Consider the following 72,089-nt stretch of genomic DNA (forward strand, 5'->3'; position numbering starts at 1 on the left):
GCCTAACCCTTTTGAGGAATATCTGTAACATAAAGAAGGCAATCAGCTTCTTTCACTGGAATGAACAAGGATACTAGACAATGGTTTGGGTTTGGTTTGGGATTTTTTGCACCTATTAAGCCAGCTACAAAACTGTCTGAACTCCTCAAGACGGTATGAATAGCTGTACCACTGATTTACACTTAGGATCTCATTGAGAGCGTTCTAGAGGCCACTGCAGGTCTTTCTCAGGTCTACAGCTAACAGACAGATGAAAGGAATGTTATTAGCCCCCCATTTCACAGATGGAAGGTGAGAAAGAAGCAGTAGCAGCTTCTTCACAGTTGTGGATTCATACACTTGTGTAACCAAATGGCAGACAAATGCCTGTGCACACCTTTCACTCCTCCATGAATAGGAGTGAGAATTTGCACATGTGCCATTTGCATGTGGTCAGCTGTTTGAAGTGTAAATGGTGTTAAACCATACAGATTTGGTTTTCAAACTCATTCAATTAAAACACTTTGCCAAGACTTGCAGGTTATAAGTGTTAGAGCCAGGAACAGCTGCAAGGAGAGTACTTTTCCCCTTGCATTGTGAGAACAGCTGTTGAAAGAGGTGTTCTCCTGACTGAATAATGTAAACAGAAACTAGAACAATCTAAAATGTTTCACATTACAACTTTTCCAAAATCCAGTCATCTAGATGATTCGTCTGCTAGTAGCCCATATGAAAATTAAGAACTTCAGAAAGCCATTACTTTAGCTTAAATAACTTTTTCCTTTAGCTGATCGGACCTGAGGACATCAGTTTCTTCACAGGTTGATTTGGCTTAGCACTTCAGCTTGAGCCATTAGAGAAAAGGAATAAAAATGTCACAAAAAAAGTTTCCCACGTAACTCACCATCTTCCCAGCCAACTCGTGTATGTTATTTCTATGTCAAAGTAAAGGAGGCATAAGAGCACAGTTTTTACCCAAACACTTTTCCTATTCTGTCTTCTGGACAGAAAAATAAAACAAAACCAAAGAAAACTCCCAACACAACAAAGCAATATAAAACCTTCCATTAAAACACTCATTCTTTATTATCAGCCTGTATAAATGATGTAGGGTGAATCCCTATGTAAGGACTGGGTCTAGGTTCTGAATTTTCAAAAGTTGTCTTAAAAGACCACAAAGCCAGCCATAATCAACATGACCAGACCTCCTTATATTTAAACCTGAAGTTAAGAGTTGCTCTTAAGCCAAAAATCCATGTGTATATTGTAACTTCCAGGTAAATTTGAGACCTGGAATAGTAATACTTGTTTGGATCCTAGATTTCAGTGTTAGAGCTATTCCTGTGTTACTGAGGTACATGCCAGGGAGTGCATGAGACTGTATTAGGAGATGTGTTGAACAGGCTTCATGCTGATTTTCAGCTCTTCTGCATCTTTCTGGGATATCTTGACTTACTGACTGGCTTTGTGATTGCATATCACTCTGAAAAGGACAAGAAGTCTAAAGGATGAAAGACCTCAATCAGATTTCAAAGATGTGTATTCATACCACAGGGGAAAGAGAGAGAGTATTAAAATTTTGGAATCTGAATGCTTGTGCCCTCAGGCCAATGCTGTACATTCAGCAGCAGGCTGTCATACCCTAATTGCTAGTACCCCTTTGTGAATCAACATCTCTGAGAAGCCAATTCTACACGAGGCTTCTTTAATATACATCTTCTCATTTGCCCCACGTATATTTCAGTTTGCCATCTGATAATTGGAATTGTGTGGGTAGCAGCCGGTACCATCTGGCTTGTTAATAAGTAGAGGATAAAAATGTCTAATGCCTTGCTCTACATAAATACAAGAATTACCCTACAAATAAACAGCTCCCTAAAACCTCAAATGATGAGAACAAAAGAAAATAGTGTGGTCCTAGCTCATTAAAAAAACACTGAGGAGAGAATGAGGGAACAGTGGGAAAGCCTCATCACTTCCCATCTGAAGTTTTAGTGTAACTAAAACATATGGGGAAAATAATGCAAAATTAAAAGTGATAATGCACTTTTCACACCAAAACATATTGGACCACTATACAAATGATGCAATTAAAACTGCTGCCTTCAGGAGCCAAAACCTAAGCTGAATAAGTACGGTACAATTAAAGTTTTTGATTTAAAACCAGTGAAAGATTTATCATAATGAAGCTCAGAATACAGATAATATGACTTGGGGGCATCAAAGCTGAGCTATAGAAAGCCACATGTCCTACAACATGGAGTTAGAATTGGAAGACTGACATCAGCAGATTTTAGGGCACAGAAAGGCTTACAAGTTCATTTGCACGTGAATGGCCAAGACCATGCAAAATCTTGCATGTAAACAGTGCAGTATTGTAATCACTACTTTAATTAACAGGAAGGCAGTGCAAAGCTGTCTGCATTGGGGAAATAAACTCTGATCCTGTGGGCTGGATGCAAAAGCCACGCTGTTGTATTTGGAACCTGCTGGAACTTGTACAGCGCCTTATCTGGAGGGCTTCACGCGCATCACGACAATGTCCTCTAATCTGGCAATAAAAAGGGCATCATGAGTGGTGGCAGCCGGGCCAGCCAGCCAGGACTACAGTCACGCTATGCTCCCAAGATGGTGAAAGGAGATTTAAGCCTCTTGCAGAAAAAAAACCAGCAAGGATTGCCTCCAGCTTGGCTTGGGTATGGAGGGGGGAAAAGGGAGGAAACACAGCTGAACAGTGGCTACTTGGTTGGGGCTGGCAGTATGTGGGAAAGTGCCAGCAGGCAGAGGGGAAAAGGCACACAGCCAGCACCTTGGTTCCTCCTAACCACCAGCCACCTGCACCAAACCCCAGCCTGCAAAAGCAGATGTGCTGGCCATTGGAGTTTTACTCCTCTGGGGTTTTCCCCAGCAAGGCTTAGCCTGCCCTGCTGATGTTGGGTAATACCTTCATTCTTCCAGATATAATCTCATCCTAGGGTGAACCAGAGCCCAGAGGTTGCATGTGCTTACCCAGGAAGGAGGTTTAGTAACACTACTGATGATCCCATAGAAAGCTGGAGAGGGTATTTAGTGTGACAAAAGAGGTAGAGACCCACATTTGGAAAACAGGCCTGTTCTGCACTGGGTGGAGCTGATGTAGTGTGGCTCCCACAGGACTCCCGTGGTTTTCTACCCTGTGCCCCAACTCTGTAGCTGCCACTATAAACACAGGCCTATAGTCACCGCTTTTCTACCTTCATTCTTGCTGTAATATTTACACTCACACATGAGACTTGTTCTGTTTACATCCTTTGGTGCTGCACCAAGCACACAAGCACAGTTCTCTGGCCAGCTTTGCACTGACTCTTGCTGCTACTCTGAGTTGTACGTCATGCTGATCTGGAGCTGGCCCTTGCCAAACAGAAGCTCTAACAGCTGAACCTCCCTCCTCTTCCCTCTTCCCATGAATCATAATTTTGCTCTCATAGCAATCAGCTGATTTTTCACAAAATCTGTAGGAGCTCCATTATCCCAATAAAAATACTTCTGCTTTTATAGCCTTTGCTTCTGTTGTTTTGAAATTTAGCTTCTGCATTTTGAAAATTCAGTTTGAGACTGGCCAGCAGCACTAACTGGATATCTTCCAGTTATCTTTCCTCCAAGGGAAACCATGTAAGGAGCAGGACAATAAAATGAAGACTGTAATGTCTTATAAAGAAAAAAAAAAAAAAAAAGGCATGGGGGGGGGGGTGTTATGTGCCCTTACACATCTGCTCTGGCTCTTTCTTCCTCACTGTACACATATCTGTATCTCATGCCCCTGTGTAAGACTGGCATTGCTCATTCCCAATGCACTTTGGAGTGATTTTCATTTCCCAGATGTGGAAACAGAGCTAGAATCAAGTACCTTGCTCAGGGTTACCTAGAAACATGAGAAGGGCCTCAGTCTGGGGTTTCTGAGGTGCCATTTTGTCTCCTGACAGCTGGAAAACGCAAGGATGTCCCCTCACAGTCCTCAGCACTGGTGTTTCATATGTGGTACCTCTTCCACACGTCTGTGCAGAGCTCAGCTCAGCAGTCTGTGGAGATGGCACTGCACTTCCACTGAAGGAATTCAATTTACACCCATTCTCCTGGTAAGTTTTTATGAGCTTTTTAAAACCTTCATTCCTTCCCTAAAATCTTTTTGAGCATACATCAGAATTAAGGACACCAACTCCCAATTCTAGGCACTTCCCTTCCAAAGGAACTAAGCTCATCCTGCATCTAAAAGATCAGATCAGTTTCATCCCAATAATTATGAAATCAGTATAGAACCTGAATCCTAATTCAGATTTTTTAAATTGTTTTCAAAGTAAGCAGAGGGTGCACGTAAGATGCTACATGTTACTGTAATCAGGGAATATTGCTAGCCAGATAGCTTCAACCCTAGCCCCAGCTTCAGGGAAATGTTTGGACAGACAATATCATCAGTTAAAGAAAGAATGAGATTAATTCCTGTGTTTTTTTGTTTTTTTCTTTTCTGCCAAAAGAAAAGAAAAAGTTAAAAAAATAAAAAAGGTCCTCAAAAACAGTAAACGAGGAGTTTGCTAGGGTTTAGAACCAAGCTTGGGGAAACAAAAGTGATGTTTTCTTCAATACTTGGGATGGGTACAAGTACCCACCTGGAAGTTTATAATGTATTGTTTGTGCAAACAAATGTTAACGATATAGATATAGATATAGATATAGATATAGATGATATAGATATAGATATAGATATAGATATAGATATAGATATACATATACATATACATATACATATACATATACATATACATATATATATATGTATATAAAATGCTATGAAATAATATGAAAAATTAGTAGCTAGTAATTTGGATTGGCCAGAGAAAATAATTTGGAAAACAACCCTGCTTGGCAAAATCATCTGTGCATTTAGCTTCTAAAAATTAGGTTACTCCAAGGGATGTGAAGCAGGGCACCAAAAGCTGGAGCTGGGCACCAAAAGCTGGTTGGAAAAAATCTTGTGCAGTAACAGTTTCAGGAGCAGACAGCAGCAACCTAAATAGTAATTGCTATCACATAACTGAAAAGTCCTGAGATTTACTTAGACAATGTCCCTGGGAACATTTGTTAAGAATGAAATGCAGTTGAAGCAATTTGTACCATGAAGTCAGACAGGAAATCAGACTAATCCCCGATGCAATTATGTGTAAGCTTGGCTGTCTAAGACTTACTAGAGCAAAAGAGACAGAAGAAAACCAAGCCAGAATGAGATATTGAAAGGTACTGAAAGTAGGTCGCTGTCCTACATTACACAAAAGCTAAATGGAGCTCTATCATCCCACAGTATCCTGAGCAAGTTGAACAAAGGACTTTGTCTGGTATAGATCTCCTGGCAGCATCCAAGTTACACGGCTGCATAAATCATAAAAAAAGTTTAGGCGTAGCAGAATTTCCAAGACAGGTAGAATGTATTGCACTGAATGAACACAGGAGGAATCCAAACGCCCAAAGGGGCATTGAGTAGAAAAGCCATGACACAGTTAGATATATACACTAAGTCAGGAAGATAGAAGAGATACTTAATTAGTAAATAGAGATAAAATTGCAGTAGAAAACAAAATCTGTTTTCTACAGAATCTATTTTCTACATCATAGATGCAAAATTCTTCATCATGGTTAGTTAAGAGAGAAAATAGGCATTCTGAGCTGTCAGGACAGCAGATGTTGACTGTTCTTGCTCCCCTTCATTCTCTTTAATATTTAAAGCTTCAATTCAAGTTAATTCAAAAATTGGAATTTATGCATTTTTACTGAATTAAGTACTTTTCCCTGTTATATAGGCACAGTTATAGAACAGTTGTTAAAAATTGAAACTTAAAAGATGAAAATGGTTTGAAAGGTTGTTCAAGCACAATGGGTTTTGTTGTTTTGGGATATCTCCAACTCCTCAGCTTATTTTAGTTTAATAATGAATATAGGTTAAATGGTTTGTTGTTTTTTTTTTTTTTTTAATGGAAAAAGGCCGTAATTTCAGCACCAAAACATTATCAGAGCAAGTTGTTTAAAGATGAATGTAGATTGTCTCTTGATAATAATAATTTAATCACTTAACTGTGGATATCATATTCCTATCCAAAACCACTAGGAAAAGTGTTTTTCTGCTCACAATCCTTGTCTTAGATTGCTGGAAATATTTGAGATTAGAGCATAGTTTTCTTAGGTGTATGCAGAGCCCAACATACACATATCACTGCCTTTCCCAAATCTTATAAACAGCAGATAATCATATTTATTATGGAACTTTGAAAATGACAGAAGAGTTGTCTGTCTGACAATAAGGCTCTCTAAATTTGTGATTTGAATTTAAGCAGCCAGACAAAATGAAAATGTTGGCCTCAGTCTTTGTCTGTTTAGCATTAAGGCACATTGCTAAGACAGACCTGTTTCTGCTTCATCTGTGATGTGTGAGAAGAGATTGTCCCAGTAGTGTCTCATGATATGAAGATCCACAGCACAAGTTTAATAGTAAATTTTAAGAACCCTTAAAAATACTATTTTATATTAATCGTCGTATTACATAGATAACTAATAACTGGCTTAATAAAAAGCTCCAGTTCATGGTGCCCTTGTATAAATGTCCTAGAAGAAAGCAAACTCCAAACTCCACTGGAGCAGAGCTTCCTAGGACAGATCTGTCTTCATTCCAGCCCTTTGTGACTCTACAGCTTCAAACCTGGCAAGATTTGTGAGCATCCCAGATTCATGTGATACAAATTTTTAAATTCCCTTCTAGCTAAATGCAGGACATGTAATTTTTTTATGTGTCAGTCCATTTTGGTTTATCTAAATATGTCAATTCAAGCAAATAATTATCAGCTGCTTTATGGCATTTAAATTTGACTTACTTTCCAAATGAACATTATTCTCTATCTGTGGAAAGTTGGAATCTGCAACAAGAAATGCTCCTGAAGCCATTAGCACACATTCTACATAAAACTGTTTCCTGTTTTCGCTACAACGAGCACTGAAAAAAGAAAGTCCATTAGATGGAAATATTGTCTTTCTAAAACCAGCAGATTTTTATTTCTGCAATGTCTAAGCACTGTAATTCTCAGCAGAAAATTACGTTGGAACAGTGGGCGGTTCTGAATTGCTGGAAAGTTTACAATGGCTTTTATGCTTAAACATCATTTAGCAGCTGTTAAAGGTCAGCACAAATCCTGTACTTTATCAGTATAAATGAAGTCTACAACTGCCAAGAAAAGAATGCATTAAATAATGCAGTGAGTATCATTTTGAATTTCTTTTCCCTTCAGAAGTGAAAAGGACCTCTTAAGCGGTTCTATTTTTCTCTTCCTTATTTCAAATTGACAAAAGTAAAACACTAATTAAATTATTTATATCAGAAATGTACTTAAGAGGATGACACATTTTGTACACAAAGCCAGTGAAACATCTGACACATTGTATAGTGCCAGGTGCAGTTAAGAAAGTGTAATATAAGTTGGCATCCAGAGGTTAAAAAACCCAACAAACTTGCTGCAATATTTCATTATCAATTTTATTTCCTACCATACACCAAATGTACAGCACAGAACACAATTTTGTTGTTTTGATGTAAGAAATATTAATTGTATGAAGAAACAGTATACAAACTACTCCAAATTAAAAAATGCATACATCATTGCTCTTTACAAAAGGTCTAATTTACAGTATAGCTCATCAATGCATTTAAACACAAAAAAAAAAAAAGAAAAACAGAAAGAAAAAAAACAGTGCACATTACAAAACACATCAAGTACAAGGGAGGCAAATAAATACAAACATACTTCACAGAACATTCTGAGCAAACAACCAAACACAGATAAATTAACCTGAAGCCATAGTAAATCATAATAATAAATACATAGGTCAGTAAGAGATTTTTTTTACTTAAATAAAATATATAACAAATTTCTTAAAATATTTAGTAAATTAAACTTTAGTCTTTGTAATGAGTGAACTCATTTTGTATGCATTTAACAAGTATAACAAATGTTTGCTTTTTGAGTTTTTAGCAAGAACAATAATAGCAAATTTTTGTTTGGTGTTCTCCTATTTATATTAGACAGCACATATGGTAGCTTTTGAAAAATCAATTTAAAAATAAACACAGCTCCTAAGAACACACATTTTCCCCTGTCTAAACTAAGATCGGAGAGTTGAATCAACCCCCCAACAAAAAGCAAGCCCCACCTAATGCAGAACAGTGACCACAGTGCATGAGAGTTGAATCACTTCTGAATAGTACTTTTGTGCAGGAACAGTAATAATATAATTGTATATGTCAAGCCTGTGAATGCCATCATATTCAATCTAAATATAAATGCGGCTAATAAAAATAAACACTTTCATTATAGCACGGAAAAATTAAACACACGCTAGATCCATGTATACATTTACACTGAGGCACATATGCACATGAGGTGTGTGTGCATACAAAAAAGGCAGTTTAGCTGGTTGTTTATACCTTTTTCTTAAAAAAAATAAATATAAAAAAAACTTCTGAAACAATGCTTAATTACTTACAATCCCTGAAATAGACATTGCCTCTGTTATAGCAACCGCTAGTTTCTGACGGATTCAGAAGTTCCACACCCAGGCTAACCAGATACCGAGGCGCACGCCCGCACCTCTGCGCAAGTGCTCGTCTGTCCACACCTCCACCCGTCTGTCTGCTCTGTAGCACTTGGGACCCTACCAGAAGACTGGTGACAAATTCAGTATCAGCCTAGTCTTAGTGAAGAAGGATGGGAGAAACCAGTCACGGTGTTGCTACCGGTCATTCAAAGGGACAAGCGACCACCGTGGTGCCAGAGGGGTGTTGTTGCCCTCCAGACCGCTGCCTTCTCAGCTGCCATTACCTTCAAACCAGTATTAAATGCCATTTCAGGGGAGATGTGTTCAACTCATTATGTACAAAGCCTTTAGCTTGGGATGTGTTTGCGATTTTTAAATCCAAATCCATTGCAATACTGGTCACTTGCTTAAAATCTCAACATCTCATACTAAAAAAGTACCAGTACCTACCTAATTACCCTTCTTGTTTAGAAATAATTGTCATTTCCCTCCATGAGCTAACTCTGAACAAAAGCTGCAGTGGTAAAATAAATCTGAAGTTCTCTTGAAACATTTTAAATAATCATTCTCATAGGCTAAATCACACAGCCAAGTCAAGTGCTTTGCTGATTGCTATATTTCATTATTGCTAACATATTCTTTAACACACTGTTTTCCAGCATACTGTGCTTTTACGAGCCCAAGTTCCCCACTAGTGGGCACCATTTATCTTCTCATTTCATGCATCTTCACATCTCATGTTACTGCAAACCCATTTCTGATACAAAGCCATTATAAAAAAGCAGGATGTGAGGAAAATAAAACTAGAACCACGGTTCAGTCATTTGTTACTTTCATAGGTTTTTTTTTTTTCTTCCTGTACAAACCCAGCAAGTTATTTAATTTACAGTATAGCTTTCAGTCTATTTAAAATCCCATTGGAAAATAAATTAATAAACACATTTGTAAAAATATGGCAGGCCGCAAAAATGCTGTTAAAAGATAAAAAAACCAACTCTTTGATTAGAAATAAATAAAAAATATAAAAAATAGTCGCACACACTTTTTACATTCACTTTACAAAAACTGAGTGCAAAAGAAGAAAAAAAAAGAAATTGTACTGAAATAAATACAATATACTAACAGAGTGCATTGCTGTTAATACAAATAGTCTGTTGTGGTTTTATTCTTTTTTTTTATGTCAGCTGGGAAAAAATTAGTGCAATGTTGCAATTGTAAATGCAGCATGGCAACCTACACCCCTTAGCAGTACATGAACTCCTAACAGATCCATCTGGAGTTTACTGCTGTTAAGTAATTTCTGTTGCCCAGCAGCTTTCACATCCTACACATGGATGCCCTTCACTGCCTGTTTGATACTTTCCAGCAGAGCTTTGCATTCGGGGGAATAGTCCCGTTCCAGATTGCTGTACATGTCTGTGAGTGTATTTACATATGCTTCGAAATTCTGCTCACTGATTGGCCCCTAAATGGAGACAAAACAGATTATAATTGTAGGAGGTAAAATTAAGGCTGAAAAAACCCAAACACCCAACCCCAAAGCATGTCAAAGGAGTGATATGGCAAATGGGGAGAAGTCATAAGCAGGGCAGCCATCCAAATTAATGGAAGGGTTGTGGAAATTAAAGGAGTTGCATGTCCTGGGGAATCCACACTCTCTCCAAGCAAGAAAAAGAGCTGGAGATATTATGGTTAGTGTAACCTTTTTTTTTTTTTTTTTTTTTTTTTTTTTGTGGCCAATTTGTCTCTGGGATTATGACTGACATTCTCCCTAACTGTCCTTTCTTAATCTTCCAGTGGCATTCTTGACATTTGGAAAGGGGACTGGAAACAGGAGTACCTCTGTGGATTTGGCCTTTCTTTGAAAGTAAGAAGTGAAATTCTTGAGAAGATGGAGCTTGGTTGTCTCCAGAAAAATCATCTGTATGAAACAGGTTATAGTTTTGATCTGGGAGCTGAGTAAATAAGGATTCTCATCGGAGTGAAGTTTTCACTCTTTGTGCAGGGTGGGTGTTCAGACAGGGAGGTCTGAGGGAAAAGCCTGCCTTGCACGGTGTGGTCCAGGGCAGAGATACCAGGGCTGGTATTCCTGAAAGTAACTGCACCTACTACCATGCAGACGTCATGATCCTGCATCTCTGCAAAGCAAATCAGCCTAAAAATGCTCTCTGCTAATGCAGCTCCAGTGCTCCTGCTAGTCCCTGAGCTTGCTCATCTGCTTCGAGTGCTGGCAAGACTGTCTCAAAAGAAGGTGTTAACTTGCTGGCTGTGGGCTTACCATCTGTGGCAGCTGAATGTCAGCGAGACTGGAGATAAGGGCTTGGCTTAAGCCAGCTAACTCCTTCAACAGGCTCTCGTTGTTCTGCTCTATGAGTTTGTTCTCCTCTTCTATTGTTTTCAAATTGCTCTCCATAGATGTGATCTAAAAGAGACAGGCAGGCACAAACACAGACAGACAAACCCTTGGCAGCATTGTTACTGAAGTTTGAACCCAAAATATCAGGTGGGTGATTGCAAGAGAGGCCATGATGAATCTGAAACTCAGCTATGCTTTTGTAGGAGAGACATAACTTCTCCACAGGTCATTCAGAGCAAAGAACAGGTTGTATTTGCTCTGAAATGACGGACTTTGCTGCTGGTTCATGGAGAAACCTTGTGGCAGCAAGGCACTAGAGAATGCCTCAGAGTGGGAGGAGGGAATTGAGATTGGAGAGGAGGGTCAGTGTGGAGCTGGGATGGAGTGTGGCCTCAGGGCTGGCAGAGGGAAGGAGAAAGGAGGTTGATGTTTACATTGCTATCCTGCTCTTACAGCATCCCTGCTGCTCAGCCACAATAGCAAGGGCACGGGTATAAGCTGTTGTGCTACTTTCCTGCCCTGCTCCTGGGTGAGCTCTGGGCTGGCTGGGATTAGAAACAGGCCTGGTGCTGGGAACAATGAGAAAAAAATAGAGTGGAAAGGAAACTGAGAGGCTGAGCACGTATCACAAAGATGATCTCTGACCAACAGAATGGAAAGGAGAGTATTGGAAAGAGCAGGAAAAAGCAGCCAAGACAGAAAAAAGTGGTATCTTTTTAAAGTGAGAGCTTTGGGATATACTCAGATCTGAAAGCTTAGATGTCAAAAGCAGTGCTGAAAAAACAAAACCAGCAATGGCAGGGTCTGGTTCCCTCCTGCCCTGCTCCTTGTCTCGGGAGCAGACAGCTCAGCAGGTCAGAACCAAGGGCTACCATCTCTGTGCCCTGCCACAGCTCCACAAGGCACTGACCAGTGCAGTCCTATCCACAGTTGTCATACCCTCCCTTCCATATTAGTATGCACCTCTTTGCACTACTCAATTGCCTCCTGCTTGTGGCCACTTTACTTCCTTTGCTCACACACAGTAGCACTGCAAAACTCCCCAGTCTGAGAAACCTCTTTTTGTGTGCCTGTCATCCACTACAACCCCTCCTCTGGAGGGTGTTTGTAGCAGTCTGGCACCTGGCTGGGATAGAGTAAAAGGAGGTAGGAGATTTATGGTTTCTCCTGTAGTTCAGTTCAGGCTTTGCTGGTCAAGGTGCTTTCACCAGGGAGAAAGTCCAGGGAGAAGAAATCTAACTGCATAAACTGGGCAATCTCCGTGAAAATAGCACAGTGACCACCAGAGAGAACCAAGTGTCCTGAGACAGTGAGCACAGCCTCCCTGCAGTGCAGTTTGGGCTGGATATCCCCACAGCTGCTGTAGTGTGAAGCCAGATTGTTTAGATCCAGCACAGGTGGCACAGGCTTCTACCTTGTTTAGACTGTACATGCAGTGGTTATTGCAAAAACAACATGAGTCAACACTGCTCATCCCAATGTGGTACAAATACAGGCATGGTATGGTTACACTCAGTTTGGTTTAGATCAGCATGGGTTTATAGTTCACAGATTTAATTTTATTTCCTTCTTATTCTGAAAATTCTGAAGGTTGTGCCCATGCTTTTACCCAGTCTGCCCAGGTTAAATTCCAGGGGCGTATGGGAGTCCAAAGGGATGAAGCTATACAGCTCACTCCATAGAACCACTATCAGCATAGTAAAGCCAACTTAATCTCTCCAGTATACAAAATAATGAAAGAAAATTACTCTTTTCCATAACTCCCATTAAAACAGTTTGCTACACAAACTAGCAAAAGTTATACATTTTTTACCAGCTGTTGCCTGGAGGCAAAATTCAAACTATTTGAATAATTGACAGTGGGTGAGCTAAACTAGGAAAATTTTCTTAGGTACACATAAGAACTTATTAAAGTCAGCTCTCATTAAGACTTGGAGAGGGTTTGTAAGAGGAATTATTATCCCTAAAAACTCAAGTCATAGGACTTCCATGGTTTGGTAAGCAGATGTTTGGTCAACAAAGGAAAACAAATGTTTTGTTTAGTAAGTATGTTTCATGTCTGCTTGCTAAGATTAGCTACAACCTTCCCTGAATTTCTCATTCACCAGATCTTTGAGACAATATCTGCTGCTCATTTACAGAAAACAACAAAAAACAACATCTTGGAAAAAGGAGTGCAGAGGAGACTAGCTATTTTTAAACATTTTAAACATTTACATAGCATTTAAAAGATTTCACATTTATGGCATACCTGAGTTTGAAGTTTCATCATGTCAGCTTCAATTTTAAGATTGGATTCATTCAGTTCTTTTATTTCCTCATCCAAGTGTCTTATTTCTTCATCACTCTCAATACCTGTAAATAGTTGAAAATAACAATATCAGATTTAAAATGTCCACATGTAAATGGATGTAAGTAGTAATGTAATGAGTAACAAGCTTATTTACCTGTTATTAACCATAGGAAAATAAGCTTTTTAACAAATTATTGATCCTTAACTTGCCCTTTATTTTGATTTTACTGTCAAAATTCTTTCCTACCCGTTAAACATCTATATGAGCTGAAACATAGATGGGGCTATCTTAGTCCTAATTTTTTCAAAATTTCTTTTTTTTTTTTTTTCATTGCGTCATGCAACTACAAGCTGGAGGGTACAGAAAGGAAAAAAATTCCCAGAAAGATAAAAGTTTATCATAAAACGTGAGGAGATTTTTATGGTGCTTGGGTGTGGGGTTTTTGTTTGTTTCTTTGGTTGGTTGGTTGGTTTGGTTTGGTTTTAAAAAGAATACAACAGCAACCCTTCTTTTTTCAGGAAACACACCAGGGCAACATCTTCACTAGTATTATAATAATTCACTCATCTGTACCCATTTCTGATCTTGCAAGAATCTCTGTGAGGTCAAGTTCCTGTGCAGAGTAACTTCAGTAAGCACAGCCTTAGTTATATCTGATAAAGAGGGAAGTTTAAATAAGAGAAAAGGGTGACATTTTCAGAAAGCCAGCAAGTATTACAGGGAAAAAAAAAAAAAAAAGGAAGCCAGTCTTTTTCATCCCAACAAGTTAGATAGCAAAGACAAAAAACTTCAGTTATTTATTGAAAGCCTTGTCCTGAAAAACACTGAGCTGTAGCAGCTGCTGGCAAGTACATGTGCCTGTTTCTGCTTAGTATCACTCTGAGCCCAACTCTGCTTGGAGATTTGTGCCATTGCTGTTACTGCTTTAAAGCCTAGAATTGAGTCTACTGGGGAGCTAGCATGAGAAATCTGTAAGCAGTAATGCAACCGTTTTCCTCAGCAGTTGAGGCTAAAGACTAAATTTCCTGAATCCTGGCTCAATGCCCAACTTGCTAAAGCACATTGTATAAGAAGGGAGACTCCTACACATTTCCCCCTGCAACTCTTTGGTAATTATTGCTTTGCACTTAGGTTAGCTAAATTGCACACACACTGCATAGATGCTAAACCACGTAGGAATGAAATTAGAGAGATGAGTCAATTTCTGCCCACAATATTTCTCCCTTCTTACCTTATTCATCAGATAGCTAAGTCCTCCTGATCTGTAACTAATTGTTTATTAATAAAAATGATACTGAGAGAATACTTAAATAAAAAAATAATGCTCTTGAACAAGAGCATATCCTCAATGTTCAGTTATCAAGATGTAAATGAGAATAATTTTATAATCTCTCATGCAAATATTATTGTTAGTAGAGATTTTTTATTGCTAGAGACAAAGTAGTGAGAATTAATGCCAGAATGGCATAAAGGGGCACAAGTATAAATGGGAGTCAGGGCCCTTCTATCTAAATAAATGTCATCATTTTTTACAGATCTCCTTACCGCCACTTGCTTTAAGCTTGATAGTCATTAATTCTTCTGAAATTTTGCCCTTTTTTATGGTTTGTGCATTCAGAGGACAACCAGACAGGCTGAAACAGATAGGAAAAAAAAAACATTAGCACCCACTTGAAAATGGCAACAATCCTTTCAGGCAATATTATCATGCACTTGGATAGACCTCTGTACCTAAGGTCACATCAGTATCTCCATTATAGCACGGCTTCGGGGAATGACATAACTCATAAAGAGTAATTTAGCTGTATATTCCAGCTTGAAAATTGGCACAGAAATCTCAATCTATGAGTAAACAACTCTTAAGCATATTTCAAAATAATCAAAATTGCAGTAGCAACTATTGTTAAGCTATATGAAGATGCATTTACGGAATTCTTTAAATTCAAACACTTATAAACTGTTTTTATCAAGGGATTGTGCTCCAAAGGAGAAGAGAGTATGGTATTTAAAATGTCAAGTTTACTATCCTAAAAAAAATTAATTAATGGGCTGATGCCCACAGTGCACAATTATTGTATCACTTTCTTGATACATAATAATGATCAATACAATAATAACTCTGGATATACCCTATAGGCTGTAATAGCTTTTTTGAATGGTTCTATTATATAGTCAGTTTGCGTTTTAACCACTGTTCACATTAAATTACATTTTGCTATTTCAAAGCTTACAATTTCATCAGCTGGTAATTATCTGAGGCAATTTTTATAGCCCACTAAAGGGCTAAGAGGAATTGCACTGTCTTAATACTGTCTTTATAAATAACAAAGAAGAAATACCCATATGCTGAAGAACTCTCAGAAGGATTTGGTTTTAGGTGTAGCTGAGTAAGAAGAGAGAGAAAATTTTGTTCCACAGGAAAATGGCTGATGTGTGTGGATGTGTGTGTGTGTGTGTAAAAATTTTTTTTTTAAAGAGAATCCTAACAGACATGGCATTTCCACTTAGGGAAAAAAAAAAAAACAACAAAACAACAAAGCAACAAAACCTAAGCTTTCATTAGCTTAGCTAAAAGCTATATGGGAAAGATGCTAGTTCTTCAGTTCTAAATTTCTGCTTATTATCTCTGCCCAGAGCAGATAGCTAAGTGTGAGATTGTTTGAAAGCCATGAGTTACATATTAGGTTTCAAATGTCCTAGGAAAGAATATCAAACAAAGTTAAATTTGCTATGTCATTTTAACTAAGATGATCTTGAGAGTGATCCAGTCTTATGTGGGACAGGAATCATCTGTACTATGAATTGCTACCAGCTAAAATACAGTTTTTGCTACTTGCTTAATTAGCCACAATTTGCAGTAGTGTCCTAAAGAAAAGACTTTTAGATGGGATGTAGGAAATAAAATTAGGATAACACTGGTCTCTAACTGAATTTATTCAAATGACCTTGGTCATTTCTTGTTTCAGAAAAGTTGGTTCAAAGTGTTAGGAAGAAAGAAAAGGAGATAGAGAATGTAGACTTAATTACTATGAAAGACAGAAAACCAAACTTGCCAATCAGAGTCTTTGATTGTTTTTTATTCAATACAGTCAGATTATTATTTTTCACAGTGATAGATGGTGCTTAGTGTTGTTAGTTATATGTGTGACTCCTTCTCTGCAATGGTAATTTTCTTTGTAAGATTGTTATAACTTCGAACTTCTGTGATCCATAGAAGTGCTGCATGCTTATTGTTTTTCCTTTGTCTGACTTTCACTGTTCAAATACAAAGTTTATGAAAATAACTTTTCCACTGGTAGAAAGATTAAATTAATGACTCTTGGCTAAAACTTTTCTGGTGACACTTCAATGATATTTCTCTTTTCTTTGGAAGATATGCAGATACAACTCCGTATTTCCCTAGGAAAGGACTCTACTTAATTTTAAAATGCATAGGCACTGTGCTAATCTGAACACTTTGGAATGTCATGCTTCAATGGGAACATAGAAAGAGACATAAAAGTTTAAGCCTCTCAAAGTAATATTTTGTATTACTTTAGCTGCAATGTTATTACTCAAAATACTTTAGCACAATTTATTCTGACTAAACTCACACGTTGCCAATTCAGAGTGGAATGTTAAGGAAAAATGAAAAGAGAAAACACAAAGTTATACCTTCTGTGGGTGACAAAAACATTATTAACATGACCCAGCCCGTTGCAGCCTGGCAAAGGACAGTGTGGCAGCTCTTGTTTGTTCAGTTTCCAGGATAGCGAAGACCCATTGACAGGACTCTCCTTCTGTCTCTTGGCAGCCAAAGGACAACCAGAAGCAGTGCGATGAGAAGTGTATTTACCTGATATGTGACCTTGGCCATCACAGCCTATCACTGGACATCTACAGAAACACAGCAAAAGAAGCCTCATTTTCACTGGAGAGAGCAAAGACAGTCTCAAAAATTCCCAAGAAAATCATTCTGGCTGCCTTTGCTACTTTGCTTTAATGGAGTAATACTTGGTCCCTGGTGGCACACTGTACCAGGGCATTCAACTCTTGTCAAGCTGCATTATGGGGGTTCAGCTGATCTTAAAATAAGGCATTTTAAAATAAAGTTGTAGAGACTAAGAAAATAAGACATTAATTTAGATAGTATTTTACCTGAAAAGAAAATTGAAATTCTATCACAGGCAATAAATCATACTTCTTCAAGTGTATGGAAAGTCAACATTGTCTCCTTTCTATCTTGTTTCTGGTATGAAGCAGAGGGTGGGTTCCAGTGACTGGAAAACTTGCATGGAAATCCATGCAAATTCTTGCAAAGAAAGGAGAGGGGGATTTTTTGTGCTGCTCTGTCAGTGTTATGCAGTTTTGCATATATCATTAGCAAATATTAAGACAACATTCCATACAACTAAGTCTTCACTTTTATATTCTGGAAGTTACCATTTACAAGTTTTAATGGAATGTGCATTCAAGCCAGGACTGTAGTGAATCTCTACTGAGTTTCCAGTTTTCACTTTAAGAGAAATTTTCATTCATAGATATAGAAAAGACATGAGACTCACAGATATTTAAGTTCTCTGGAACATATTTTTAAAGTATCACTCTGATTTAATTAGCTGACATGTTTCACCTCAGTCAGTAATAATTTTCCTTCATTTTGCCAAATTTTTCAACCAATTGGCATTTGCATAGCACTCTTTAAAATAATTGGAGCAATACAAGCAGATACAGCAATCCTTCCTCAGTGTTCAGTCTCCTAGGTGATGGACTCCACCAACTCCACAAGAAGCAGAAACACTTGGTTTGGTACCAGCTCTGGGCACTATTCTCACATGGTTCAGATTAACTGGGGCATCTCCCTCAAGTCCTGAACTCTCACAGGCCATTTCCCCCCCTGCACTGGTGGTGGACCCCTGCTTCTGTACTCACTTAAGTTCAGGGTCTTCTTTTTCATCCTTGGTAGGAGTGACTTTGATACCTCCTTTCCTGGCACGAGGGCAGCCAGACAAGCTGAAAGAAGCACACAGAGTAAGAGCCACCTCTTTCTGCTGCTGCCAGCCGAGAGCCCTGAGCACTGCAGCCCCATGTGATGGGATGGTTGTTACCTTCTGTGGGATGCATAGTTCCCTGTCACGTGGCCAGAGCCATCACAGCCAGGTGTTGGGCACCTATGGAATAATACAGGAAGTTTACAAAATACAGTCACAAAGATACAGAGTAAATAATGTGTACAATCTCTATTTTGTCTAGAGTGGAAAAAAAGAACATCAGAGCTTTTGTTGAATAACTAAACATAACTCTTGGTGCTTTTTAAAAATTTTCTTAAATAAGGAGACACCCTTTTATTGGGGAGGGATTTTTTTTTAATAGCAGAATTTTAATAAGGAGTGTGAAATACATTGTATATGATGTGTTGATTTAGTTAGTTTATATCAATATTTGCATCAAACATTTTTCCTTGTGCAGAATCAACATTACAAAGAGAAGAAAAAAGCAGCTTGATATAGCTCTATCTGTAAATTTGCTATTTTGTGTTTGTTTGTTATTGGTATGATGTTTTCAGGTAGAGATATAAATAAGCACTTTGCCAGTATTTACAGAAAGGGAAATTAAAACAGAGAAGCAGTTTTACTTTGGGGCATCAGTAGATGGTATCCAGAATTTGAATTTAATAATATGTGTATTCTAGCATTGTAAGCATATCACAGGACCATCACTTTCTCACTTGAGATTCAGTTGGGTGTTCAGCTGAGCAATTGGATTATGCCTATTTCTCATAGTCAAGGGGTTTCTCTGTGTATGTGTGACAAACAAGCCTTTTCAAGTATGAATGTTTAATACTGAAACATCCATAAAATAAAAAGAAAAAAAGCCTGCTGGTTACTATGCTTTTGCCAGCAGTCTGGCAGGGTGGGTTTCTTGCTTGCTATGCCCCAAAAGCCAGCTTGGGTCAGTAGGTCCTTCCACTGACTTCTGTGGGGTTTGGAGCAGGACTTCACTGGTAACACCTTCCATCTCAGAAGTAGAAAAATTTCTTTTTTTTTTTTTTTTTTTTTTTTTTTTTTTTTTTTTTTTTTAATTTAAGGCTGTATATTTAAGGTTGTATATTTGTGGAGTGGTTTGGTTTGAGGATTTTTTAGAGAATATTAGCATACCTCTGCAAACAAAGCAGCACCAAAATCATTTGCCTTAGAAGCTATGCCAGGCTTTTCTATGTTTCTGTATTATACAACACAAAGTTTTTATACTAAACAACCCTAAGGGACTTTGAAATGCTATTATTTTTACAGAGTATCAGAATTACATAAGGCATTAAGAAAACTTGCATGGTTCAATATGCTCTTAAGGGTCTCAATTGTTACTGAATCTTTCCTGAGTTAAAGAGATTCATGATTTCATCTAGTCATTGGTAGGCTGCCATGGAAAACACCTACAAATATAATTGTAATAGCACTGAGTATAGAATCTGAGTGTGCAGGTGCATCTCTTCACAGAATATTTAAAACTAGCTTTCTGTGAACAATTAATTTGTCAAAAAATCTGACTTCTTTTGGACAAGAGCAAATTTATGCATTAATTGAAGTAGGACTCAGCAAGTTATTTCAAATGAAGAAAGGGGTGACTTTTTTTTTAAATATAATATCAAAACATTTCATGACAACACTTAGTGAACAAAATATTTTTGGTGTAATGACTTGCAAAGGTAAAGGTGGGGGTTTGCAGAGTGCCAGGGCATGCTTTACCATGTAGAACTAAATGTTGACCTGTTTAAGTGTGGGACGAGGACTGGGCACAATGTCATGTGGAGCAGGCAGCAAGGGCAGATGTCTGGAGAGTGTGAATGCTCACAAGTAAATCCAGAACACCTGCCAAAAACTGAGGAAATTAATTTTGGCTACTTGTTTTATCAGATGATCACAGATGGAAGGCCTCCCTGCATAGAATAGAGGTGGACTTTAATTCAAGAAAAGCTCTTTGTGTGAGACATTCAGATCTGAAAGTCTGGGAGTTGTGAATATACTTAAAAAGGACACTGAACTAAATTTTATATCACCCCATCTGTAGTTACCACTTGTGGCAGCAGATTTCCAACCGGATTGGAGTCAAACCTATTCTGGAGGCCACTGAAGATTTGAGGCTGAGATATTATCAGGACTAATGAAACTGTAAAAAGATATTTCAGGTGGGCTACTGACAAATAAGTAAAAAGCTTCATCAGCAAGACTCCTAATCTTGATCATTGGGCTGGGTTTTCTAAATATTGGTTATATCTTTGTATGGACTGTGAAATTCCAGAACAAAAAATACACCAAAACCCTATTGCCTTTCCATCAGTAATGCTGTGAAAGTTCATCAGCTTTTAAGTGGTGTTTGGACTGGTACCCCCAGCTTAGGGAGTCATCCTCTATAATGAATTCCTATGCAGAGCCAAGAAAATAAAACTTACATCGAAAGGCCAGAGGTCTCAGGACATCAAATTAAAGAGATGTCAACCCTCAGCTACAAGTTCTACAATTCTTCCAAATTTGTTATTCAAAAATAAATCTCTCAATTATTTTACATATAAATTCTTGCAAATGGGCATTGACTACCTCCTATTTTGTCCCTTTCTCCAACAAGAGGATTGCTTTTTCTTTAGGAAGATGAACTACAACTACATGTAAAATTTAAACACTGAGATGCAGCTTTAGGAGCACTTCTGGTATATTTTCTCCCTCCAAAGCTCACCATTGGTGTTGGATATGAACTATAGTCAAGGCAAACCCATAGAGGTCAGCTGAAAAAACCATTTTCTGAAATTGTTATACAGCCTAAGGAAGGCAGCATAACTCAGTATTAATGTTTTATGTGGAATCCATGTAAAAAAAAAAAAAACAGCTCAAATCTCTCCTAAAAATTGACATTTAACCACTGCAAAAATGAGTCTAAGGGTAGGACTGACCACCTATTCCTAAAAGTTTCTGAATAGTAAGTAAATACCTCTCTAAAGTACACATTGAAAATTATTTAAGGCTTGATAAGCAAGCTCTTTGATTAAATAGGATATCAGCCACAATTATCCCTTTTAGCTTTAAAATCTGAGTCATCACCAAACTTATTATGTTTTAAATTGACCACCTCAGATTGTTCTGAGCAGCAAGAATCCTCATATAGATATTTTCTTGAATCTGAATCACAGGCCCACTTTCTGAGCAGATCTTCCTTATTTCCAAACTGTGGATCACATGGAAGCCTTGTATCTTTGCTGGCATAGAGTTTCATAATTAAAGCCAAAATCTTATCTTGATTCTGGCAAATTAAACATGAATAACACTTGGAAAAAATACACAGCTTTTTCATATTCATGCCTAACTACATGAGGGTACTTTCCTGGCCGGATTCTATGAGCATTTATGCCCTCTGCTCACATAGCAATTCTACAATTAACTATTGATATCACTATACCAGCACAAGTACGATTGCAGCATTGTGGAAAAAGATTTAATTTAGACAGAAGCAAAGTTTTGTTCAAAATACCACCTGAACTACGTTTGCAAAAACCTAAATTAAGGTGGTACATTTATGGAAAATAATTTTATTTAGCCTTTTTTCCTTTTGCAAATTGTCTGCGAACAGATTTTGATTTTTGCTCTTTTTCTAGTTAATTGAAATTAAATGCTAACTGCGTTATGCAACATATTTCTGTCTGTGAAATGTCCATGAACTTTGACTTTGTCTTTCACAACTCACTTATTATACATGGCGTACAGTGTGCAGTTTGTCATTTAAGTCATATGCTGTTGCTCCTCTTTCCTTATGGCATGACCAAAACTCTAGAAGCTTTAGTGGAAAAATAACCATATTGGTATGCAAATTTACTTATTCACACATGAATGGGGCGGGGGGGTGATGCATGAGGAGCAACTATTCAAAATATTTGTGTGAGTGTCTTTGTGTGGCAGAAAGCCAATAAAAGCAGGGACAAATATATATGACTCAGCAAATGACTTCAAATTTGTCAGCATTTTTGCAAGCCGGTTCCTTGCAAACCGTTCTGCTCTTTTAAAACAAACAAAACCTAAATTTTATACCTTTGAGGATCAGAAATGTCAAAAAATGCAGCATTGTGCCAGTGTGCCAGTTTACCTACTGGCTTTGTGAACTGCTTTGGACAGCTGCCTATATAAACGGTCTTTCTTTGCTATTTTACTGCATCTCTGTACATTCAGCTTCATAGCTACCATCAGTTCAGCATTTCAATTATAACTGAAGTTGTAAGGCTAGAGAATAAGACCACTAACATTTGATCTGGGGAAGCCAAACACTGCTCCAAGCCTAAACATATTCACTTCTGCTACTAATACAATTAGAAAAGGAAAATAGTGCCATGATCAGACTTTATTTTCTTCTATCTGGACTAGGGATGAGCCTAAAGGACAGAAAGGACAGTCACGGGGTTCTCCCCTTTTTACGTGCATTCATGAATTTTTCCAAGCCATCTATTATGGGATCCAATTTACAAGTTGCAGAGGGAAAGCTATGAAAGAACTCTAATTATCCTTCCCTTTTCCCCACATCCTTATTGACAAAGCCAATTCAATAACTAGATGACTGGTTGCCAGTGCCTCTCTTGACTACAGATTTTTGAAATATTCATATGTCCCTATACATCTGTCTATATAGCAAAGCCTCCACAGTCCTTTTGTAAGTGACATTTCATGGTGAGAATTATGCCAGCACAAAATCATATGACTTGATTCCTGCTTCAGTGTCATTAAACCCATGGTATTGGGTAGTGACAAATAAAAAAAGGATTTGCAGGTATCCTGGTCTCATTTTTAGATTTATTCTAACTAGATTTACTTCTAACTAAATAATTCCAATTAATTCTATGTGGATCAGTTGCCAGATCTGTCTTACGTACTAGATATTTTCTATTCCTCTCTGATTCAAAAATACTGAGAAAACTGTATCTTCCCTAGTGCATCTTCCCTAGTGTTCACAATTTTTGTCCCCCAGGTCCTGATTAATTAATAAAAATGAAGGGGTACAAGAATAAAGAAAGACAAATGGAGGAAAGTAAACTTTATTTAACTCAAAAGCTTTCAAACCAATTCACTACACTTTTCAGAAAAAGGTTTGATACCACTTAGAGCAATTAAAATTTACAACTTCAATAACACAAGGAACATGTTTGTCGAAGATAAAGAACAATAACATTTGTGCTATTGTCAATACTTACTTGAGCTCCTGAGAGTTAGCAGCCATAAGGGATTTTAATGTCTTGTCAGCTAATGGGCACCCAGAAACACTGAAAAGAAAACCTGATGTGAAATATTTTACTAAACCAAAGCATTTATTTTTATCTAAAGACCAACATCCAGACAATATATGATTTATATTAGTTAAAGTTATACTATCAAATATTTATTCTCAGCAAAGAAGGACCAGCATAAGGCTGTGGTTCTTAAATCACTAAAAAATGTATGTAGTTTGGGACAAAAGTTTCTAGCCCCTTTGCTTTGCTCTGAGGGGACAGTGGTACACAGAATCTATCCTTGTATGTTTCCTATATGAAGGACAGCTAGAGGAACTGGCCCACATGGTTGGTAGAAGGCATAAAACACGTCCATTCTGCTCCCAAGGGAAAAGCAGGAAATTGTTGTTTCAACGCCTAGGTTGACAGTAGGCTATTTTGAGGAAAATATTTAATATCCTCAGGTTATAGTAGTAGATTATGAGTTTCAAAGCCATTCATAGAGAGGTATGCAGAAACCTGTAGTCAGATGCAACAGCATCTGTATAGAGACTGCTTGTACACTCAGGGAAATGCAAACTTCATTAAATGACTCATCTGCAGGTCTCAGCTGAGAAATGCAGCTACAGTAATAAGCTGCTTAACTGCCGCAGTGTATTAAGTCCACACCTTCACAAATATAACAAAATCAGGAAAAACAGCCACGTTTCTCTGTGGATTGTTTTCTGCAAATTGTTTTTGAATACTTATCCATGGTTAGTGCAAAAAGGTTCAAAGATGACAAGAGCTAAGAATAGCTCTATTTCCTGTTTTAGGCTTCCTGTTGTTTCTTACCTGCGGTGTGAGGCATAGTTTCCTGTTACATGACCGCTACCATCACATCCTGGGGTTGGACAGCTATGCAGAGAAGAAGGAATGAGAAATTAGAGTATATATAATACACCACATAGCTCACCATACTCTGCAGTGAATTATGTAATGATCCTTAGGGCAATCACGTTCATCATTACACACTGTCACGACACTGCAGTCATCTAGAAAAACTTCACTTCTATTTTTTAATTATTAATTGACACACAAAGGGAAAGAATTTTTCCTATTTCTACAATGCAAATAATTAAAACCCTTATTTTATCTGTGTAGAGTTACCTTTGCATAGGTATTTTGCTTATAAAGTGGGTTCTTAAAAAGACTCTTTTATTATTTGCACAAAATTTTCACAGCAATTCATAAATGTTGGAGCTGAAGTTTCTGATCTGACCTCCAGTATAAAATACTGGAGGCCAGAGAACAGTAATATTTAAAATAATTCCTTTCACTTCTAAAGAAGGCACCTTCTTTAGAAACGTATCCAATATTTATTTACTGATACAAGTTAGAAAAGTGTTAGGATTGCTTGCAGAAGAGAAAGCACGTCAATATCACACATCTGAAGTTCTGAAAGAGAACAAAACTTTCTCAAGCTGTTTCTCAGTCGAACTGAGAAGTGATACAAAGGTGGTTGTTGTGGTTTGGGAATGGTACTCTCCAAATCAGTGATCCCACCAAGACTCTCTAACCCATAGGCTGCTACTTGCCCCCCCCTTCTTCCTTCCCGTGCGGCAGGTTGGAGAGTAGAATTGGAGGCACAAAAGGTGAAAGCCACATCTCAAGATAAGAGCAAATCACCGGAAACAGCAATGAGATAACAAAATGAATGAATGAAAATTCATTCAAAATTAATAGTAACAGCAAAAATATCCGTAAGAAAGTGCACAAGATAGGCAAATGACTGCTCAGAACAGAACTGGTGTTACCCAACCACTCCCTTTGCCAAGCTTACTTGACTGGGAGGACAACCTTCTCCCTGGGTGAGGTTATAGAATAACCCTCAGCCAGCTCATCTCCTGGCTACTGCAAAATTTAACCCTGTCCTGGCTGGAACCAAGACAATGGTGTACGTTTAACAGAACAGATATACTCATTTAAACCAAGAGATGGAGGTATGCTGGAGAAGATTGTATAGCTTCTCTTTTTCCTCAGCCCTTCTTCAGTTGTAGCACTGAAGTCAAGCTGGGACACAGTCCTCTGCAGAAGAGGAAAGATACCAAGAAATACAACTTGTGCATGGAGGAGGAGGTGAATTAAATATAATATTTAAAACACTCTAACACCAACTCTGGAGAGTTGCCTATTTTTCTTTCACTGGGAATATGGATAAAAAGGGCAAGCAGCTGCTACACAAAAACTGCTAGCTAGTGCTCCATGCTAATGAAAGAGCGGTGCCTGAGATGCTCACCTGGCTATTTTCTCTGCGCTGGCAGAATGCTAGGAAGTTTTTTCAAATCTGTAAAAAAGCCTTAGGAAGAAATCAGCCTTATTTTCATAGCCCATTTCAACCTGAGTGATGTCATTATGGCCAATAGAATTTACATGGAAAAATAGAAAGCACATGCTAGATGGCGGGATTCATACAGTAGTTTGCTCCAACTGTGCTAACCACGTTCAAAATTTTTCTCTGCAAGTGCTTATGTCATTTTAAAAGCTTCCTCATGATGGAGCCAACTGTACTGAATTTTTCAGTAAAATATCTGAGCTCAGTGGGATCATAGGAATGTAGTCTGATCTCTATATTGCCTACAGATTCTTCTGATGAATTAAAACTATTCTTTATTTAATTTTTGGCACAATTACATTTTAGATATCTGTTTTTAGATACTTTCTGAACCACTGTAAGCTCATCATTGCTCTAGTAAATACTTTGTTTAGGAGAGTAGAAAAGTATATTACAGGTATCTCAAAACAGGTCAGTATCACAAAGGAATAAATACTACAAAAGAAAAGCCATTAGCCTTCAGCAAATAATTTTGTGATTTTTGTATGCATTTGTTTTAGAAGAAGAGGCAAGACAACCTGACCTGTAGCAATTTAGGTCATTAACTATGACTGCAGATATAATGTGGTGAGTAGACAACATGCAGGCTGCATGACATGAGGGGAAAGAATCACTCTTCACAGCAGCTTGCCCCAGGGAAATGTAAATTCTAGACACAGGCAGCTCTAACAGCTTCAGTGCCACTGAGTCTGGAGAGCAGGACACAAGTTGGTGTGATGTGACTTGTTTATTTACGGGTGAGCCTGCAGTTATGGGCTATCATCACTAAGTGATACGGACCACACTTGTTCAGAGAGACCTGCTCTGCTTTGGGACAAAAAGAAATGTGCCATAAATGATTGATGAGTCCTGGCTAACTATTATAGTGAAAACTCTATGTTAATATCAAAATTATATTGATGTGAACCCAAAGGGATTTTGTGAAGAGCCTAGATAGCATTTTTTAAAAGTGACTTGTGTTATGAGCTGCTTGGGACAATTTTAGTGAAAAATTCTAAATTGAACCAAGCTGTTGTATGCAGACTGATTTAATAGAATCTGTTTGCTGTTCTAGATAGTAAAGTTTTGGAACTTAACACAGAGCAAGTGCATCTCAGTAACTGGGAAAAGAGAGTATTAGCCTATAGTCCCAGGCTGTGAATTTCTACAGCCACTGGATTTTCAGTGGGACTGAATAACTAATTCTGCTTGGAAGGAAGCAGATGAAGGACTTAAACCTATTTCCTACAGGTTGGAAAACCCCATTTTGTCTTGTATTTTGTCTCTTTATGAACTCTGCATGTTTTCTGTCTGAGAAATCCTAACTGCTTCTACACAAGTTCTAAGAAATGGATCTATAATAACGATTGTTCAATTAAAGCTTATTTAATTATATAAGCATTAGCAGAGGCAATCTATAGCATGTTATGAAACTTTGTATTTTGTAGAAGGAGCTGTTGCCCACTTGTTACCTATCTATCTGAGGAATAAGGAGTGGCACCCAGTATAAATTTAGTCATTAATCTATCCAGACCTCCAGGCACAGACCTCTGGCTTGTCGCAGCTCCAAACCTCATGTCTGCATACCCACGATGTGGAACTAACTAATGGCAGGGAATTGTGCAAGTCTCCCTGCTCAGCTCCTGCAAATCTACTTCAAAACAGAAGTCAGAACAGCAGCATAGCCAGTCTTTACCAGGGCAAAGGAAAATGTGGCATTTTTTGTGACTCACGTGATGAGTTCCTTTTTGAGATCTCTTGAATGGAGCTTGGGTTTAGGACTGGGTATGGAGACATCTCCTGGGTACTTCTTTTCCTCCATGTTTTCTGGAGAGCTCACTGGATCTTTCTGAAATATTAGATGAGAATGTAACAAACAGTTTCTCTTCAAGTCCTCCCACACATTCAAGAAACAACTTGCCATTGCAAGAAGGGAACCTCTTGTAAACTTAAAAAAAAAAAAAAAAGAAATTAAAAAGAAATGATGGAGAGAAATTAGGAAAGTTTAGTATATCATAGTTTCAGGTTCCTACAGGCAGACTTTTAAGAATGTTGTGTAAATATTTCTGAAAGTAGATACTAATCTAAGCCATATATAGGAGAAATTTGTGTTTGTTTTATAAGATGGTGATAAAGGCCAAAGAAAAGTACACAGAGAAAAGAGAAGTGGTTGTTGGTAGAGCCAAACTAGACTTTGGCAGTTATGTTCTTTTTATTTGCTGTGTAACTACATTGCTGACTTTTGAATACAGTTGAAGTGGTGGCCATTGCACCAAAAATTACGAAATTGCAATAATAAATTTTAAGAAGTGTTATTTACATAAGCAAATGTTAATCCAAAGGTTTTTAGGTCTGTGGAATGGAATGTCCTGTTATCTTACTGAAAGAGCAGATTCTTGTTAAAATAAAAACCATAAAGAACAAAACAGCCCTGAAGCTTTTTAGCTTTAGCAGGCTGCTAAGGGTAGTTCTTGACTTCTACTACTTGTAAATCTAAATCATTACTGCTACCATGCTGTTTGGTGGATGGAATGAATCATGAGCATTCACTCTATTGGGAAGGCATTTTGGAAACTTGGAGTCCTGGAATGAAATTGCATTTTTGTTTTCTGAAAAGTCTTCTTTGATAACTTCAAAATAACTTGGTTTTTACTGTTTTGAGACTTAATGCCTCCAATTATTATTATCTTTATGAAAGACAGGTATTTTCTTTTTGGAGGGATGCTCTGTAGCTATTTTATCATTCGAGAATTCTCCAAAGCTTATAGCATCAATTATCAGACCTCTATTAATCCCTTCTTGGACTTCATGTTGGTTTTGTGATTCCATTCCAACACTCAGGTGTTTCCCAGAGATTACCATCTGTAGAAGCAGAAACTGCTGCCCGTGGTTTAGAGGGGAAGGTCCCAGCCTCTGCTAAACTCACAGTGCTGGTGCCATGGATGCTCTGGGCTTGTGCAGCTGACAAATGTGCCAGGACAGAGGAGCAGGCTTGTCTGCAAAGCTGTTAACACAGAGTGCAGGACTGAGTCGAATCTGGACTGAAAATGGAGTTTCTGCCTCCTGGGTCTTGTAAGCTCTGCAGGGGTGTTTCTTCTGATAAAGCTTCCATATGGTCCTCAATTCTGGCAGTTCATCTTTGCCTGTTTGGAGGCTGGATCCTCAACATGACTTTCTTCTGCATTCTGCTGCTGGCTACCTACTGCCTACTGTAACTCACACTTCACATGCATATAGAAATTATGCATATTATTGCTGTATCAATTACTACTGATTATTTCAACCACATTTGTGGGGTTAATTTGTTTGAGAATAATCTAATCTCATACAAATATAGAAAGCAAAAATACATATATTCAGCTTTACTAAACACTCTTTCACAGTAATTAATGAGTAATTATTTTAAATAAATAGAAAAACCCTCATATATTTCAGGTTTGGGGAATTATATTTCTGAAGAAGAACATCAGATAAGGAAGCAACAGAGAAAATTAGCAACTACCGAAGGTCTTGAAGTTAGTGCAGAAATAATAAATGATTGAAAGGCTTCCAAACATGGAAACTAAAACACTAAAATGCAAAAGAGGAAAAATGGATGTCAGCTTTGTTCAAGATCCAAGAAACATCAAAGATACATTTTAAAAAGTATTAAAAAAAATACTGGGTTAAAATTTGTTCCCAGTGGCATATAGGGGTAATTTTGCAGTGGCATATAGGGGTGATTTTGCCATGGGTATCTGAATTCCTGACTACTTCTATCCACAAGTTCTGACCTACCTTTCTTACAAACACAAACAGGGATCACTGGTACAAGTTACTGTAAAATTAAAAGCTCCCCAAGGAGCTTTTGATAAAAACATAAAAAAACATAAAAAATGCTAACCCCCTATTGCCATCTAGAAGGGATCAGATGTCAAAATAACTTCGAAAAACACAGGTAAAATGGTTTCTATTTAATTTAATTGAGGTTAAAGAAGGGTGGTTTATCAGTTTCCTGTCTAACAACTAACTCTGCTGGGCTACATCTGCACCACTGAACTGATGTGTGTTCCTAAAAATTAAAAGCATGCCTTGCCTGTATCCTATGCATCTAAACCAGGCATACATCAGCCTCTTCCACTTCTTCTGAGAGCAGCCTGGAGTATGGGGTGGTGAAAAGGACCTTCTAGCACTCCACTGTGATCCTGATCTGGGTCATGTACCTCAGGATGCACCTGCAGCACACCAGAATTGCCATAACTGTTTGTGCTGCAGGCTCAGTTAATATTTTCATTTGTGTGACTTGTGTTCTTTAAATGAAAGCTATCCTGATCTTTTGCTGGTGATGGACCAGAAACTTTGTGTGTGTGTGTGTGTGTGTGTGAGTTATTCATCATGTCATTGTCTGATACCTGCTGCACAGAGCAGACTGATGGAGAATTATGTATATCCAAGGTTTGACAAAACGCTACAGTATTGCCGTTCACAGCTTCGTTTCACTGAGTAATTTAATAAAAAGAAATTTCATGGTGAAGACTGACAGAAGTACACCTATAGCCACCAGTATAACTGATATTAGAGGGTTTAGAATTGCAGTATTTTCATTTTCTATCTTTAAATAAGTAGATTGTTTTCAAATCTTAATGGTGAATTTCCTGAATTGAGCTATTAAGATTTCTAATTTTTTTTAAACTAAAGCTATACACACACATACATACAGAAACAACAACAATTTTATACAATTTTTTTCCCCCTAGGATATTTTACAGGAGTAAGGGAGATATATAGACATTTAAATAGGTGACTTCTTTAGTCACCTTTAGTAATTTCCTTAGTTCCTTGAGGGACACTCGGTGTTATTCAAGGAACATAAAATCTTCATATGTGTAGAAGCTGCAAAATCAGGATAGTGCAAAGGAAATGTAGGCAAAGGAATACTGAAACTCTGCTTTTCTAGAACCTTACATCACTACATGTGGCCCAAAAGGGATTACATCTGTCCAAAACACAGAAGGTCAGAAATAAAGAACAATCACTTTTTGATCCTCTGCACTTAAGACTAAAAGCAGAGCATCATATCTTGGCTTGTGTGCTTCTCCAGCTATTTATCTTTAGAGGGAGAGATAATCCTTTGGGAAAACACCTTTAGCACTTCTCTCTTTCTGGTATGTTGGTTGATGGTTGTCATAGCTTTTCAAGCCCAACTGTATGTATAATTTTTCCTTTTCCATTTGAATAGATTTATAGTTAAATGCCATTAAAATCTAAAGAATTTCAGACTAAAAGAAAAATCAGAACCAGCCCAATTGGTCCAAGCACTACTATTTCCTGCAAAGAGCATGTGTGTATTCATGCATGCACACTACTGAAAGAAAGCAAGCAATGATACTCCATTAATGTACAGATGGAAGTTTATATTGATTTCAGCAAAGACCAGAACATAATGGTAACATGAATAACAGATAATAGCATCTGGCACTTTTAACATTTTTAAGCCCTGAAATCTTTGGAGAACTGACAGTTGAACTAACTGACAGCTCTAGTTATTTCTCAGTGCTTTCCTTTTGGAGAGATTTTGAGCTTTTTCCAAATTTGAATTTTTTTTCTTTTAAGGGGGCATCTGGACAGGCTATTTTGCTAAGAGAGAGAGAGACAATATTTTCTGGAAATTACCACCAAAATTAAGCAACTGTTGTGCATATGAACCAGATAACAATGAATTAGAAATAGATATAATCAGTCATTTTCTTTGCATAAGGATAACTGCCAGTCTTTGATTTTGAAAACAGAGCCTCTGGCCCTGTCATCACTGGATGTATCAAGGCTCCCTGGGACAGCAAAATCTCACAGCAGAGATCTGGGGCCAGATCCTCAATTAGGGACAAAATGAGTAGTGTCAAAGCACCAAGTGCAAGGGGCACCAGTGTCTGAGTGCATTGGACCATTATGTCCTGTTGAGTAGTTTATTTGCCTCCAATTCCCTGTGCTGGAAAGGGACAGGAAAACACCCAGACACACATCCTAGCCTTGTGAAAGTTAGGCATGGATTAGGGGGGATGTGGAGGTGCTCCTGTCCTGGCTCTTTTGCTGAGCTGTTGATGGCAGCAGGGAGGAGGAGTGACACGACAGGTCCCTTGCCAAGTCTGTGACAGCTCTTGATCCCAGCAGCCAGGCAGTCCTCTCAAAGCTGGATGTGCATGCTCATCATGCAGCATGAATGGGGAAGGGCCTGAGCCCTCAGCCTCCTGCTTCAGGTCAAACCCACTCCAAAACCCTGGGACACGGATTGTTCTGTCATTGGTGAGATAAAGACCATCATTAGCCCCAAAGAGGAGACTGCAAATTGTTCAAGACAACCCAGCCTCCAACTGCAAGCTTCTTCAGTGGACACATTGCAACCCTCTACTCAGTGCTGATAGATTGTTTTCCCCATGCAATTGAATTATCTTTTAATTCCAGGTGGTTTCTGAATTGGATGCCTGGATCGTCTAACCTCAATTGTAAATAGCTTTACTCCATCTGTGTCTTCTTGAAGTGTCAGATTTGATATTTGAACAAAAGATAATTTCATATTATTATAATGATCAAATTCTATTATTAGATATATAAAACCAAACAAGGAGTAAATAGTATAAAACCTTCCAACCAGGACACCTTTATTTTGTTTCTAAAAGCTGTAAATTAGGCTTTTAAAGAGCTGGTGGTCCCTTCCTGATTCAAGAAAAATGAAAGCAGTCCATATCCTGAAAGTCAGGTTCAAGAGCAAAAATATTAAATTGAGCTTGCCAGCAAAGTAGAATAAGAAAGAAAGGCCATAGTAGACTATGCTGCCTTGTTTTCAAGACAGGATAAACAGATATGAAAAACAGAAACAAAACCAAAATAAAGACAATTATTGACTTGGAAGTGACACTCTAGAAGATTGATCACAGAAGTTGCAAGTTGGAGATCAAAGACTCAGTGGCAGAAATTTCTTGCAGTATGTAAAATAAAAAGTTTTCCAGTGAAAGAAAATTACAGGTAAGGTTTTAACTATTAGTTTAAATGCTTAGGTAGCAAGTTATCTAGAAGTCTAAAGAATTGGTATGGAAAAATTGTCTTTTTTTCAGCATGATAGAACTGCCTTGGTTTGATTTTATTTGTTGGGGTAATTTTTGTTTTGTTTTTCCTTTTTTCCCTGGTGATTGCTAGTCCATTCGGGTGTCTGTGTTACAGGACTGAGCCATTAGGAACAAAATTTAAAAAGCAGACTCTAATGATGGTAAGCTTTGTTTCCCTTACCTTAGAGACTTACAGACATTAACAAGTAGGCTCTGAAAGGAAGATTTTCCAAAGTGAGTAATGGGGTTTTTAAATATCCCATCCAAGAAACCATTAAAGCCAGATCAATGTTCACAAGACTCTACCTGTGGGAACTGATTCCCTTTAAACTGTACTAGATGGTCCTAAAGACTATCATATGGTCTCTCATGCAAGGGAAAAAGTCACTCAGAAATTGAAAAAATACCTCTTTTTCTTCTTCTTTCCTGCCATGAGTCTTGCTGTAGTTGATTGGTGTATCCCAGCCTTCCTGTTCACAAAGTGCCTGGTAGAAGGCTGCATTTACGAGGATGCTACTTGCTTTGAAAGGAGAAGAGGAAGGAGTGGGAAGTGCTGTGCTGGAAGAAGTGAGAGGCATAACTTTGTCTTGGCTTCGATTCTTTTTCATGCTCAAATCCAGTGTGCCATTTTCATCCACTTCTATCTCAGCTCCCTGACATGCAACAGGAAATAAAGACATGTTTAGATATGGACGTGGTAAGGCTGTAAAATTACCATGTGGTGCTTTTAAAGGATAAATATAAATGCACGCTTTTATTTAAAATTATCTGAATCTAAACCCAGCTTTTCGATTTATGTCAGTTAATGTCCAACTCTTAGGCAGACTTAAGAGTAGCTTCAGTAATGGTATCCCTGCATCTCAGCTTAAACATAGTAAGTAGAATTTAAATAAGATGCCACTAAACCATAACCTATACACCCTAAATCTAGTTTTATTTAAAAAAAGTTTAGCTTTAAATCTTCTTGATCTTTTCACTCTTACAGAGAACTATGACCCCAATTCACAGTTAAAAGCATTAATGCATTGTTTAGGTCATCAACAGCATTACTATTACATATCCTCCCTTCCCCCCACACCCTGGAAACATTACAACATCTGCATCATGGTGGGGGAGAAGGAGGGGGAAAGAAATACATCTAAAAGTAGCACAGTAGGAGAAATTTTCACTGGGACTTTCTACATCACTTGAAACAACATACTGCCTTTATCATCATTTCACTAGGCCACAAAGGCACAGGTGTGCACTGAGACCACTAAACTGGGAGGTACAGGAGGATTTTGAGGAGGTTCTCCCTCATGGAGATATTCTGCCTGAATTAACAAACCCTTTTCTTCCTGGGGAGTACAGCAAAGAGTGGCCTCTAATTGCAGAGGTATGTGCAGGCTGGGGAGAGACCCAGCCTCGATTTCCAGTCTGGGAGAAGCTTTCCTGCTCACAAAAAGGGGCAAACACTGCTTGGCTGTACAAGAACAAAGGAAGGAAACGTCACTGTCCTGCCTTATCCTGTTTGATCACAGAAAAAGAGGACAATCTCATCTTCTTGCAATGGTAAAAAGCTGCTGAAAAGTGCAATTTACTAATGTAAGCAACAACACATTTGCCCTCATGCTTAATATGCTATGCTGCATATTGACATATTTTCTATGTAGGGATGAATATAAGACTAGTCCTTGCTATTGCCAAGATTTACTGAGGGCAAGTAAGGGAAAAGATGAAACGTGGCTTCTGGAGGACTACTCAGTAGTCTAGTTCAGTGTTTTCCTGAATAAGGTGGAAAATATTTAAGGACTATGGAGATAAACAGCAATGTCAGAGACCTATACATAGAATTCTGTAATTAACACTGCTCATTGTCATCACTCCTATTTTTAATTTGTGTCACCACAAAGCTTGGATAACACTTGGGAATTTGGGGTAGATGTGTTCTGTGCTGTGTAGCTGTAGGAGACTGCTGTATAAACCTGAATTTCCTACCTTGAGTAATATAATAGGAAACTCATAGTCTAAGTGAATCACCCAGGTGTTGTGTTGTAAATAGAAAAGAGTCAGGTATGCCCAGAAGTAAGTCTGTCTGTCTTTCTTAGACCTCTTCCTCAGAAAGACACTGGCAGGGGAAGCCCCTTTCTTTTTATGAACATTAAATATTGCTGGGGCATGATGGTTAGTCGACCATCCAACTGCTAAAGATAGGGCAGTGAAACCTGTCCTTGCTTGAGGATCTTAAGAGTTGCGGTGAAACAGGGAGCTCTTCCCCTGTGCTGGAAGTGTGACATGGCCACGCTGGCTGGACTGGGGGTGCAAGCTTCCTTAATGCAGCCTTGCCTTCTACCACTGCCAGTGATGACTAATTCAAAGGTAAAATGTGATTAATTAAATCTTCTGAATCAGAAGGAAAATATTGGTGGTAGATGACGATTTAAGGCTTGACAACCTCTCTTCACTCAGCCAGCATGGCTCCCTTTTGCATCCATGAGCCTGATGCAGATGCCCACCTAGACTGAAGCACCACCAAGCCATCTGCTTGCCCCTGGTTCAGAAACTCAAGCAGCTCCTATGTTTGCTTCTCCCACATAGCCAAGTTCGCATTTTCAATCATACAGCTTAAAGAGAGAGATGTTTTATTATATTTATGGGAAGTAAATACACTTCTAATATGTTCATACTAAGACGCTTTTGTTATATCTTTCTGCCCCTTTTTAGTAAATAGTTTAATCTCCTGTGATAGTTTTAAGCCCTGAATTTGACAGTGCAGCTTATCCTGGATAATAACTTAGTAACCACAACATCTTATGCCATCTGTATAATATCAAATACATTTTTATACCAGCATTAATAAACCTTAGTTACAAAAATCCAAGATATTAACTATATCAGTGCCAAGCACACACTCCAGGATCTGATAATAGAGCTCTGCCATGATTGCCCCAGTGTTTTTTGGCTTCGTCATTGGTATGTAACTATAGCAATGAAACAGAGCTACAGTAATCAAGTTTAATGACCAATGTAAAGTAAAATGCTAAATATTGTAGTTGCTGACAATTTTTCATAATAAAAAAACTTGGGTTAAGTCTGCACGACCAACATTCACATAAAATTCCAGACCTCTGTGACAGATGGCTTAGGAAAGGAAGCCATGTGATTGGGCTGCAGTAGTTTTATAGTGCAAAACCCATAAATAGTGCAGATTCTCTCTACTGACAAAATATCAACTACTCAGAAGGCAGCAGCAACAACAAGAAAGACCAAAAACAATCGAGGCTCCCTTCTTAACGCAACTTGACGTAGAATAATATCAGAAAATCATTCTCTCTGAGAAACAGATACCAACAGCCTCCAAAAGGAGCTCTTACTGGTAAGCAGGACATTTACTAACACAAATGTTTAAAGCTTTCTCAACACTTGCCTGAAATTCATGTAGAAGTTGGGTTGTCCAACACGTACCTAATTCCCAGGAAAGGCTGGGTAGTGTGTTTGTGAAGTAGCATGCAGATGGGATTTAAATGAGTTCACAGATGCACACAACAATTAAATAAAGTCATGGGAAAAATACCCCCCTTTGCCCACTGCAGAACTGATCACAGGTTTACAGCATGGCTTTTTACTCAGAATGGTATAAAAGAGCTATTGCTTTGGTGCCTTCCTAGCAAACTCCAAATGGCAGAGCAAAAAGAGGGAAGTCAGAGTTATTGCTCCAGTTTACATTCCTACTCTGATCCCACCCTCCTCTCAATATGTCTCCTTTGCTTGCTTTACCACATTTATTTTTACATCAATTTTTAAATGGAACTAAAAAGACAAAAATGGCAAATGGGAAAAAATGTTAGAGCAGTACTCTGAAATGCTGACAGAAAATGGCACTTACTATGCTTAGCTCAAGCTTGTAAAGGCTATGTTCTCCTCACTGAAGGCAAGATCTTATTACTGTTGACTCTAGTGCATGTGTGAACAGGCCTATATTTATGCATTTATCATGACATATTTAAAATACAGCTACTAAACAATGTAAACTGCTCTGATTATTCCTTAAAACTGTAAGCAAAACAAAGATGAAAATGTATCTTTTAACTTCCTAACTTCTGTTTGTTTTAAGCTGTGTAAATCTTTGCAGCCTGATTTTGATCTTACTCACTTCTATATTTACACTGGTGTAAACCAGGAAAATATCCACTGAAACAATGAAGAAAAATCAATGAGCATGATAGGATACACACTGTAATTAAATTCAGGTTACTTCTTACCTACTACCTCATAAGTAACAGTCTAATCCCCCCACCTCATGTTTTACAAGCAGGTGGTAAAGGGATTCCAGAAAAAAATGAAAGAAAAATGGCGGGAGCACATTTTCTTTATTCCAGTAGCTATTCAGTGAAAAGATAAGGTACAAACAGTAATTTATTACCAAAAATGAAGACTAATATAAATATGTAAACCAAAACCAAAAAAATGGTTGGTATACTCTCCAACTGCTTTGTACAATAAAGTCAATTTTTTTTCAGCCTTATCTTATGACAAAAATATTAGGGAATATTTTCTAGTACTTAATTAGGTCCTGTCCTTAGAACTGAATTACAACAGCTAGGACAATAAAGGATGCTAGTTTTTTGTGTCAAATTTCTCCTCCATTTTTTCATATGCTTTTGGTCCATCTGATCACTCGTAACATTTAATACTCTCAAGTGTGTCTCCAGTAATGATTACAAGTTAAGCTTTATCTCAGCTGGATCAGAAAGAGTAAATTAATGTGTCTGCATGTGTCTTATTTCAAACCTGTGACATCAGGGACATTGTGTCATGACATATAAGAGAATTCATGTATTCTTTGGTTGGCATCAGCCACGGAACTTAATGCTAAGCAAGTCCAAAGGAACAACATGATCAATGATTTTGCATTCCCCCAGCAGTTCAGTCTGGTTTGGAAAGCTCAAAAGAGCTCTTAAGTTCTGGTACTGGGAGTAAATGAGACTCGTATCTTGTGTGTGTCTGAATAATATTCTTAATACAAGTCCATTCGAAAGAGTAAAATATTTTCTATTCCCAGCCAACAAAAACACATGCACCATGTCCTCAATTCTTCACACCTAAATTTAAGCAAATGAGAACTTCTGCAGAAAATTAAAATTTTAATTTGTGTCAAAATGAGAATACTTGTAACAGCCCAACAACATCTGAGACAAAAATGGAGTCACAATTTAAGCCCAGAGCATTTCACAAATTAAAAAAAGCTAGCCAAGAATGTACTTAGAGAGCAATATGCGCAGCAGTATTACAGGATGGTACCTAGTGATACTCTTGGATGACTTTTCATCTTGTATTTAGGCTTTAAGGTATTTGGATTAAAGTACTGCCTGACAAACATGCTGAGTGCTAACTACAGTTTTTAAATAATTGATGCAATTTTCACCATCATCAGTATCCAAGAATGGAGAGATGACACAATTTTGTTCAAAAACTGGAATTTAAACTTTAAACATTTTTAGCAAGTGTGATTTTATTTTTATATTTTTTTGTGTTGTTTTATTTAAAGGCATAGTGTGCATATGCCATTTTTTCTAAACAGGTGGGAAAAACACCAAAACAGTCAACAAAATGTTTGGCAAGCCGTAGTGATGAGGATGCAGATAAACTATTGCTTGCAGCTACCTCACTGAGACATGTGTAGTGAGAGCTGTAAACAGGGGACATCCCTGGAAGTTATGATGATGTGGATTCTTACACAGAGCTAGAAACTACAGGCTAAGCCTCCTAGGGGAACCTTTCTGCTGACTTCTATGGGAGCTGAATGAAGCTACATAAACTGCAAATCAAATACAACCAGGAGACTGGCTTGGGGTACAGGCTGCATGAGAATTGCCTGGTTGAGGTTATATTCAGGGGAAAAGTTTACTGCAGTCCCAGGCTGAATGGCTCAGACAGTGCAACATTAATGTACTATTAATTATTTTGAAAGCTGTATCATCAAGGTATCTGATGATCTTACTATTTTGTATGCAACTGATACATAATTCATAGACAAGGTTTAAGATTCATTTTACTGCTCATTTCAAAATAAATGTATTATTTTAATGGCTTATTTTTTTTAATTATTATTTTTAAACTTGGGATACTTGTCAGATCACCTTGAACATAAGGTCTCTTTGGAAGTTTTTCTCACCAGTGGTACTGTTAATGCAGAATGTGACTGCTCTATCCTTGCTACACTTCTCTTTCTATTTTGTTGTCTTGGACTCTCCCTTTTGAACTGATATGTAGAGAATGAGAAATACATATTTGAATATCCATTAAATTATCGAAATTTGGAACTATGTTATAAAATACATTTACTTTTTTCATTTAAATGTTATCCGTATATATAGGAAAGTGACGAATATTCAGGGTAAACCGTCCGACTTTCTAGGAGAGGGACAATGCTTTGGGGGTCAAGAAATAAAATTTAAGAGGCAAAAAGAAAAAGAGATACTTGGGAACACATCTGTGCTAAAAAGCATTTTGTTGTTTTCCCCACTTAAGCAAGGCAACATATGCATGCCTTGAGAAGATACAAGAAAATGCCACTTACTTGAAATGTTTGAACTTTAAATTCTGCTTTTAAAACTTAGAAGCACAATATTTTTACATTTCTGACAATTGTGTTACTGGCAAAATATTTCCAGCAAGCCTGGGAAGGTCTTCTGCACTCTCACATATCCTTGTTCTACCACCACATAGCCTCCCATCTGTAAAGAACCAAGGACTGGATTGCTGTGAGGCTGCCTGATGCTCAAACACCTTTACAAGTCAGGAGATTTGATCTGCTAGAATATGGACAATGCAAATCAAGTTTTCTTAGAAAAAGGAATAAAAGGGTTTTTCAAGGGGCAGGGCTGAGACACTTGATACTGTAGGGCTTTGAACACAGCCACTCCACACAGTTATTTTCAAACGTGTTGAGTGTGTGTGCTGTCAAGTAGAAAAAGGAAATATTTAACTCTGTAGTAATGCATTGCATTATTTGAGTTCAAATACAGATAAAGTCTCAAGAGGGGTTTTTTAATAATCTAAAAATTTGTAAGATATTCTAGCAATTAATTTACATTTGTGGCCACCACTAGCCACAAAATAATTCAGAAACTCTGATAAATAGTATTTTATTGTTTCATATTTTAAAATTAGAAAGTGTCTTTATTGAGGAGACTCTGGCAACTTAACTTCACAAATTTTTGGTTTGAATCCTGTATGATCAAGGTAATAAATATCCAAAACCAAATAAAAATGTGTTTTGTGTACTTTTGGATACCAAATCTGTTTGGGGCTTACTTGTCTGTATTTTGGCCAGAATTTAATTCTGATTCTTCTGTCAGATGTTTTGTAGCAGTATGCCCTCCAGAAAGTCTGGCAAAAGTGGAAACAGGCAAATAGCAAGGTAGGCAGGTGATTTTCTTTCAGGCTGGATTCCTGGCTGTGAAAAAGGAGTAAGCTATGTGCCCCAAGTGCCCCTCTGTATCATTACTGTTATGTTCACTTCCATTCAGTCCTTCTCCATGATTTGGCAACTGTGAAGCAGGTACATAGGAGAAAATCTTTGGGTTATGCCTGGTCCCTTTACTGCTCTTCTCTGGCAACAAAGGTCTATTGCTGAGGTCAGCCAAAGGCTGCTGCAGCAATTTAATCCAACCATTGGCATCAGTTTCCATTTCCCTACTAGAAGAAGTCTCTATTAAAGACTGATGGAAGAAGGTTTTTTGCAGCAGACATCAAGGATAGATCTGTCATTAGGAGAGGTACTATGAGCAGTCTTTGGAACAGATAATGAGTTACAGGGAATGCATGTGGACACTTTAAAAAATTTACCCTGTGGCAGCTCCCAGCATTGATTTTAATGTCCTAAACTTCACACACAAGTAGAAATCAAAAGCAGCAAAGTAGGGGATACCACTCTGCAAAGACACAAGGCTCAGAATACCTAACAAGGTGTTATGCTGGTGGCAAAAGTAATGGTTCCACTCAAAAAATAATGGCTAACCTCCTAGCAGTGGTGAATAAACCCTCAACCAAAATGTAGATCAACAGCTGTAGAAGACACACCTAGCCAGAATGAGTCTTGTGAGGTTCAGATAACGGAGGGATAAGGTGGAGTGACACCTGCTTGCAGAAAAACAGATCATCTGTCTTTCAGAGCAAACATCATGAGTCAGAGTCCCACAGCAGAAGCACACCTGCTGTGCTGTGTTTTGACAAATGCACCTCTTTTCACTCCCCAATGACTTCTCCTTAAATTCTTGTAATGACTCCCTCTTATCTACAAAGAGCTTTCAAAAGTTTCATTGCAGTGGAACATGTGTGATTTAAATGTAAATAATAAACAACAGTGCTCCCATGCCACTGTCATCAGAAGAAAATCTTGCTTATTTTCGTCAGCATTATAATACTATGTAATGGCACAGAAAATAAGGCTCACAGCTCACACAGCACCATTTGTAAATCATAAAGATCTGTGAGGAAATGCAGAGCAGAAAACAAAACACGAAAGCCACACAAACATCTACAAAATTAGGCAGCTTTCCATTATGACAGACTTGCCCAAATTATCTATCTCCAAACGCAGTGGGCCTGATTCTCCACTCTTGCCAGCAGAAAGGGGAATGTTACCAAAGTCAGTTGTTATTCCCCCCTCTCCACTTTGCCAAACTGTTAGGGGCTCCAAACACAACAGATTCCATAGGTAGTTCTGTTCCATTGCTAGCAAAATATTTCCTTGATTAATCATATGATTTTTATAATTTTTTTTAAGTCAGTCTCCAAAATGATCATTAATGGCAGGTTTCAGAGGGAGAAAAGTTCCCTTTTAAAACAGATCTTACTCATTATCCACCACAGATTGTTGTTAGATTTCAAATAACCTTTTTCTTTTTTCCTCCCAGAAAACTCCCCCCTTGTAATTAGGGCTCAATTATGAAAAGAATTAACAACATAATTCCTGCTATTTATTTAGTTTTATCAGAACTGGTCACTGCGTTACTGGCTTTTTTTTTTCCTCTGCCTCTCTTCAAAAGAGCATGCAAACAGAAGCCTCCTTTTGGGGGATTTAATGCAGTCACTAACATGAAAGACAGTTTATTCGCACAGTTCAGTAGCTAGCACACCCTCCAGGTTCTTGGACTACCCTACCTTGGCAGACAGACTCTGTGGTTTGTTGGAGAGGATCTCTGCTGCTTCCCTGCAGCGGGTGGAAAGGTTCAGGATAGCAGCAGCTGCTGCTATGTGGGTGTCTTCACTACATTGACCGTAGCTATAAGAGTTGGCATGGCAAGGGCTCTGTGTGTGGGCGCTAGCACTAGGCAGTCGATTAGAAAATTTCACTGGATTTGAGAAATGCTTTGCTGTTGAAGAGAGATTTGATTAGCAATTGCATGTATGAAATTTTTCCCGTTAAATAGTTTCGCTTCTCAGACTACAATTTCATACATAAAAAAATATTCAAAGATTACATTTAAAACAATAAATTTGCTATTGCCAGTAAGGGTTTACAGTAAAAATGGCTTCAGATACACAGTAATTTAATTTTTCCTTGAGAAATACACATCTGTCAACAAACCTTCTGAGATTTTTTACTCATATTTTACTTATCCTTAACTCAGGCATTAAAAACAATGATGTCCAAGGAAAGACTAAGCAAGCATTAGTGTGGTATCCTTCATGATTTGACCACCCCAATGGAAAAATGCAATTGTAAATGTACTCTTACAAAGGCTTCCTCTTGGAACTCTATTGTGCAAAAAAAAAAAAAAAATCAACAGTGACTTGTCCAGTCTTAGCTAAAACAACACTGCTTACTCTACTTAGATGAATAAGTCTGTTACTCAAATAGCTTTGTTTATGTGACTAAGGAGAACAAAACCGGGCTCTTGAATGAACCAGAGAAATCAGATAAAAGCATTACCTGTAAGGAACACTCAGCACTAAGTATTTTGTGGAAATATTTAGAAATTTAAGTCTATCCTTTAATTAATTAAAAAAATAATGAGCATACATATGATCTTGGTTTACAGGGAGGTCAGATGAAAATTAAGAACTAACAGGTGAACAGAAAAGCACTTTCACAGACAAAAGTGATGTGAGTAGTTCTTTGTTTTTCTTCATCAGCAGCATTTACTCTAAAACAGCTAGAGAGAACTCTGCTCTCTCTTCTGGATTTTGGAGCTTGAGATGGCATAAACTATTGCAGGGAGAACACAGCACCATGATTTCAGCTCTAAAGAAGCAATAATCACTTCTTTTGTCTGCAGCCCTCACAGTGTCCTACAAAGATAAACTAAGCAAAATCCAATTTCTCAGCCTACACCCAGATACATCAAGAACATTTCTGCATATGGCCATCTGCTCATTCCCTAAAGATCTGAGCCCCAAGGCTCTGGATCCCTTTGGATGTAGAGCTTTGGCTGAGTACTTTCTAATGCTAAGAGCTACACAAGACATAGGAGGACTCATCCTCCCTCAAACTTGGGATGCTCTGAAAGAAATGCTTGTTTATGTGCTTTGACTGTAGCTGAATGCTGTATTCCATTTCTCTAAGCACTAGAGGCATCTCAGTAGAGCAATACATGAAAGCCTCATGATTCAGTCCTCCCTTTCTCTAGTGAAAATTAAAAAGGATTTATCTACCCTGCTGTAAGCACAGCACTGTAGCACAAACAAGACAGTCTGCATTTTTAACAGTTACTACAATGAAATTTAAATTGTGTTTAAAGACCATAAAGTGCATTTTTCATTACCTATCCTAAAAGAAAAAAAAAAAAAAAAAGAAAATAAGCAACCAACCGACCAACAAAAAAACCACCCAAGGCTATAACAGGTGTATGTTTTGTTAAAAAAAAAAAAAGCTTACAAGTGCAGAATCCGCAGAAGGCTAATGATGGGCTTTTGTCTGGCTACATATTTACATAGGACTCTGAACCCATCACTACATCATCAGCTTCTTATTGCCAACTTTTGTATACCTGAAGAGTTAAATCACTCACCCGCTCTTTTACTTTCACCTTTCCATTAAAATAATAGCTGCACATTGCAATCTTTGCAAGAACAACAGGCTGCAAACTTCAGCTCTCATATACTTCATACATAAATTGCATATATATGCATTTGCATTTGTATAAAAACATTTCAATCATTTTTTTCCTTGAAATGAACCTGTGAAATAGACATACATCTCTGCAAAGAGACAGCTAATAGGGAATATTCAATTTTACAAACAAAATTGGAAAATCTGCCACCCAAGAAGCTGGCAATATTTGCATATATTTGCTCTCATTTAAGCAAGCCTATTTTCCAGGTCAGATAAATATCTACTTTTCATTTGCAATTTTAAATCGAGTATTTTTATATATTCACACAAAAACCTACAAACATATATGTGTGTTTTTTGTGTACTCAGACGTGTACACAAATAAATATAAAAATATACAAAATTTTATAAATATATAAAACATTTATAACATTTTATAGTATTAGATGCATATTATATTATAATTAACTTATATATGAATTTATTCATTAACAAAATTTTTTGCTTTTCTGTTCACCTTACTATGAATGTTCTTCTTTGTTGGAATAAGTGGGACAAAATTTGTTTTCCTGTTTTATTTTCCTTTTTGTCATTAACAAAAGAAAAGTCCATTAAAAATTTAATTTTAAATTTAAATTTAAAAATTTAAAATTTTTTCACATTGTTCTGGATCTATTTTCTTCTGAACCCAGTCTTGGTGGAATTAAACATTTCTTTTCCATTTCCCTCATGGGAACAGAATAATTTGTTTCTTTAAACTAAAGAATATTTTATAATGGTCAATTCAATGGCAGAACCTTGCTGATGTTTCCCATGCAGATTCTGAAGAGCATCTGCAATAAACTCTCAGTGTTTGCACTGTGGTATCTCATTTGTACATAGTACCTCAGTAAATCTGTAAATGATGCAAGAAGAGGAATGTTGATAACAGTTTGATGCATTGGATATGACTGCACTACACATATGATTTAGTACAGAAGTATGAGGTACCAAAGCAAATTCAGCCCAGGCCTGGAATTAATGTAGCTGAGGCACATGCTCATCTAGCAGGAATAATACCTGCATAGATTCACCTAAATGGTACCTGAAGTGTTTTTGGAACCTAACTTGGATTTCTTTGTACAACAGTTCATTGCACCTTGTGGAGACACATTCCGTGGGACTTGTCATCTATCCCATAAAGATTTCACCATTTAATCAAGGAAGAAGGCAACAGGTAAAACATGAAGAATTCCTCTTTACTCCTCTTTTCCACTGATAACTACTTTTAAAAGAAGCATCAAAAAAGTAAACTTTGTAGTGATGACATTTATTGTTTCAAAATTTGATATTTTGCAAATTAGTAATTCTATTTAGCATTCTTGACACAAGTGATTAAAAATGTTTTCTACAGACCTTTTTAGAATTCTAGAAGTTTGAAAGCAGAACAAGCAAAAAGGAAAAAAAATCATTGACATTTTGCCCCTTTTTCAAGAGAAAATTGAATTTTGAGCTTACATTCAAGAAACTGAGGTGTTTTTCGACCTTGTGACACAGGTGCTGTTGTGCGTTTGCCAAAGACTTGTGCATCAAAACTGGCATAATCAAATGGGACTTTCCCAAACTTCTCCTGTTCTTTCCCCAGGGTTCCTCTGGAGGAAGTGACTGGCTGTGAAGTTCTGTAACTGAACTGAGATAGCTCAGGCTGCTTTGCTAAATTTGTCCTGCAGAGAAGAGGAAAAGAATGAAGGAGAAAGACAAGAATGTCTTTATATAACCTTGTGTTGAAAAATAGGATATGATTGCATATTCCATTCCATATTCCAAAAGTGTGCTATTATCATATGCAAAACTTACTGGTGGGTGTATGCAAGAAATAAACAACATAAACATGGCGGCTGACTAGTAGTCAAAAAGTACCTTGACTACTTCACAAACTAAAAAATTAAGACATTAAAAAATGTAGTATTCTTTAATAGCAGTTTGGGCTACTTACAAGGAAGTTACTGACTTACTGTGAGATTGCCACTTCCTTTAGTCCTAAGAATTTGTCTGGATTTTTTTCTAGCTTTTAGCTTTTCTGGATCAGTATTGTTCTCACTTCACTGTGAATGAGTATGGTATAAATATAATATAAGATGATCTGAAAGAATTGCTTGTGCTGTTTGGGAGGAACGAATGATTTATGATATGTTATTCCATTTAGTTAATGTTCAGTAACTACTTGTCTTTAGTAATTTCCTTAGGACTTTTCATATGTAGAGTTAAGGCACGGGCAGTTGGCAGACACATGGACATAATATTCTGTAATGGCTCTGAAGGAACCATTAGAGCTGATCATGTCAATAATCCACAAATTAAAGTGTCCCCAAATAGACCTGAATATAATAGGTTGTAATGGTCGTGGTGCCAATGATGTGCAAATTATGCATGTCTGTAGGGTCCATATAACTCAGACAAAAATACAATTGCCCTAAAAAGTGCTTCTCCTTTTTGATGTCATTGTATAAAATATAAATTAAAGTAATTAAACTAATAAACTAAAAATAAAGAAATTCTATGAATTGTTCTGATCAGGTTACTTGTTTGGAAGTAAGATTTAACAGGATCTATTTGATTACTTATCCAAAGATACACCTCTCGTCTTTAATGTCAGCCACGTACACAAGAACCAACAGAAAGATGCTGGTTTATTTTGAGAATAGATAGTTTTGCAGAGGTTCATCTTGGAAAACTCGGTTACCACTGAAGCTGAAATCTGAAGTGGGTGAAATATCTGAGGACCAGTCAACAGAGTTTGTGCATAAATAAGAGTTTGTTTTTGTACCAGTTTCTGTTTGGAGAAACTGGTTTGTGAGGGCTCCTACCTGTGAGTCTGATCATGGCACTGCCCAGCTTTTGGAGACTCGAGCTGGTTCTTTTCCTGGGACATTGCCAGCTTTTCAGCTGCAGCAATTGGACAACCAGAAAGGCTGTTGAAAAGCAAAGGTGAAGGACAGAAACAACAAGAAAAAATACATTGAAATTAATTATTGTGCAAAGGAGATGCATGCTGTTTTTCTGTGGAAACCAGTGACTTTGATGGTCTGTGCATTTAAGAGAACTGCTGCTGCTATAGCCCAGATTCATCTGTTTTTCTATCCTTAATGCAAAACTGTGAAATCTGTGTTTTAGGTGATATATCTGGAAACTGAATCATGTAGGAGTTTTCCACAGTTCAGCTTTGATGTTTTGTGTCTGGCAAGTCACTAGTAAATTTTTTGACAAATGACATTTACTTTATCAGCTAAACCATGCATATAAGCCTCCTGCTGATTAAAAGGAAAGTGAATTTGGGACAAAAATGCAAGGATATATGAGAGACTGTTACTAAAGGACACATTTTATCATTTCGAGTTGTGCTAGCTTATACTTTCCTGTTTGTTTTATTAGATTAGAACATGTTTTCTTATCCTATTCATGAGTTGCTCATGATACAGCTGATGTGCTGCAACAATGACTAGGGATTTAAAACAGGAAAAACAAAGGAAAAATATCTGCTTGTGCTTTATATATTCTTGTAGACAAGCTTTTCATATGTCTGATAAAGACTGACTTACTAATTTTAGTATTAAAAGAGTATGGTAAACCTTAATTTTGGTGCAGTAACAAATCAATCAAAAAACAAGAAACCCCAAAATCTCACAGAAATTCAGATCAACAAAGAGAGTTGGTTTTGAAATTCTTATATCCCAGGTTTGATTGACATTATATTTTCCCAGAAGCAATATGATGGAATATACTGCTTCCAGCAGAAAGCAGTACTGTGCTTTCTGTACTAGAGCTGTGCTGACAGCAATGGCTTGCTGGAGACAGGGAGTGCTTCTCTGCCTCACCTGCAGTCCAGCTGTGATTCCCCAGCTGCCCGTCTGGAAGCCTTTTCTCAATTTTACTTTCTCCCCACAGGCAGCATGTTAAACAGATAGGCGTGTTCCAGGCAGGAAGATGGTATTCTTGAGGGTAAAAAGTGGAGTTTTTAAACAGATTTTAAAATAGTTCACTTAAAATTTTCTGTTTTGCTAAAAGGGAGTGTGCCCTGATTGGAAGTTCCTGCCAACGGCTAGCATGTAGTGGTGCAAAATAAATTGGTTTTGGTTTCCATTGGGTTTTCCAGTTGTAGCAATAATAATGTATTTTTTCATTCCTTCCCCTTGTACATGATGATTTTTCAATGCAAGGACTGTGATGAAATTATAGCTTTAAATCTTGTCTATAAAAATACTAGTGGAATTTGCCATCCTCTGTGCTGCAGCCATTTTTTATGTAATGGAATTAGACACAATTATTTGGTTATAAATAATACAGGTTGCCCTTGCAGTTCATAGACACTCTTCAGTGTAGTACATAGCATCTAATTCCAAGATGTGCCTATCAATTTACTTCCCAGTACGTGTTAGGTTTTAAGTGGACAGGAATTTTTCTGATCTACCTTCGGTGTGTGTTGCGATTGCTGTTGACATGTCCTCTTCCAGTGCATCCTGGGGTGGGGCACTTTAAAACATTTTCATGCATGGCCAGAACTAAACAGAAATTTAAAAAACAGAAAGTTGATAATAAAGTCCATCAGTTAAAAACACATATCTTTTAAAAAATTAATATATCCTCTTTAAACTCAGATTCTCAATTCTTTCACATTTTTATCACAAAAGAATAGGGGAGGCAAAGGACCTACAGCATACTGGCCATGGTGCCTCCAGCATAAACCAGTTTATTTCTATATTACTGTGGTGTGGCTTCCCACATGCACAAAATTCTTAATACAGACTTCAAAGGAACATAAGTGGAAGTCAGTAAAGATGTTAAATCATGAAGCCCTTATACACCACTAACGCTGGAAAAGGCAGGTGATAGAGGAGCCCTGAGCCACACAGTCCATGTTCCATGGAGCTGCAGTCCTTCTTTTTCCCAGGGAAGGAAATCTCTCAAGTACAGGAAGGCTGTTTATACATTCTATCAGATATTTTGAGTATGTCCCTTTGAACATTACACCTTCTGGTCATCTGAGCTGTGCTGAAACTGCCTTGGACCAATCAGTAATAGTCCCAAACATCAGCTTACACTCTTAATAGCAATTACAACCTCTTGCCTGTACATTTCTTATGCCCTTGGATGCGTATCACCTTCACTAAAACTGACAAATATATCCATGTTAAACGTTATACATCTTTGGGGCACAGCATTTCACGAAAGCTGAGTGTTCATTCCATGTGGGTTTGTTCTGCCGGGAGCCAAATTGTAACTTTTTTTTTTTTTCTTCATCAGGACAGAGCACATCTAATTGGAAGTGTGATAATTAACAAGGAGTTGTTAATTTTAAGTTTTTAGGAAGTTAATGTTACTAAGTGCTTCCAAATGCAGCCTGCTTAATTCAGCAGATGTTTCCATGAATACAGTTTAGTACCAGATTTAAAAAAGGGGAGAACTACAGTTAGGAAGAGGATTTTGGTAAAATGCAAATATCCTTTTAATTTGTTGTTATGTATACCACCACAAAGAACAATCTGACTAACTAGGTTGTTTAAGCAGATAGTTTCACATTAAGTTTTGGCTTATTATGCAGCATTTCATTGCATCATGTTGCAGGATTACACACACACACACACCCACACACCCACACACACACCCACACACACCCCCAATGTAATCAGAATCAGAGCAGCACAGTTAGAAATAAGCAGGGAAATTCAGGCTAGACTGGGCATAAAAGGGTTAGTGTGATACTCTGTCACAAGACAGAGACCTGCTGCGGACCAGTGATGGGATGTACTGATGGAAATAACCTTTTTGAGCTCAGCAGTAAGGGGGATGCTAAAAACATCTCTGCATAAGCATGCCCAGGCCTCTCATCTGTTGGCAATGAGAACCAGCAGCCTCCGTGTGTGACTGCGGCAAATGAGTCCTCGGCTCCGGAACAAGCAGGTGATGTCTGTGCCTTAGCAAAGGTGTGAGTGAGCAACTGCTTGAAGATTCATGGCACTACAGCATGCAGGTCTGCTGACAGTGTGGGGATAGTTTGTCTGACCTTGTTCTTCCCAGGCTACCTAAGGAGCCTGCTGTTGTTTTTAAAGATGCTGCTGAGGAGCACTTGAGCTACACAAGTGTGGGAAGCAGGACTGTGACTATGAGCAAAGGTGCGATGGCTTCCTTCCCAGTCTCATCCTGCTATCTCATGCAGAAAAAAGAGGATTCTTCTCCAGCATAAGCACACACAATACTGAGACAGAGCCAGTTGTTATTCTAGGCTGCAGGGTGATGATACTCACTTTCTAGTGGCACTCTAACTTTATGTGGACAGCCTGAGAGACTGCGGTGGTGAGGGTACAGCCCAGTCACGTGCCCTGTGCCATCACATCCTGGGATGGGGCATTTGGTTTCTCTCTTTTCAGGCCTGGGTGAATCTGCAGAGAAATCAGATAAAGATTTTATTTGGGTTTAACCCTTGTCTGTGGTCAGCTGAGTGATCCTAGCAGTACGTTATTCTCTATTTTATATTTTGGATTTAATTCTTGTCCAAAGTTTTAACAGGGATGTATGCAACTGACATATCACTTCAGGTTTTCACACTGTGTCCTTTAAACAATTATTTCCCTCTCCCAATATGCCATTTTTGTGCTAAATTATATAGCTTTAGGATTGCAGTGCCATTTATTCCGTTCAGAGCCTCAAACAGGACAGAAGCCACAATCCAATAAGCCAGAAAACTGGCAGCATGAGCCAACAGCAAGATCTATAAAGGAATAAATAAAAAAAAGGAGAAACAATCTTTTGCTCTGTTAATGTCAGACTCCAGGAAGCTGGGACAACCAAATAAAAGCTGAGGTGTGAAACAAATAAACAAACAAACAAAAAGCATTTCAACCAGAAGCCATTCCTTAAATATCACAGATCTCTAGGCTGTAGGTTCTTTGTTAGGAAACTGAATACATGCCACTTTACATTTGAGAGGCAAGGCAAGCAGCTCCCTCTGGTACACATGGCAATGCTGCTTTGTGGAGCAGCCCACAAAGACACTGAAAACATGGAGCAGCCGATACCCTTTCAAAGGCGAGGTCTCAGCCCAGCCCCACTGCTACCACTCTGTAACGGCCTCCCAATTTCTGTTTCAAGCACCTAGAATTGTGCAAGAAGCACTGGTCAGAAAACCTTTATTTGATTTCCAATGCAGGATCAAAAGTCTGGGCGAGAAAGGAATGATTTCTGGTCCAGAAATTCTCTTGTGAGAAATCTGGAGGAAGTGGCGGCATAAATTGCTGAGGATGGTTTTAGCTCCATCTGTGATTGGCTGCCAACAGCATTTGGTGCTGGGGGAGAAAACAGCTGCAGCCAGCACAGGGAGCTGCCTCCTTCAAGCTCATTTTTTCTGGTCTATGAGGTAGGGTGTGCTTAGGGACAGAATCACCAGGGACAACTTGAGGGTTAAACTTCCTGGCAAGTTTTTAGATCAAAAAAATAGAATAAATAAATAGAGAGGAAAGCAAATAGACTCAGCATCGTCCGGAGACCACATGCTTTTTAGAATCACTGCAAATGGAAAGTGATGCAATAGTGAACAGAAAATAAAGAGGGACCCAGAAATATGATTTAGTGTTTCCTCTGGTAATTGGATAGTTTTATCATGAATAGTTTTTTTTCTGACCTAGCATCCAAGAGTGAAAATTAAGAGCTGATGGATTTGGTGGTAGATTTTTTAGAAATAAAACCCAGTTAATTAAATAAAGTGGCCGATACAACACTGACTACAATCATGATGTTTATAGAACCCGAAAAAAGCCTGGTATGTTTCTCCATAGGTATTACCTCTGAACTCACCTGGAAACCACAGCTAATTATAATATGAGGCAAATCTGGAAGGGACAGACTCTGCCATTCTTACATCACAGCTCTTTCTTATGTGTGCTGTGAGAAAGTCACATTGACACCAATGTGAGCCTGGTGAATACAGCTGCTCTCAGGGTAGGAAAAGATATCTATGAAGTTCCTGCATATGCCAAAGTCATCTGAGCAAATAAAGGTTCACATAGTTTAATAAAAAGATAGATTAATACCATGCACACACAGCTTAAGACATACTAATGAAAACACTGCTTGAGACACAAAAATGAGATGTCTGCATTTTCTTCTCCAATATTGGAGGAAATATTTTATAGTTACAGCTCCTAAAAATGCCTGTCAATTCTCTTTCACACTAAATGCTTTAGATAAGTAAATTACTATAATATTTTCAATGTCCACAGGGACTACTCTAAAGTTACATTAGAAATACTAAAGCAAATCATTTAGCAAAAGCAGAAATAGCATCAATGCTAGGATGACCTCAGGATGTTTGCAAGGCCAAAAGGAAAAGTCAAAGGACAGATGAATGTATTGATACTTACAGAATGAGTGTGCTTATAAAATGACATTTCTTGTTGTTCTGTAATTATCCTCAATTGAGGAGTTTCATACAAGGAAGCCCAGTTTATAAATCAAACCCAAATCTTTTAAGTCTCCACTTCTGGAAGCCTGATTAAGTGACAAAAATTGAGTGATGTTCCTACGGGTTTGTAGGATATCACAAACCCTCAGAAACAATAAAGATTTTGGAATTTACTGGTGTTTTTGCTGATGGTGAATGAGGCAGAAGAGCATAGCTTGTACTTTCCTGGCTCAGAAGTGCTGGATATAGAAAAATGTAATGTTGATTGATGTAATAATGATTGATACTAGTATGCTAATACTATATTTATACTTGACTATACTATACCACACTTGATACTAATGAAGTAGACTGAACTCAGAAAACACGTGGCTTAGGAATTAAGTAGTATCTTTGGGAGAGGCAAATTTTTCACCCTAAACTTGCCCATGAGTATTGTTTTAATGTCTTGCCTTTTGGCTGCTGAAACTTTGGAGGTTTGTATTAGCACCCTACAGAGGAGGAAGCAGAGGAGGAGGAAAAGGAGGAGAAGGAATGTCAGTGCCAGCTACATAGGCCTTTTAGTACCCATTACTGATGAGTTCACATAGCAGTTTGGCAGGAAGCCAAGTACCTAGCATTTAACCTGGTTAGATGTGAGGCACTAGTGTGAAGGTACATAATTAACAAAATTACCAGCTAAATTCCAGATTCTTTACTGTTGCTATAAAACCCAGCTCAGAATCCTCTATCAGTCACGGGACAAATGCTTAAGCCAGCAAGAAGAGCCAAAAATACTTCCTTACGTTTGCTGCTAAATATCTGTCTCCCACCAATGTCAATAACTTTGGTTTGTCTCCTTTCCCCTGCTAGATGCTCCAGAAGAAACCTATCCAGTTCCTTGTAGGTGCTGTGAAACACATGCCCTTGCTCTGCCTGCAGAGCGATTGCTTGCTCTAGCAAACTCAAGTTCCCTTTTGTTTTGTCCAGCTCAACTGACACGTCTGTGGTTTCTGACAGGCACTCGTTGTCGTCTTCTTCGCTTTCAGGGAAGAGATTCTGAATTCTCTTCTCGAAAGGATCAGAATGAGGCTCCTGGGATGCTCTTAACTCTGAGTCACAGAGTGTTTCACAAGGACCATATTCTACCTCTTCCTGCTTAATTTCTGGGACTTCCAGGATGCCGGGTTTATTACACTCTACAATATATTTTGGAGTTACATGGGGCTTTACGCTAGTTTCTTCTGAGAAATTTGAAGAGCTATCCCACTCGTTGTCCATATTTTCAGAGTTACTTTCATTTTCCTCAGATGAACAGTATTTTGGATCAGAGATAGCAGTCTTTTCCTTTCCTTCAGCTGAGCTAATCAGGTAACATTCATCAGTGTCATCACTTTCTGTTTTTAATGATTGAATGCCACTATCATTTAGATTTTCTGCCGCTGTTTGACTGGGTGCATCTTTTGCTATTTTTCCCATGTTCATCAAAGATTTGGCCACGGCATCTTGATAGCTGGAGTAGTTGTCTTTTCTTTGACTGGAATTTTCTTGCCCACCCAAATGAGGGGTTTCCTCAGATGATTTTGTAGTACTCTCCTCTGTATGAGAAAAATAGGTAAGAGAAATACGTAAGAATAACTATTTTTTGTATCTTGTAGAAGTGATGTGAAGATATTGACTTATCAATTGCTGTTTCTTTATTCAGAAAGGTACTCTGAAATGACTGAATTCACATCAAGGATCTGTTTGAAATGACTACTTGTATCATGATGAAAAACCCTTCTAAAATGATATATACTTTATATTATAGTTCCAGGACTATATGAGAAAAAATTATATCCCCATTTCTCACTGATGGTGAAAACATGTATTTTCTTAGAACACACACACATGCACACACACTCATATACATGTATGTAAATATAATGTTCAATACATTGATATTACATATATACATATAATCTATATAATATGCATGCACTTATACACACACACACACACACACACACACATATATATACACACAAGCACACAAACACATTTTGAAATACCTCTGAACTATTTCACTTTTATTTCATCTAAGATTCCCAAATATTTTCTCAAAATAAACCCTAATTACTTTCCGTGTCACCCCAGATCCCATGAAAGACCTTGATGGAAAAATCCTCAATACTTCACAAAGGGCAAGCTCCTGGTCACCATTGAAATTGCCACACTAAGTGATAGATCAGGTCATGCACAGGCAAACAGAAGTGGTTGTTATATACAGACTCATAAAGGACTTGTTAAAGACACCACTGAAATGCATCCTGTCTTTATAAACATCTTTCTTCAGAAGAAAAGCAGCAGCCAGCAGGTAATAAAGGCTGCATGCAGGAGAGGTTGTCAGTGTGGAAGACAATATGCCTTTTGTATCTCATTTAATTTTTTATAAACATTTCCTTTGACAAGGACACTCAAAAATACATCTCCATCATCTTCCTTTCTGGTAATTATCTCTCTAAAATCAACACTGGTTTTGCCAGGATCAAGTAAATATTGCCATAGTAACTAAAAGCATTTTTGGATGAAGGGAAGAATTTAGTCACAACACTAGCCCCTTCAATAATGCTGATTATAGGGTACATTCTTTTGTTGGGATCTATTCAACATAAACTGAAAAATTTAACATTTTACTTCCTAGAAAGGAGGATGAATAAACAAGCATAGACTATTTCATAAGATGTGTCTGTCCTTTCCTGAATCAGAACTCCAGGTTTAAATAATAAATTAAGCATAGCCTAAAATGCAAATGAAGTTTCTCTCAATAACACAGCGAGCTATTAAGAGAAAGTGTAAAGGGTTATGATAATTTTAAAGTATTATGAACTACAGAAAACAAATAAAAAGCATTTTCAGTGAATATGTCCAATTCATTGAACTATTCTCTCAATCCACTTAACTACCCACATGTGTACAATAATGATTTATAGACATTATACCTAATTATGCATATTTGGGCTGTGTTAGAGTGCCTAACAAAAGCTCTAGAAAGCAACAATTACCTCTGTTGCTTAGCTACATAGTTTAAAATATTCCTATTAAGTGCAGATTATTGTGGAGGGGAAAAGGGGGACAAAAATGCACATGTGCACCACAATGCATTTCACTTTACTGCTGCCAAACTGTTAGCATTTTGGGTCATTTCCAGTTTACATAATTGTTTGGTTCAACTGTTTGTTATATGTTAAAAGAAAATATTGATTAATTCTTATTCTTCTTCAGAAAATTGGACTCATGCAGGGAGAGGTGGCCTTGTGCACTGTGTGCATAAAGTTGTATTTAAAGAAGTGTCTGTAAACCTTCGTGTAACTTTTTAGCAGCTGGTCTAGTACCACACAAATTGCAGTATTCTGAACAAAGTGTGCCATCTTTTCACATCTCAGCAAGTAAGAATGATGATTTGGCGCTATAACTAACTTTAGTCAAATGGGTTTCCATTATTTGCTCTTCTGCCATTTGGAAAATAACAGAATCCCCTCAGTTGGTAATTTCAAAAAGTAACAAGATCTGTCTTTAAAGAAAGCTCCTGCCCATCAAAAGAAAACAAACCAAAAAAAAAAAATATTCCATGGTAAAAGGTTTTTTCAATTATTATTATGTGTGAAAGATAAAAAATAATGTAAGCTCATGATAATTTTTTTTTTTTGTTCCTTAAATAATCAGTAATTTTAAAGCAATCTTTAAAAATTTGTTGTTGCATCAGTCTTAATGGTTCAGCTGTCCCAGCTTTGCTTTTTACATCTACAGGCTGTAAATTTACTTTTAAAATAATCAAAACTCAGCTTAGTTTATAGTTGCATCAATCCAGGAACAGAATCATTAACTGATAAACTGAAAAGAATCATGAGTTCATAATAGAGTGAGCAATATTACACTAAGAAATCCCAAGTACATACATACCTAGACCAAATTTATGCTTTCACTGAAATTTGTTTTGTAGCTGGTAAAATTTATGCAAAAGATGTAGGTTGTATTATCACTGAACAAGCAGGTTGGAATATATCATGTTGGTATCAAATAAATCTTTTCGAAATCAAGTGGAATTTTTTGTTTTGACTGAAGGGCATGGTTTCCTTACTTTTCAATCAATGGATTTGGCCCAACACTTGCCCTTTTTAAAAAAGGGAACCTAATAAGTTAAATAACTTAGGTTTGTGCCACAGAGTCTACCTTTACACCCATCATAGCAATTTCCCTTCATTGAGTTCTTCAAGATGTGCCAAGAACAGAAAAAGGGGAAGAAAAAATATGTTACTGAGTGCAACTCTGGATGGTCAGGAACTAGGCTGAATCAATACAAAAAATTTAACTAAAATCCAAATATCTAAAAAAAAAAAAAAAAAAAAAAAGTCAAAACAAGCAATAACAAAACCCTAAGATAAGAACCGTACATGAACTCTTATTCCAAGATTCCCTTTTGGTGTTCGGAGCTAGAAACACTCCTGGCAGCCTGAACAGGCACTGAGAGGTATGGGATTTTTTTCTTTGATTATTTTTTCTTAAAAATATCACCCAAAAGACAGAGACATTGTGTATCACCTTGCTAATTAATGTTCTGTTTGAAGATGGAGCTACCTTCTAGGCTTTCACAGCAATGGGATGCAGACCTGTGGAAAAATCTCGTCCTAGAAGATTTACAAGTGACAGATGACTGAAAACTTTGCTGTTATAGAAATGCCACAAAGACCTCCACTGATTTTGGTAGAATCAGGATTTGACTCTTTAATGTGAAGGACATTCTTCTTCCTCTTCTGTGTGTTTTATAGTAATCATATGTATAAAATTTCTGTGATTTGTTTTGTTTTAAGGGATTTCAGTTTAGAGTGGATAAATACATAAATAATGAATCTCAGTTCATCATAAAACAATAGGACAGCCCAGGCTGTAATGGACCTTAAAAGAACCATCTAGGTCCAGTCTTTTGGGGTAAAGGGACCCTAGATGATATAATCTACCACCCTGTCCTTCAAAGACATTTGATGAGAAGAAAATTAGTGGAAAATAAATTATCTTTTAATTCTGATAGCAACCAGCAACTGAGTGACATTTAAGTTCATTCAGTTTACATATTATCTATGATTACTAATTTCCCAGTGCCAGATCACGATCACATTCCTTTTATTTTAACATTTGCTGTGTGCAGGTGACTGCCAATGTCTTCCTGATATCTTCCACTAATATCTTCTCACTTGTCTGATTAACTTTTTTGGCAGGACTACTTAAATATGTGAAAAACATTTTATTTTGAGACTTTTTGTTCAACTTGAATATATATAGAAATATATTAGAAAGGAGAAGTAATCAAAACATACTATAGCTATATCTTTCTGTTCCCCCATCCTTGTCCATATTTTCCAGTATACACATTGTAGAAGCTGCTATAAATTGTTGGATGTGTTTGGCTTACCAGTGTTGGAATAACAGGTATAAAAGTGCTGAGTCTAATAATCGTGTTAAACAGAACACACACAGCAGTCGTACGCATGAAATTGCTTTGCTAAATGTTAAAGTCAACAATGTTTTGCTAGGCATTATTTTTCCCTCCTAAGAGCTCTATATATTCCAGTGAAAATCTACTCTTCAGAAATGTGTGGGATGGTGGTGGGCTTAAGCTTGTTCTTTCACAGAGGTAGTGGAGAAGCAGATGCTGCTCCATATCCGACCTGCTGCAGTAGTTGTCTCTGTGTGACCTGCAAAGCATTTACCAGACCCCAGGACATCCTATTGAACAAAATAAATGGAAGTATGACGGTTAAATCTGGACAGAAAGGCACCATTCCAACTCGCCTAGTAGTCAAACTTGTCTTGCATCCTGTTTCAAAATACTGGTTTTTATCATCTCCCTTCCTGTGGAATTCAAGTTCAAGTGGAGTTCAAGCAACTACCTGGAGCTGAGCTGCTTTCAAGGACACTGATATCTTCCTGTAACTCTGTCCTGTCTTCATTTTCTTCTTTGCATTCCAAGCTGGGGCTGTAGTGGCGGGGTTTCATTAACAGGGACTTCCTTTTGTTGACGGGAACACCTGATATCTGATCTTCAGCTTTTCTCTTCTTTGCCATGGAGCATTTGTAGGCACTGCAATGATCAATTGCCAGGGACAGAGAAAAAATGGGAGAAGTGAGGAGCAAACTGTTTTAAAAAATAGCACCACCCTGTAGTTTAATTCTAAGTATAAAAGTGAGGATTGACAAAATGTTAAATCACTTGCAGTTTCAGCAAATTGTGCCCAGCGGATATTTAATTTTAGCTCAAGTACGGAAAGTCCAGGCCCCAGGCAAGTCCCATTTCTTTTCACTGATCCCAAAATCTTTTTGGGGGAAGGGGAATGAGGAGTAAGACAAAACCAAAAAAATCCAGAACCCAACAGCCTTAAGGAAAAGATAAACAAAATTGTAGCCTGTGTTGATAATCCAGGAAAACAGCTATAGGGAAAATTATACCATGTGTTGTATTACAAAACCCTGAGCCTTTGGTCCTTAACCCTTACATCAGTATGAACATCCAATTACACATGTTGAGTTCATCAGCATAAAACCTGTGAGAAACACACTGTACATTGATAACATTTTGCAACACACTTCCCTCTATCAATATTAGTCCTGAGCATTGGTTTGATTTAATTGAGGTTTAAGTTCTACTCAGGTGTCTGTAAAGGAAATGAAAAAAGGCTCCTGTGAAGGGCTATTCATCTCTTGAAGCTATTTCTATGTGGTAAAAGGGGGTGCTGTTCCCTGGGAAAGGTCTTACCCAGTTCAGATGCCTAACTTTCAGATGACAGACAGGAGTAGGAATAGCAGAAATTTAGAGAGGAAGATCTTTAGCAGGTTTAATATACTTTTTTTCAGCTCCTAATAGACTCATATATTGATCTGAATATTCACTTGGTTCTACAGTTACTTAGCCAAACCTTTGTCACTGTACAAATCTCAATGGCATGCAGGTGTTACAACATATGACACTTCCCTAGAGAGGCTGGAAACTTCAACACTCTTTTCTTAATAATTTTTCATGTAAGTGATTTGACATGATTTTATTTTTCTCTCTCACACATTATACTAAGAAATTTTTTGTAGTACAAATAATAGTGCTCATATTATATCTGTCAGAGATGAAAAAACTCTATATATGGATCTGTGTAATCCACTCAATGGATTATGCACCTTAGGTACCCCCAGGGTGCATTACAAATCTGCACGATACCCTCAGGTGTAGGATTTTGCATTTGGCTCACTGACTTAGCTGCAAGATTTGCGAAAAAAAAAGCCATGTATGAAGAGAACTCCTATTGGTTACACATATTACAAGCTCAACAGCATAAATTCATCCTTCCAAGGTATCTTATGTGCACTAAATTGGCTCAGGTTCTGATTGTTTTGGATGAAAGCATATGACTAACTTGAGCTTTTTATTAAAAAAACCAAAACAAAGCCCATTTTTGGCTAAGCACCTTTTTGGCAAACATGAAGCACCTCATTGCAAACATAAAGGACATGTAAATACAGAGATCTGCATTTTAGGGGGAATGTTAAAATTTCATCATATACATCTCAAACACTAGATATTCTTGATCTTCTGAAGACTAAAATGCTAGGGGGATCTAGAATCCAGGAATATGGATTCAACTACAGCATATGCTGTAGTTGAATAAAATATGGCTTCTGTATTATTTCTCTATTTATGAATAAAGGATAACATGAATGTCATAATAAAGGTCAGAATCACAGTAGTATCAGTGTACCTCTGGAAATAATGCCCATTTAACAGATATCAGAGGTGGATGCAGTGTCAAAAATATGCATAATTTGTTTCTAAGGAAATACAGTTACTTAGTTCATATTTGCGAATGGCATTTCTTCAGCCTTAATCCTGTAATTTGTCTGAATATTGTCAAGATTTGACTAACCTCAAGTTAAGAGAGGACATGACAATATGGTAAATTCATTGCTCACTGTCTTTTTCTAATAACATAATATTGCATGTCCCACATTGTGGACTGGCCTAACACTTATCAACAAGTTGGTTTTTCAGCACAACTGGAAAAGAGAATCAAACTGAGATGTCAGCAGAACACAGTCAAAACCAGTGTGGGAATACTGCTGCCCTCTGCCACCTGCATATCTACTCTGGGAAGTGAGAGCACAAGAATCCCACCTAACAGAACCACCACAGTTTACAGCAGTAAATCAAAAAACAAAACAAAACAAAAAACAACTTTGCTGCATCAAAGCTGGGACAGGAGGCCCACAGATCTTCCTGGGAGCACACTGGTCATGTTAGAAAATTTCTCCTCTATGAAAGACTGATGCATTAGCTCATCCTTGTTGTATCTTTTTCTGTACATGAGCTGTCACCCATCCAGACTTTCTCTAGAGGTCCCATAATTTTTTTTAAAAAATACATAAGATTCAACTTTAGTAAAATCATTCCTGACACCATTCTGATTACAGGAAGTTGACAGAGTTGTCACTTATTTCCTACGAAATTCAAATTGCTCTCCTTTCTCCAGGCAGAGATTTTTTCAGCTCTTGCTTTTGCTGATGGTCCTTTAAACTGCTGGTTTTGAGCTTTAATTGGAATCTATTCATTTGCAGGAACCAGTTTAAAGTTCTATAATATATCAGAAATTCCTCCCCTTTTCTACCTTACAGTGCTTAAAATGAAAAATTTAAATAAAACCAGAAAAATAAATTCACAAGTGGCAGTTTTCAAGTACACATGGTTTGCTAAGGATTTGATAGTGGAAAACAGGAATTCTAGTACTATAAAAAGAATGTATTTATGCCTTTGTAACATTCATGTCATGCCGATTTCACCTTTGTCTTTAAAAGTTTCTATTTCTCTCTTATCCTTGTGTGCATTCATACATAGGCTCACATGTAGGTTATCACTGATTTGTCAAGCTGTACTTTGTCAAGTGGTAAACCTATAATTTAGCTTCTCTATTACTCATCTCTTAAATTCAGCATCTAATAGTTTTGTTGCTATTTATCAATGGCCTGCTTGTTGTCATGGAACACTGATTCAGCTGTCAAGGTTATTTGGTAATCCAAGGCTCATAAAACAGGAGAAGCTCTTTTTGTTATGAGCCTGAAGCCAATGCATAGTTGGGGTTTTTTTCCCAGTTTAACTGTGCTTAAATTTTATGGATAAAAAAATCAAGTTTGTATTATATAGAATGAGCAAAATTTTTATTGTATCTTTTTTTAGTCAATGGTTCAGTTACCAAAACCTGTCTTGTATCAATTATCATAGTGTGAGCCAAGAGGTTAAAATCTATTATATTTAGGACCTGGCTGCATATACTGAAAAAAGTCCCAAGATAAATCTTTCATAGATATTTCATAACTAAATATATTTTGGGGGAATTCAATGGGTCATTCTCTTTCCTTTATTTCTTTTCAGATCACATCTTGCAGACACAGGTAGCATACAGGCAGTACTGCCTATTGGATCTCCACCACAAAAAATTGTCTCAGAAGAAAGAGAGACATTTTAAGCAGTCCCAAACACATAAAACTTGTCTTAAAAACTGGCCATGTTTGGATTTTTTGTTGTTTGTTTTTGTTTTGGGGTTTTTAGTTTGTTTGTTTTGTTGATTTTTGTTTGTTTGGGGGGTTCTGGGTTTTGGTGGGATTTTTGTTTTTGTTTTTGTTTTGTAATTGGTTCATCTAAGTGGTGTGTTTGTCAAGCCTTTAACCTGACCTTTAACCACTTTGTAGCCATCAAGGATTTGTTGTAGTTAATCTGCTGGCAAGACTTCCAGACCTCTGAGGATTTTTTCTTATTCACAGTAGCCTGCAGATTGGCAAAGCATGAAAACAGAGCAAAGAATTGCCATAGTTGCTAAAAGCAGGGGTACATTCAGCCTGAAAAGTGGTGTTTAATAATGCTTGTAATGGATGCCATATAAAATAATGAGACCAGAACACACCACATCTCATGTACACTTCGTAGATTCAAGAGAGAAAATAAATGCCTTTGAATATCAAGGCACATTTATTTTCTATTATGTAAGGATCCCATATCTTATGTGAGTTTGTGCAAGAAAACTGAGTGGAAATTTTTAGTTGTGGAGAAAATAATTTTAAATTTGTAGCATGAATTGGGTTTTGACTGTTTGCCTAACTATTGAATTACAGTTATAGGAGACAGCATCTTCTGTAGTGGAGAAACATTTAACTTCACACTAGGATTTACACAGAGAAGGTAAATCTAACTGCTCCTTAATCATATTGTAGTTAAAGATATTGCCAGATGCTTTAGACCTTGGTTAGTTTATTTTCCCCAAACCTCCAGATGCCCTAAGACAATGTAGTCAAATACTACATTTTCCTTATAGGAGGGAAGAATTGGTATTTGAAAATGCAGGGACACTTGCCACTCAAAAATGAGGCAGTAACATACAAGTTCCTGTTGTGGTTGGCCTTTCTTCTAAGAATTTTAAGAATCAGAAGTATCTAAGAGGAAGTTAATTTTGATCATCTCATCTTAGTCTCTCTTTTATATCAGTTTGTTCTCTAAACCACAGATGAACTGGATTCTGTCTAATTCTTTAGCACAAGTGTTTGCTTGTGGGGTTTCCTAGGGTTTAGGAAAGCTTTCTAGGGTTTAGGCTACAGCAGTGAAAATATCTGATCACCTACAATCACAGAAAAATGTGGAGTTCCTCATAAACTGATGATGATTAGGAGAATTTACTATCACTGGACACAGAAAGGGGATGATCTACTCCTAGGATGGATCACATGTCAGTTCAAATCGCGTTGCTGATATAATTTGCAGCAACCATCAATAACAGAGGTTTATAAAAGGAGCTGTAATGTCAGAGTTCAAAAAAGAGTACTGGTAGTCTCATCACTGCAATTGAAAACTCAAACAGGTGTTGCTAATTACAGTAACTTCAGATGGACAACAGAGGTTGGGAAGGAAGGGGAAGTGTTACTATGACTCAGTGGTTTTTCTTCAGGTTAAAACAGATTTATATTCCGCTTTCTTAATTAACTCTCATTGTTTGTGAAGAGTGCCTGTAAATCTTGTAGCTCAGTGAGAGTGAAAGTGTTGTCAGCTCAGGTTTCTCTAAACAGGATAACAAACAGAAAGATGGTATTAACAGTTTCAAGTCAGTCGCCACAGAAAGTCTGAAAACTCACAGCACCCGTTGGTCTGCAAGAATTTTTCCAAAACTGGGGCTTAGGATCGTGTTTTCAATGCCATGAAATTGCTTACTGAATATGAAAGAATTCACAAATTCTAACTGTTTACAAAAATCAAATCCTAGCTTCAGAATTTCAGAAAAGTAGATACAAGAGACTTTAAGACACATACATTAAACATGGCTTATATATATGTATATATATAAATATATATATATGTTAAAGAATTATATATATTTGAATGTTTTCTAAAAGAAAGAAAGCATTGGGTCATGGATACTAAAATATAAAATTTACAAGGTTTATAGACACTTGGAAAAAATGACAGCTAAACAGTAATTCTGCTTACTCTATCCCACTCTAAAATCCATATATTTGCTGGATTTAAAATGAAGAAAATTCTCTCAAAGTGTATATAAAGAAAATTACTTGTGTAATAAAGAAGAATTTCTTGACCCATTCCTTTTATATTTTTTTTAAGAAAGATACTTGATGAGATGCTTTTCATAAGTGAGAATGCCAGTTAAGAAAAGGCTGTAATGACTTCAACCCATTTGTGTACCCTTCAACTCTCAATCCCAGAGGGATTTGTCTTTCAGTACCTCTTCTTTTGTATGCTGTATGGATTAATAAAAATGTTAAATCATTATGTTAGGATTGCTACTGTGTTCTGATGTTCCATCCTGCAAATAGTTTTCCTATTCCAAACATCTTTCTACTCAATGGGATATGAAACTATGCTCACAGAGGTTTTGTATGTCCATGAATTTATCCCTGAATAGTGGAATATGCTGGAGCAAGGGATAAAATAAATCACCATTCTACCTACTAAAAATAAGTAAAAGCAAGATTTGTGAACTGTCAGGTCATGGAAAATTGCAAATGTCCAGAAACAACTGTTTGATTTGCAAGTTATAGGTAGCCACACACTGACTACCTGAAGAACTTCAAGAAGTAAGACTTTGGCAGCTGAGAAAATTGCCATCAAGTTTTGGTTTATAATTCATTAGCAGTCTAAGACAAAGTTAAATCAGAAAACAAGAGTTTTCTTTCTAGCTATTTTAAATAATTTTTACAATTGTTAAAAATATCCAAACATTATGCAAATAAAAACTTATGGCTTTATGTGAAAATATTAAAGAAGGACATGCATTAACTCTGATATGAGATTTTACAGATGAAATTTTGAATTTTGACTATTTGGAAAGAGTCATTCAAAAGACCATTGAATTTTCATCACTGACAAGAAGTTGAACATGTATTTGCTCCAGGTGCTCATCTGTAGCCAGAGTTATTTGCCTTAATGGTTTCTTCTATTTTATAGAATTAACCAAGCTACAGGATTATTTCAGATAATTTATAACATTTGGACTCCATGACTGAGTGTATTGTGTTTTACTGATTCAGACTAGGAGATGAGGAAAATCTGGAAAAGTATTCCAGCTGGAAACTCCTCAAAAATACATGTGTGAAAGAATTAATCAGGTAAAAGGCATTTTCTTCCATCAACATTTTACAGCATTAAAATGGTAAGAACATAAACCAATAAAATATGCTGGAAAAAAAAATGCTCTTCATTTGGACAAAGAGAATGGGTTGCAATGAAACTTAGAACTTGGAGGACTTACTCCAATGGTGATTAAAGAAAATCTGACTGATTCTCATTTTTAAACAGCACACACAACACAAAAAAAAAATGATGTCATCCCTTTGTAACCCACACACTTGGCTTACAAGTTATATCTGTGAAAGGGACAGAGACTGTTCCTGTGCCCTGTAAAAACCATTCCAGGGTTAAAGAACATTCTACAACTATGGAAGTTTTATGCAATGCTCTTTTTTATAAAATGCCAGAGTAGTGAAAAGTTCAGTCCAGGGCTGGACCAAGATGAAAGGAATGGATATGAGATATAGATGGGAAAAAGATAAAAGGGAAATTTTTATTTATGAACAGTAATATAGAGAAAAATAAGATCAGTAACTTGGGGGTACTAAATGTCTTCTATATACACAAATGGAAGGTTTAGCTAGAAAAAAAGGAGCAGGACTGGACAGATAATAATGTGGAGAAAATATAGTATCATAACTGAAAGCTGGCTAGAGCAAAATATTAAAAGATGTATTTTATTTTAAAAAGACATAGAAGAAAAGCAAAGAAACTGTCATAGCCTTGTTGGTAAAAGAGGATTTATTAGACCCCATAAGAAGAGGCTGGGGAGAAATGGGTAATGGTGTTGAGTCATTATGTACTGAGCTTGGAGATGTTTCAGGCAGTAAACTGAATGTTACAGGCCACCTGACCAAAAAGAACAACTGGACTGTGAAATGATTGAGCAAATGGAAAGACACACGTAAAAAGAATGGAACAATGGTAAGTCAGCAGTAACAGAGGAAAAAGACATGCAGTTATGGTTAAATTCACCCATGCCTCAAGCTCCTGCCTCTGTGGACAAAAATTTCAGGCTGCAAAAGGTTAATTAAATGGCTTTTTGTTTCTCTTTTCAAATACACATATCTTTAACTTATTTTATTATTTTGTCAGGATTCTCCACAAAAGGAAAGGCAACTCAGAGAATGACAATAGGGATTTAATGTCTCTAATTTTCTTGTTTTCAGTTAACAAGCTTGTAGGATCATAAGGATATTCAGATCATATGAAAAATATTACATATAAACCCTCAATTTGAAATACTATCTCAATGAAATGGATGATTTCTTCAGAGTGCCATTCCATAAATTAAGAATTCAACATGGTTAAAGTTGTATGGCTGTATACCTTTCTAACAGGTAAGTTATTTTTAGTAAGAGCTAGTTTAGAGAAAATTTAGTTATTATTCTGTGGAGCTCAAGAAGTTCTTAAAATCAGTAATATGAATGAATGCCCAAGATCTGGGCCAAATCCAGCCTCCCTAGCCTCTTTTTCATTTACTCACTCAATCTGTCCAGGTTCAGTAGGTCAATAAATTCCAGTGGGACCCAGGCCAAGAATTTGGCTTAGAATGGATTAAGTTTCTAGGCAAATCTACAGATCATCCACACAACCTTTGCATCCAGAAAGCCTTACACACAAGTGGTCAGCCTGCTAGAGCCAGTAAATGCTTAAATAAAAAGCATATTGGTAACTACAGTCTGGTTAAAGAAGCAAAGAAGATCAGCTTTGTGGGTGGTGTTTTTTTTGTTTGGTTGTTTTTTTTTGTTTTGTTTTGGTTTTTTTTTTGTTTTTTTTTTTTGTGTGGGGGTTTTTTGGGGGTTTTTGTTTGTTTGTTTGTTTGTTTGTTTTTTGCCAACAGAGAATGGGACTGTAAGCAACTCATTGTCAGCAGCCAGTACCTCCCTTTAATGTAGCAGGAGGTCTCATGGCTGCATTCTTTCCCTTTCCTTGCTATCTCCAGGCTGTACACAGTCTGTTTCTGCTCACTTTTGCTTGGCTGAATCAACCCTTGACATCAGTCAGAGGCAGCAATTCAGCTACCCATAATATTTAACTTATGATTGATATATATGAGGCAGAAGTTACGGGCTGGCATTTCCATCTCTGTGTGGCTTGTGGTCATCTACAGGGAAAAGATCTGCCATAAGAGGAAACGAACATTTGGGGCTGTAATGTTCTGATGCATTCTGTCATGCAGCAGAAGGCATGAAGGCATATGCAACCCTAAATTTCTGTGCAGGTTTGAGAAGATAACATTTACTATGTGCTTATAAGCACAGCAGTTGAGATGGGGAGGACAACAACTCGTGTAATATATTAAATAGCATAAAAATTTTAGTCCAAGGCAGGGAGTATTCTAAGATACAACTAGGTCTCAGGTAGAAAAAACCTGAAAATAACTATCTCAATCTAACAGCCACAATAAAGTGATGTGAATTTGACATATATTATAAAAAACCTCTTCCAGAAAAACATAAATTGAAACTAAATTATAATTATCCACTTTAATATTTAATGGGGGCTTTAAGTAAAAAAAATGTAAGACCACAATCAATATAATAACAAAGAGAAAAGAGACACTGAGATTGTGGATTTTGGCTAGAAATCAACATAGCAGACACCAAAAGAGTCCTATAATATGCTAGAAATATATCTAATGCTGTTGATGTTAAACAGAGCCATAAAAGTCACCTATAAAGCAAATGCACATAAAGTATCAACTAAAGCAAGCTAAAATAGAAATCTGATAATGAAATGCTGTCCCTAAAAGTTCTAAATAAATCCAGGAAGAAAAGGTAGAGTTCACAGTACATAGATCAAAAGGTTTGAACATGTATAGGAATTAAGCAAATTATTAATCATAATTAACAGCTCCAACCACAGTTGTCTCAAAAGAATTATGAGATACAGTTCTTATTTCAACCATCTTAGAAGTTATTCAGAACAGTTCACTGAATATTTAAGTCAAAGAACTGTAAACCCCAAGGTTACCTGCAAAATGTTAAAAGTTATTACTTGTGGTCACCCAGAACCATGTTATCATTTACTGAAACAGAATGGTGGCTCTTATTACCTTATTACTTTACATTCAAACAGTGACATTTTAATAAGACTGAAAATTTTCTGATATTCTGTATACATAAGTTGCAAATATTTTATGCAAGCCTTAACCCACTCACATTAATGTTGAAAGAAGAAAGCTTGAAGTGGAAATGTTTGAATTTTGACTTTCTTTCTGTGTTTTTTGTTGTTAACTCTTGTCTTGGTTACTGGTTTAACAGTACTGAAAGAATAACTTGGTTATGAGCTATGAAAGCACCTGGTACTATAAAAAAATTAAAAAGCCTGAGGTCCATCAACTCATTCAAACTCTAGGAAAAGGAAAGGAGGAAAAGAAATGAGATGGAGAGGCAGAGTGAAGGGAGAGGAGGGATGACAGCTCTGTAGGTTTCACAATTTGATGGCTAATTAGAGGGCGACTAGGAGATGAAGGAGGAAACAAGGGAGGAACTTAGACATGACAGACTATAAACTTGATTACCATTACAATTTTCATTAATGCTTGATTTTTTTAGTTACCAACTACATTGACATACAGGATATAGTAAGGATTGATGAGTTCTAACACCTTTTTGTCACTACTATGACTGTGGCAATATACTGTGACTAAACACTTAACTTTGCCTTGCAGTAAATGGCACCACATAGTGATTGTTCTGTGTTTATGTTTGACTGTTCAATGTTTTCTATCAAACATCAACTACAAAACCATTCTTCCTTAGTGTAAAACATAGATTTCAACAGATTCTTTGAGGAGAGTAAGGTCTAGAACATCAGATAAAGTTCCTTAGGAACCTTACAATGTTGTCAGAAAAGAATAGTAAATGAACAAGATAAAATGGGAATTTAGGAAATCATGATTCATAATAATATGACAGACTTCCTTGTATCAGAAATCATGGAGTAAGAGACAGAGGTTAATATTTTCAGCACCCCATAACCATTTCAATTTCTACAAAGGCTAGGAGAGGGAGGAAGTTCCTTTACCAAGCTAAAGAGCAAGCAGCAGATACTCTAACTCATTCTGTTAGCAGACCTTGGGAATAGCTACTCTTGAGATTAATGCCTATTGTTTAATTGAAGATCAGTTATCAATAGAAACAGCATGATACAGAACTTTGACTCAGGTGGAATGCTTAATCCAATATGACATGGAGAAATACTTAAATGCCACGGTGGCACAGCTCTGCCCCAGCCAGTTAACATCATGGGGAGCACTGGGGAGGAGAACTGGAAGGGTATGCTGTCAACATCCAATCTTGAATTGCAAAAAAAAAAAAAAAAGACTTTCTGTGGAGCTCAGACATGTCTGGCAGTAGCTATAGCTACTGACCATCTTTATTTAACATTTACTACTGAGTCTGTTTGAATTCAGAGATACAATTTGTTTCAGCAAAGCGCATTAAAAACTGTGAGGGTCCTGCACTTTCTGCCAGTGGGAGACAGATGAGACACCAGGAAATGCAAGAGTCCACCTCAGTTTCTTTTTCAAATGTGCTTATTCAGGATTATGTCAAACATGCTTTTTCACAGCAGTTTCCAGAAAATCAGTCTCTGACCAGCTCCTGTGGAAACAGAAGCCAAGCCCAAAGGACAAACCTGACAGTTTTTCCAGATGCCAGCTAGGAACAAATAGGTTTCTCAGTCTCTGTCTTATTTCTAAGCAGTGCTGTGGGATAACACCACTGTCAAGGTGATAGCTACACAAATCAACCATAATCTCAGTTCTTACTGAGGAACACCTTGGAGCCTTTTTATGTGATTTTTCTTCATGTGCTCAGTTCTTCCATCATCTGAGTATCACTTTCACCTCCTTCTCCAGTCATCTGCTATACTACTGCATTTTTTTCCCACAAATATTTCTTAAAAAACTGCCTACTTTATGAAGAAAAAGAGTTGCCAATCAGTTCTTTCTAAATGCAGCTAGGCATGAACGGGCCTTTTCTTTCATGCCATAAGGTTTTCCTGACTGGCCAAATTACCTTCTATCTACCAAACTCTCTACCTGTATTCTAATACTGTCTGAAACAGAGCTCAGTTATAATTGCATACATGTAATTTAATAGTTCTTAAAGGAAACCAGGAAAATATTCAGCAATGTAGAATGAGGAATAACTACTTCAGTTACTTAAGTGCTTTTTAGCATGTTGTCATATACTTGTATACAACAGTATATTAATATACCTCTTCAAACATCACAGGTAAAGTTAAAGAATACATTTTAGTAACACAGACTTTCCATTGCTTTCAGGGTTGCTGTGCTGGTTTCTCACCCTCCTAATCAATAGGCAGCCACAAAAGGTTGAATAGTCCAGTCACTACTTCTAACAAGGAGACATCCAGATAGCTCTGCTCTGATAGTCCTCTCTTTGCTGAAGTATTCAAGATACTCATAACTCTGTACATTCACCACGAACAGTTCAACCTCTCTGAATATCTAAAATGTTTTGCAACCCCTGGAACAAGAGGTCCAGATAAAAAAAGTAATTGTCCTTACTTTTGAAGAAGTGATGCAACAGTGCAGAAAGTAAGGGGAAGTGTAACTATTCCCAACAAACAGCAATGCTATTCTCCATGATTTGAAACACCTTGTGCACTCTACATTAATCATCAGTGACAGAAGCCCAAACCACTTGGTTTCACCTGTATCTAACTCAGAAAAGGTACCCCTTCTATTCAGATATGGATTTAGCCAAACTGATCTATTCTTTTGCAGTTCTGTGCTTGGATCAATCCAATTTGCTCTTCCTTGGTCTGACCCAGATGCCACTCCATAACCTACAGATGGTTCATTGTACTGTATCCCATCTGTTAAATAAAACACAGTAATGAGAATACATCACTCCAATATTCCTCACTTTACTTTGGTTTCCATTCTAATCCTGAACACAGCTGAAGGTCCTGGTCCATTCAGTGGTCCATGACAAAATTGTCTAAGAGAAGACCTCCTCATTCTGCTTCTCACACAAGATAGATACAACAGAGCTTCTATGCCCAAAAGGTGTCAGATTCAAACTTGAATGTATGGAACAGAGATCTCCTGGCTTCAGCACTCACTTCTACCACACATTGCTGCTTGCTATGTTTAGCTTGTGATAAAAAGCTTCATCTTTTCTTAAGGTAGCGTAGCTACCAATGAAAACACCACAGCAGTACATTCCTAAATAAAAAATTAAATCTTGTTGTTAACATATAAATGATCAACACTTTAAGGAGTAACAGTTCTATTTTGAAAGACTTATTAAGTTTAGTTTACTATGCTTCAACACTACAGTACATACAGTAGATACTGTTAAAATAACCCTAATGAATTTGAACTAATTACAAAGAAATGTTAATAGTGTTTATGTATAAAGAAAATTATTTATATTTTACTGAAAGTCGGGATTCCTAAGGACATATGGTTGGTTATATGAAATAAGTGAAAGTTTGACACATAAGTCGTTGTGTATACCTGAAAGAAAAGTCTGTTCCCTGAAAAGTCTGTGCAGTGCAAGAGAATTTTTAGCTATTTTACTAAGAAAAAAAAAAATTCTAAAACCCAGCTTGTATCTTAAGATAATATTTTTCTAAAAATAAACTTTTTTATTCAGAAAGGTGGTCTTATTTTTCAGGAGAAGATGAATGATAACATTAGCCAGTTTTCTTAGTGAAATCTTGGCTTTCTTGAAATCAAGTGATTTTTTGACATTGAATTCTATTAAGCAAGATTTCAATGCCTGAAATTTAGAAGAGAAAAATTTTCATGCTTTATTGAATCTATTTGGGGATTGAAACTCTTTGTTTTGCTTTTCATTTATTTTATTCTCTACTTTTGTGAAACACAAGTTGCAGAATAAGAAAAGGCTAACAAATGCTCTAGAACCAATCAATGTTATGAAATTAATAATAATACAAAACGAGCATGTAAGCTTATGTAGCGTCTTTCATGTAGAAGTATCCCAAGGCACTTCGTAACAGAAACTCAATAAGGAGTGCAAAAGTGCTTTGTCAGATAGGATAAGCCAGGGGAAAAGGGGAAATTAATTAAGCCTGGATTTAAATTTCTCAGCCAACACAG

At 37.2% G+C, this 72,089-nt stretch overlaps 1 protein-coding gene across 4 annotated transcripts; it reads right to left on the reverse strand.

The window, feature by feature from the left end:
- Positions 1 to 7,527: 7,527 nt before the first annotated feature.
- On the reverse strand, positions 7,528 to 58,458 carry ST18 (ST18 C2H2C-type zinc finger transcription factor). 4 transcript variants are annotated; one of them, XM_053943771.1, is made up of 19 exons: positions 58,269 to 58,452; positions 53,551 to 53,939; positions 53,148 to 53,463; positions 50,210 to 50,344; positions 48,376 to 48,466; positions 46,775 to 46,879; positions 45,426 to 45,631; positions 42,035 to 42,246; positions 33,295 to 33,540; positions 27,542 to 27,657; positions 24,290 to 24,352; positions 23,441 to 23,509; positions 18,324 to 18,386; positions 18,148 to 18,228; positions 16,891 to 17,112; positions 14,782 to 14,870; positions 13,194 to 13,297; positions 10,865 to 11,008; positions 7,528 to 10,051 (listed from the first exon to the last, which is right to left on the reverse strand). In XM_053943771.1, exons 1-19 carry the CDS (start codon positions 58,441 to 58,443, stop codon positions 9,911 to 9,913), a joined length of 2,967 nt encoding a protein of 988 aa, XP_053799746.1. In that variant the 5' UTR covers positions 58,444 to 58,452; the 3' UTR covers positions 7,528 to 9,910. The 4 variants fall into 4 exon arrangements, with proteins under 4 accessions (XP_053799746.1, XP_053799737.1, XP_053799753.1 ...); XM_053943762.1 differs by having other exon boundaries at positions 53,148 to 53,939; positions 58,269 to 58,458; XM_053943778.1 differs by lacking the exon at positions 33,295 to 33,540 and having other exon boundaries at positions 53,148 to 53,939.
- Positions 58,459 to 72,089: the final 13,631 nt, after the last annotated feature.

The sequence above is a fragment of the Vidua chalybeata genome, chromosome 1, assembly GCF_026979565.1.
Source record: "Vidua chalybeata isolate OUT-0048 chromosome 1, bVidCha1 merged haplotype, whole genome shotgun sequence".
In the NCBI taxonomy this organism is placed as follows: domain Eukaryota; kingdom Metazoa; phylum Chordata; class Aves; order Passeriformes; family Viduidae; genus Vidua; species Vidua chalybeata.

What these genes read in the sequence shown, in the direction of transcription:
- ST18 (XM_053943762.1), bottom strand. Translation starts at nt 58,443, where the DNA reads ATGGCAAAGAAGAGAAAAGCTGAAGATCAGATATCAGGTGTTCCCGTC. An exon ending in ACAGATATTTAGCAGCAAAC is followed by an intron (nt 50,345 to 53,147) that starts GTAAGGAAGTAT and finishes ATTTCTCTGCAG; the next exon opens with ATTCACCCAGGCCTGAAAAG. An exon ending in GTTTTTGTCACCCACAGAAG is followed by an intron (nt 14,871 to 16,890) that starts GTATAACTTTGT and finishes TATCTGTTTCAG; the next exon opens with CCTGTCTGGTTGTCCTCTGA.